Genomic DNA, 59,338 nt, shown 5'->3' with positions numbered 1-59,338 from the left:
ACTTGCAAGATACGCGCTATTATTGTTATTTGGAGCTTAATGCTTCTTTTGTGTGATTCTTTATGCAAATGAAGATGATATTGGAAGACTAAAACCCGCTAGCCGGGTCAGTCACGGATAACGATTAATATTTTTTTTAAAAAAAGATTGGTCGAATTTGATTTGACTTGAGTTTTTTTTTTTAATTTTTTTTGCCAACCTTTTGAGTTCTTTAAATAAAACATTAGTTTTGTAGGCCTAGTCATTTTTAAAATACAATAATTTAATTATTTATTATTTAATTTGATTAAAAATATGTCCTGAGAATCTTGAAAACATCTCTCTTAATTAGAATTTATATCAAATAATTTTAAAGAAATTGCCGCACCAATTCAATACTGCGATCATGACATATCATGTTTCTATTTTTCTAGGTATACAGCGCAAGCCGCAATGGTATGCGTCAGATTAGTGGACGGTTGAAATTTTCCAGCAAAGCAGGAGCATCATCCTGATGACTGATGATGAGCTGAGAATCCGTTTTCCTCTCTGAATGCGAATCAATCGTCTGATCCATAATTGCCGCGAACTAGATTTCACATTACATAAGTTCAGCACATGAAGCATGACAGGCAAATCACCCGTAAAACCAAAACCAGTTCCATTACCCAACCGCAATTCATTAAATACCCCTAAAAAACGCCGACACAAGCTGGCTACCGACATAAACCTCGTTCAGTAGTGAAGCTGTCGAAGATCAGAGGTGTTTCGCAGTCTGTTATAGACGGCATGCCAGCCAGCTTGTGTGGGATGAACCGTGTCCCAGAAGAAAGATGCTCTGGGATCCTGGCAAACCCTATACTTCTTGACCTGCTTGTCGTCCACACTCCCACACGAATACTCACTGCTCACTCCAGCGCAACATGGCCTAAACGTCTTCTCCATCCTACTGCTATTTTGTCTTTTGGTGTCATTCAGTACTGACAAGAAACTCTCGTAAAGGTTAAGCATCACGAAGCTTGAATTCTTCTTGCTTTCTCCGTTCAACTTCTCTACTGCATCCAGTAAGCAGCTGTTATGAATCGAGACGAGTATGTTATAAGTATCGTTGCATGCTCTGTATGAGGATGAGGCTGTGATCTCAGGAACGCATCCAAGAGGTGGTAGGGAAGTCAATGCAATTTTCTTTACTCCCAACTTATGAATCCGTAGTATATTGACAGCCGTCTGATTCACCACTAGCCCAACAAAAGACGATATGCCCTGATATATATATAATGAATGTACATTCAACGAGAAAGCAGAGAACCATCAGTGTAACCTCAGATTAAGCTTAACCGGCTTCGTAACTTCATCTTCATATATTGCGAGGAAAAGAGAAATTAAACCCACATTTGAGGCGAAGTAACTAAGCATATTGATATAACAATGGAAATTGGAGAAAAAAGGGTCTTGCATGTATTGAATAATGGATGATACTAAACCCAGCTAGCTGAAAAGATCAAACTCTAATATTTAAATATATAATTCATACAATTAATACTTACATTGATGGAGCCATAGGTGGCCAAGAAGTTACTGTAATCATTCCCGCGAGGAGACGAGGGCAACGGAGTCGGCAAGGTCGGATTTGTTGAATACATTGTAATTGATGAGGCTTTCAAATTGTTCGATCTGGGTGGTCATGTTTGGCCCTGGAACTAAGGTATTGAAAACACCGGTTCCACCAAAAGCAAAGTTTATCCCATATTTGACATGATGTGGATGTTCTTTTAGCATTCCGTAAGGCAATGGCGATTTCAATTTCAGATACTTGGCTGCACCAATTATCAGCATGAGTTGGTTAATAACTCAGAAAACTACATAAGACCATCTGATTGATGTTGGTTAATCTGAGGCATAGATGATTCTGTTTCTTCGTCTGTGATTGTAATGATTGATAAACCAGTAAGGAGGACAGTCTTTGATAACTTTTACTGGGAAAAAACAGTATGCGTACAGATCCATTAAAAAGTTTATGGGGATAAGGGAAAAAAAAAGACATTTTGAAGTCCCAAAATATTATAACTATAGATTCATACAATTATAAATAGGAATAGTTACAAATTGAGAGTTGTGTTTCTGCCATTGAAATGCTTAAAATTGTCATTCTCCCAAAATAAAAATATACCAAAAGCACGTTAGAATTCCTTGCAAGCGAGACAGTATACAAGGAGAATTGACCCCCTTCCCCCCTGTGTAATAGTGCAATTTCTTGGAACACGAAATGTAGCAACGAGGACCAAAAAACCACAGGGAGTGCTAAAAGCAATGATTAATAGTATTAATAAAGAGAAAAGTGGCCAAAGCATGCTGTCACACGCAAGAAAGTAAAGGCCACACCATGGCACCATGCTGTTGAACAAATAATTCCAAGTGGCCAGAGAAAGATAGTGTAGAATACAGATGGGACACCATTATGAAGCAGCAGGCAAAAGGAAAAAAAGGAAAAAAAAAAAAGGAAAGTTGAATCAGTCGAGTAATGAATAGTTTTTCAGGCAAAAGAGAGAACTAAAGAACGTCGGATAGAAAGTGAAAGAAGAAATATAGAGAAAACGAAAAAAGCAAGCGCACACATACCGATGTAGTCGGTGATGACTCTTCCGTCGGAGAACCGAACCGACCGGCTGGTTTGCCCGGAAAGGTAGTTCCATAAGGCTCTTTCCAGACCTTAGATACTCCTCTTCGGATGTTTCCGGTGTCCGCGTAAGAGTCGCCAAAACGAACAGTTTCTTGGCGAAAATTTAAGGTGGCGAGTATGGAGACGAGCCTCCGGTTGCATAATCCATTGTTCTGTGATAACAGTATTGTCAGAACACTGATCAAGGTTAAAAAATGTGAACTTTGGATTAGTGGAGAAAACTACAAAACTAAAAAGGAGGAGAGAAGAGAGAATAAGAAGAGTGGTATAAACCTGAGAGAAGCAGGATAAGGAAAAACGGAGAGGAGAAACCATGGGTGCTTGTGCTGTGAGTGTGAGGCCATGGGTGAAGCAGGAATTGGGAAGGCTTTTGACCGCGAAGGAGAAAACGGCTTTGAGCAGAAGGGAAAGGCGGAGTCGCTAGAGTGAGGAGGTACGAGAGCCCCGGGAATGATGAATCAGGAATTGCCTGAAATATTAAAGCCGGAAGACGACAAAGACCCAAAATCACCGTCATTTTTTTTAAATAAAGGAAAAATCATTTCAAATGTACATACATTTTTTTAAAAAATATTGCGTAAGGATCTTATTTTTCTTAATGATAATTCCTTCAGAAAAATTAATTAACAAAAATGCCCATGTTTAAATATCTTGCGGGTTTTTTTTCTGTGGAGGCAAGCATCTAGGACGCTGCATGTAATGACAAAACAAAAAACTCAAAATATTTTGAGAGAGAAGAAGAAAAGTGAAAAATAAATAAAGAAATGTTTCTAAATGTTATGAAATGAGCCAATAAAGAAAATAAAGTAGGGAATTTTTTTTGTTTGTCTCTGAATAGAACAAAATGATATTTTTAAAGGACGCAAATCGATTTAAAAGACTCGTATTATATAATTAGTTGATTGTTATTTAATAAAGTTTTTTTAATATGAAGGAGAGAAAATTTAGTAGGTGAAAAAATAATGCCTTATAGAAACAGTGGGAGTTCATAAAGTGAAAAGGAAGAAAAAAAAATGGACCACCGTACTTATAATATTCATAACATAAAACAAGAAAGATTAATTATAGAACAAGAAAAGACTCACAAAATTTTAATAGGAGACAAATGTCTGGAACTTTTCAATTTGGAAGGAGAAGTGGAAGTAATATGAAAAATGAGAAAAAATATTTTTATAAATAATACCTTAAATTCTAATTATAAGACCTTATTTATAATTTATAGATAAGATTTTATAATTAATACAAGAGGTAATACCCAAAAAGATTACCTGTAAGTTAGGGAAAATCACGCAAATTTTAATTTGTTTTGATATGGATCTCACTATACTTTGAATAATAAATAAATTATTAATTAGAATCAAAAAGTAAGTGTCACATATCACACACAATGTAATCGGTTCTCACTTGTTGTAAATTCCATTACATCTTAAATTAGGAAAATATTTAATTAAAAATAAGAGTGATGTGGCATATGATCGATTGGATAGGCTTGGATCCCACTTTCCCTCTTCTTTCATGTCAAGTCACAAGTCTTTTTAAAAATAATTTTGAAAATTCACGTTTAAAGGTAATCTATTTAATGGAGCTGATCCTTATATACAGTATTTAAGAAATTTAACATCCTGATCCCAAACTACTACGTGGTCCTAATACCAAATTTGTCCTATTGTTTTCCCTGTAAGCGGGCGGGGATAGTCCTTGGGCAAGGATGAACAAAAAAGCAGACATTTATTACGGGGAAGACTAGCCATCTGTTTTCTTGACCACTATGATTGGTTTTTATTAGACAAGGGCTGTTAAACAGTAATCAGTGTCTAGTTATTGCAATAAAAAAAAAAAATACTCCTCTCGTCCTATTTACGGGAAATAAAATATTTTTATCCTATTTATAGATTATTGAAAGAATTTTTTTTGTATTGATATATAATTTTACCCTTCATTTATTATTGTATTGATTTTGTTTATATTAATGTAATATATATTAAATAGGGATAAAGTTAAAAAATTGTTGAACTTGAGAGTTAATGAAGTTTAAAGTTTTTATTGATCTGTATGAAATATGTTGAAAGTGACTTATAAATAGAATAGACGAGTATAATGTGTCAACCATTCCTACTTAATACACGTGGTAATTAACATGCTGAGTCCCACGGCTGAGAGGCATACCGATAAGGGGTTGGTTAGACACCTCATGCGTTGGAGTTGCTAAGCTCCTTGAGTGGAATTCTGACTGGATAATTTATAATCAGGTGGGGAAGTTGCCAGTTTAAGTAGTTTTATTGTTTATTTTGTTGGCAAAAAAAACTGGGTTTATTGTTTTGGGTTAGATATTCTTAAAAATGATTAGTGTAGATAAAAGTGTGTTAGTTTAATTTAACCGACGAGTTAATGATGGCAGAGTACTAGGATTATCTATAAGATTGTCTAGATCCCCATTCCACTCATGCTATGTGAGATTATATTCTGCAACTCTCTAGTCTTCACTCAATTTTGAGGATTCATAGTCTCTGCATAAAAAGCTTTTAATGTCTATCGTCATGTTTTTAATAAGCTTATTCTTATACTATCCCAGATATTTAATATAAGAATTAATTAACTAATTTGAGTAGATTAAAAAATTATTTAAATTAGTTATTTACAGTAATAGATGTTGTCTTTACTAAAATACTTTTACTAATAATGTGTATCAGTTAGAATTATCATTTAATAAAACCTTTAATATGTGCATATTAGGACTACCTTAAAAAAATATGAGAAACAAAGTGGATTGTGGTCTTATATTTATGATCAAAATAAATTTTAAATTAACTCTTATATTAAGAAACATAAAGAGTATAATGTAATTTAGGAAATTACATCCGGCTTCTTTGAACTTTCTCAGCGATGAAAATGGCGTTTGGCTATTTTCATTTTCGTTAGAGGCAAAAGATCCATATTCCGGAATTTCACGCTATATTTTGAGTCAACGTTTTCAAGAATTAAATTTCACTGGTATAATAACCTCGCGGAGTATACTCCTATATTTGGAGACTTTTCAAGTTTCGTGTTTCAACTCCCAACTACGTGTTATGTCTACTTTTTTAAGGCCACAACTCCCACCTACTTAAATTATTGTAGCAATAAATTTTTCCCACTCCATTACTATTTCGTCGCTTATTATAATATCTTTTTAACTAAATTATGCTGTTTAAGAAAATAATTAAAATTAGTTAAAAGCAATTAATATGTAGTAAATATAATTTTTTTCAAATATACCCCTAAATATAAATGGGTAGATGTGAGGGAATAACAGTGAGATAAATAAAGAAAGAGAATATATTAAATGTATTAAACTAGAAATAAAATAGATAATAATACATTAAATGTTCAAATAAACTCAAAAAGAATCTTATAAAAAAGACAAACCTATTTAAAAAAATAAACCTTATAATAAAAAACGGAGGGAGTATTACACAGACATGGTTCTTCCCAGTCCCCTCCTGCTTCCCTTCTCTTTTCCCCGCCGACATATGCTTATTAGAGCAACATGATACTAGTGATTTCAAGCTGGTTAACTATCAATCTTTTTTAAATACTCTCACGTGTCCTATTTAATTGTAAAAATATTTTTAATTGGATCATAGGCATTAAAAAAGCAGTTAAAATTAATTAAATGCTTTGATTTCTTTAAAAGTTGCTATTATCATTCATAAGTAATTAAAACTGTTAATTTCTATTTGTGAAATTTAAACTCAAACATGCCACCAACGAGTGAATCAGGTACGTGAATATTTTTAAAAATAATTTACAAATACTGCTTCCCTAAATTTTGTACTGTTGTGTCTTACTATATTAAACACCAAACAAAACTTTTAAGAGATGTTTTATTTGAAAGGCCACAGGAATTGCAATTCAAGTCAATACTGAAAAACCATGGCCGACGACAACTGAATTTTATGCATATTTATGTGAACGATATAACCGTTGCAACAGATTAGTTGCCCACTAAGAAATTATCATTTATCGGTAAACAAATAATGTTTTGCCCGTTTCGAGTTTTCTTTTGTCTCATCCTTTCGTTTGTGGGGAGAATACTAAATTTAAATAAAGAATTTCTAAAAAATGTGTTGTTATTTTCAAATCTAATATTTTAAAAACTTATTAAAATACTGTTATCAAATTGGTTGAAATTTAATAATTTTAAGCTTCTTTTTGTGGATATTCTATTTTTTACTGGTTTGTTTTTTGGCGCGGCCTGCTATTTTATTTTATCTTTTCAATCCCTGCTAAAAGAATAAGCTAGCTCTGCATTGACATATGCACGCTGCAAAGTATAAAACTTGCAAAAGGACCATATTTCACAGAGACGTCCCAAACGTAAAAAACAAGAAACCAAACAAATCTACACAGTCCTAAGTTCTGGAATTACACATGATATTGATATGTTTCGCGAGAAATGGGATGTACTCAATTCTCGCAGCTCAGCTTCACTTCTCATCAACCATCTGCAGTTATTTACATAAAAAGTACTCCAACCTACGTACAAACGCAAGTACAGCCATGTTACCTCGTACAGCTTCATGTAACATTCTCCGGTGGGAAATAACGATCGAGACTACTCTGCTCTGTTATCTCATCGGTTGCTGAAAGGACTGATCTTGATGACTAATCCTGGGAAAACATCATCTGGGTCATGAATGTGAGGATTCTCTTCGACTATATAAGGATCCCCACACTTCTCACTTATGGTTTGAAGTGTCTCTCCCACACGAACCACATATATCTCATCACACCCCTTCTTCATCACATTCTCCGGTATCACCTCAATATTCCCGAACTCGCTTGTTCCTGACTCGCAGCAGCTCAATACCAGCATGACTGCCAGAAACAGAGCACAGTACCAAGATATCTTCTCTGCCATTACGGTTGAAGAACACCCACAAGCCATGTCTACTGGCTAACTTGTCGGAAACTAATGGAATTCTTCTTACGATTCTTAATTTCTTGCCTTCTGTCTGTTTTTATAGGGGTTTCGTAAGCGAGAAATGGAGGGAGAAACCTATCCATGGTTGGTGGAGTGGGTAAAGATATAGGAGGGAGTTGAAATGGATCTCTCAGTGAAGTAGGTAAGTGTCGAGTGCTTGAAGGGGATGACCTATAAATAAAAATGGGAAAGAGTTGGTTTAACTGCTTTATTAAATGAGATTGCTTTTGGCTTTCCACCTGGTTCCTATTTGATTCAAGTTTTTCCTTTCACGGTGAAGGTGCTTCATCTGGTGCTGTGTATGTTCCTGTAGTATTAGTTTCGGTGCTCGTCACTTTTAAGTTCATCAGATCTAAATTATTCATATTTTATTTAGACAGTTCATATTTAATTTTTTTATTTTTATTTATTTAAAATAGTTATTTTAATATGTATAGAATCTAAAATAGAGATAATCTCTTAACTATTATTCTTTCAAAAAATAATTTTTTCTACTTAAAAATAATTAATTAAAAACTTTAAATTTGGATAAGTATAAATGCTAATCAAAATGATGAGTCTTGAAATCGGTTCCGTGTTCCTGTCGAGCAATGACGATCCATGAAGAAGCAATGAGGAGAATCAGGGAATGTCAGATTGTAGGTTACCTAGAAAAAGCGACGAATTAGCACAGAATCTAGCGTTGGCTTGGGAAGGCATAATTAATGCGGGGTTGGTCCTGCCGAAATGGCCGATGAGGGAGTAAATGCGAGCTTGATTTATACCACGATCACCCACTCCTTCCTTCAAACTAACACAAAGATATGAATTGATCAGAAAAGTTTTATTACTAAAAAATTGTTTGTGAATACGTATACGAGTGCCTAAGATCCCATTTTTCAAAATTTTTTAAGGTTCGGTCTTGCATAAAAAAAATTAATTACGACTATGCAAATATAATTGAATGATATAATAATAATGAAGACGCGAGAAAACTGGGGTGTGCGTGTCTGTGTTGTTTTTCCTATTAACGGCTAAGAATGTGATAACTGATACGAATTAAATTATCATTCATGAGCTTTTAAGGGCGAACTAAATGGCGGGGAGATATTTTGAGACCCTTCATTGTAATATAAAATTCAGGTTTTTGGTTTTTTTGAATTAGAAATAATGATAAGGAATGATGCCATTACAAGTACATTTTTTTCATTAACTCTTTTGGATCACGTTTTAATTATAAAAATAGTATTGACTACTCCAATACTTAATGAGATCACCTTCACCCACTTCACTGCAAGCAAAGGTAGCAAGTCATTAAATTTATTTTTTAAAAACAATTTTTTTCAAATTTACTATTGGAATCATAAATTATATTTCCATAAGTGAAAAAAAAGAGAATTGCATGAAATTTTAAATACAGACAATCATAGAAATATATAATTAACATCCTACCAAGAAACTTATAAATATAGTCATTCTTTTTAAAAAGCGATTTATAACTGGGACGTTTTGATTCTGCTTCGTTAGTTGATATTTCATTTAGTTCCTTGGTAATTTTTTTGGCTCGGGTAATCCTTTGGTAAATTGCCACATTAAATTAAATACTCCTACACTTAACAATAACTGGTATAATACTACTTTTTATTTTTGCACTAGAGAAACAAAAAGACTATCAGCCATGCAAGGCCTAACGGGCAAAATGGAGGGGGTGCAGCCGGGAGTCAGCACCGGCAGGAAGACTGTGTCTGGTGTCCACCATCATATGGGCGTGCCTGGCTAAAACATTTGGGTATGAAGAAACTCGATCAACGAATAATATCAGAGGACCTTTGGATAGTGGAGAGTGAGCCTTCCATTGTTTTATGGCTGTCAAGCGAACAACAAAGTATTGTTGGGTGTGTCAATAAATTCAAAATCTAAGAACCCCCCAAGTTGCTGAAGAAGGTCAATCAGAGTATAAAATGTGAGATATTTATTATTATTATAACTATTTAGATATTATGAGGATATTTAATAAATATCCTGAGTGTTGTCCATAGTCATTTTAAGCCCAGTTCAAAGTGGGTAATTGGTTCAGTTAATTAAAGTTAATTTTCTGATGGTGAAAAATAGCATACGGTATCTTGAATCTAGAGCGAAATCCTAATCTCCTCTCTGCTCACTCTCTGAGGTTTCCCACTGGTGACGGCTACATTCCACTTGCCATCATTGTGCCCAATTACCAGCTGAAAAATTCTCTGTATTGTTTTCTCCAACGGTGTTCTTGGATTCACAACTCTTTATCATTCAGATTAAGTTCTACATCAAATTAATTGAGCTAATGATAAAAAGTATTTATAAGTTTTCTGCTGTAACTCTTTCAAGTATCATATACATATATAATCTGGATTGATTAAATAATATATATGTGTGTGTTGTTTTGCTTACGTAAAGGTCATATTCTTTTCCCAAGACCGTGAGAACTAAGGCGACGTTCCTGTGGCGTCATTGGGACTTCAGGGTGGAGTCCTTTGAGTTTCTTGATTTCCTCAGAGGCCTCGGGCATTTCCCACAAAATCTCTTTCTCATCAGAAAGTAGGTCGTCGATTTCCATGCTGGACCCATTGTATACAAGTAGCTAGTGAGTCACAGTATGATGTTTGCTGAGGGTAGCGGCTTGAGGATGTTCATGGTTATGAACACCGGCCGTCATGGCTGGTTCTCTTGAGTTGCCTCTTCTGCACGTTTCTTTCCAGACTCGTGGGTGGCTCTCTATGATACGGGCTGGGCGAGATTCAATCTTTTCCCTTTTCTTCCGATCATCGGAGGCCAGGAAACAGCAGATCACGCGTGCGCGAGTTTCAAGAGAGAGAAAAGCAAACCCACTCAAAGCCACCGTAGACTAGCCGGCGCAACATTCCATGCCACTCTGGGCCTTTGCTAATAACTAGCATAATAAAACTGATGTATGCGGATGACATCTTCTGATTGAAGCAAGAATCTTCGAATCACCTGTGAGTGATATGGCAATATCTCCGTAATTGAAGACAAGCGGGTTTATTAATAACTTCTTAGCTGAAGGGGCATCTATCTTTTGACCACAAAAAAAAGAAAAATAGAAGGGGCATCTATCTATGCTTTAGAGCCAGAAGCTTTCATTAAGATGAAATTGCTCGCACAGCGAATCCATATTCTTCTCTTGTCTATCTGGACAGCAAAAGTTGATGATGAAATGGCATGGCAGAGAAACGGTTAATTATGGAGATGGTCATCAGAGTGAGGCTGCAAATTATTGCAGCTCATGGGCAATGAAACATCACGTCCATTTGGTCGGGGCTATTACTTGCATAACACAACTAACAAATCTGTCAAAGATTATTTAATGCATTGGTTCTGATTGCCACTGCCTGTGTCGTGAATTGTTGAGTTGAAGTGTTGTGACGAATTGTATCCACTTAGTGACTCCTGTATAGGTTGGACTAAAGAACTATTGAGAGGAAAATAAAAATATTATTTTGCCGAGTTTACTTTCATTTCCCCACTTTCAACGTTAACCAAATCAAACCTACAAAGTAAATAAAACACATCTATTGAATCCCTCCGAAGTCTGAACTATTATGTACACTCTGTCAGCATCATTAGCTGCACAGTTGGGGCGTATGCTACCACACGACTTTAATACTCTCTCCGTTTCTTATTATAAGAGATAAATAACCAAATTACATTAATAAAAAAAATAATTAAAATTAGTTGAGGACAATTAATATGTAAAAAGTATAATGTTTTTTCCAACAATGCCCCATTAATAAGGAAAGAGAGTATGAGAAAGAACAATTAAATTATTAAAAGAAAGAGAAGTAGGAGGGAGAGAGAGTATGAGTTGGAAACAAAATAAATAGAGGTAAAATAGGAAATCAATACAAAAAAATAGAGACAACTTTTAAGTGTCTTTTATATATGGGAACATGCTATAAGCATCAAATGTCTCTTATAATAAAGAATGAAGGGAGTACTTTGGTTATCTAAACTCAAACCCACAATGAAATAGTGGCATCAACTTGGTTATTCACGTTCGGTCACTTTACTATCTCTGTTTTCAAAAACAATGGCGCAAAATTAGAATAAAAGCGACTACTGGGAATTAAGTGAACATCAACTACCTTAATGATGGAAGTTTACTTATTCTGAACACCGATTTCTCTAGGCCGATTGGAACGCCAGAACAGAGAAGGAGGAAATTAGGAGTTAGCGAAAAAGTGAGAACTTGAGAGGAATTCGCGTTCGCTAAAAGTCAAGGATTAATGCGAGGTAATAAGCGTTGAGACTGAAATTTAAATATTATAAAAAGGAAAAGAATGACTGCTCACTCTAGTAAAAGTAAAGCCGTATGAAGAGGCAACATTTCGACAATACATGAGATTGAAGCATGATCTGCCAGGATCGGAGAATGATATCGACAAAGAACCCTCGATTGCCTATGTCAAGGTTGAAATTGAGTGCAATAAAGATAATATTCGGTTTGATAACATTTCCAACTTCCAAGTGAGGAGGGTGCTCAACTATGCCCCTATTATTGACATCTGTCGAAGAAAAGATGTCTGAACTTCAGGGTTTCATTAATGTCTCCTTGACGTGCTTAATGACCCCATCGACATCCACCGTCCAAGCAACCGAAACAGGGGAAAACCCCGTCCATGGATTGGTCGAATTCCATCTATATGAAATGAAAACCACAATGCACTGAACATTAATTAAACATGAAGCACCAAAACTAAAGTGAAGGAGCATATCAATCCATTCTTTGGGTAGGCAAAAAGAAAAAAATCCATTGTTTGGACTTACTTCTTTAACCCTTGGTCCATTAGCGTATGCCCGATACAGAGGCCTTGTGTCTCTACCCTCACTACCCCTCGCTTGTAAGTAAAAAGCTCTGGACGAACAAGTGCTACGAAACTGACAGGGTCGTGAAGGAAAATTCCTGAGAGCAGATATCATATCATTCCAAAGGCAAGTTGACAGCGAAGTAAACAATTAAAGAAAAATGCTTTAAAACAGAGTGATTTTAGACTTCAAAATAGCATGTCGTATTACCATAGACACCATCAGATTTAACGTGCCAATCCCGGTAAAAGTTGCACATCTCACTTATGAGTTGTGCATGCTTTCCTCCCGAACTTTTCAATTGAAGGAGGTCAGCATCTGAAATCAAAAGACAATATTCAGTACCTCACAATTACAGCAAACCCAATCGACCAATAGAAGTATCCTAGAAATTAGAGAAAACAAGAAATTGCAATCCCACCAGTTAATATCACTTGGGTTGTAATATTTATTCCAACAACAACAATATTGGCGCCAGAAGTAAACACAATATCTGCTGCTTCTGGGTCTCCGTAGATCTGCAAAATAAAAAGAAATGAAGTCAATAGGACCAACTGAATATTAAATCTGATCATGAAGCATAACGTAACACATGACCTATATACTGCAACGATTACAAACTTCGCAGAAAATATTTTCTTTGTAGTCTAGAGCCTGTTGTGAAGCATGTTCTTGATTTTGAAAACCAAAAAAAGGGAAAATGAAAGTGTGATTTTCTCTTCCAAAGTGGAGGTTGTTTTCGCTTTTGACCATTTTAACTTTAAAACATATAATTCTTCCAGAACTTAAAGGAAAATCCTGAAGCCCCTTAGTCCTTATCTGTCTCCTGTCAAAATCAAAGGCATGAAACCACCACTTACATTTGCTTCTGCAGCTGGATTTACATTCCCCAAGGCAAAGAAAGCACCACCGAGTATAACCACTCTCTTCACCTTTCTAGCAAAAGAAGAATCTCTTCTGATGGCCTAATCACGAAGATTAAACTATCAGAACATATGCGTATGCAAATGCAAATTAAAAAAAAAGAAGGGATGATTGACCATGACCATGAATAACAAGAAAGCATGGTAGCGCTTACCAAGGCTAAATTTGTAAGTGGTCCAAGTGCTAACACAGACACTTCACCAGGGTATTCAGAAACCTTCTCCACCAAAAACTCCGAAGCACTTTTATCTATTTTCTTAGCTGTTGGATGGGGTAGGGATATGTTTCCAAGTCCATCAGAGCCATGAATAAAGTCAGCAACTCGTGGAATTCCACCCTTTCAAAGAATAAAGCATACTTGAGACTCGAAAGATGAAGCAAAAACAAAAGAAAAAGAACATAAAACCATTATTTAAAACATGTAAAGTCATGTACAGTGCCATGTGGACGAAAGATGAGGCTTGGCAAGCAGTGTAAGGTAAATATTTAAAGGGTTGAACAGCATTTTCGCCTTTAAATTATACTGGCAGGAGCATTGGGTATTCTAAATTATCAAGTGGTGCAATGTTACTCTCAAATTTAAAAAAATGTTGCAATGTCGCTCCTACCATTAAAAAGGAGCAAGCATCCATTAACTCTGTATTGTGGGGACCACATACAAATCTATGCTTAACGGACGTCTACTATCTCTTAACAGGAAGGGCAACATAGCATTTTTTTTTTTTTTTAAGAGTTTGGGGGTAACAGTGCACCCCTTCATAGTTTAGGTTAGGATATCCAGTGTTCCAATGAGAATAGTTTAAGGGCACAAGTACCTTTTAGGCCAACATTTAAATATAACCTAACTGAGTTGAGACACTCAAGTCAACTTCAAAGGTGCATATTAAATAACTACCTTCAATGGCTCATGGCTGCCCTCTGCCACTGGAACATTTTGACAGCCTGCAATCTCACACTATCCTTTTGCACAACAAAAAGACAAACTGATCATGAACATGTTCTAAGAACATGAAAGACACAGTCTTTTGTAACATAAAGTCACAGCCAAAGTTGATTAGAATTTGAAAAATAAACACATACCAAAAGCAACGAATTGCGAGTGGCATCTTCGGTAGAAACATTACCAAATGTTGTTGTCAAGCCCAGGACCTCCACCTCAGGTGTTTGAAACGCCATCAAGATTGTCATGCTATCATCTATGGTTTTACCATAACAAAAACATTAACTCATGAAAATGACATTCACAGTAAAACGCAACATTCATAAAGAAGTGTGCAAGAAAACCACAACCACTATTCAACCACTTGAGTTAGTGACTTGAAGTAATTCCATGGATTGAATATCTCCTATGAGTATGACAAATTAGCTGGAACTTAAATATTGCACCACAGATTAACTGGAACTTAAATAATGCACCACAAGAAAGCCATAACATGGTTGTTCAAATCAAGTTAGGCTGTGCCTAAATTTGATAACAAGATACTAAATTTCTCAAGGACGGACAATAACCAACAATTATAATTGACTTAGCATCGCTTCCTTTGATAGAAAATGTAATTTTGCAAACTATAACAATCTCAATGATTCCAGGTACAACAAGTGCAGTTGCCATCAAATACGTCCTCTCAACAGCAAATAGAGTGAATAACTAGATAGATTATTCTCTTAGACGCCCGCTTAGGAATCTCCAAAGTATCCGATTAAATGCATTTTCAATAAACTTTTTCGGTTTTACACTTGAAGAAAAATTAAAATAGAAGTGTTCTACTTTGCATATGATCTGCAGAAGTTAGGGGGATAGATGGTCAAATTTAAAACATAAATAAATGCAAGAAAGTACACTTGTACAAAATTGAAGAGAAAAAATATGATTGGCCTTTTTGCCTAGTCAAACATTTGATGTGAAGGAACATGATTGAGATATGTGAGGGTGCCTGTGCGAGCGTGAGCTTTACGATATTAAACATTTCAAAACTTGCAATGAATTTCTCAGTTCAATGACAGATGAAAAGAAAATTAAGTCGCCGAAAGCCATCAGATTGTCAGGCGAACAACTCGCCGGGCGGAAAAATTATACAATAATCAAATTAACAGGATGGAGAGCAGCCGGAAAATCATACGAAAAGGAGGGGAAAAAAAACAGAGAGAGAGCATGCAGCAACAATCAGATCATCAGGCAAACTACTTATGCTTTTTAACTTTATTCAGAGGACCCAAAAAGGCATGCAAGCAGAGCCCAAAATATCCAAACTTACCGATGCCAGGGTCAGTATCGATAATGAGCTTCTCAGGATTGGCGCGAGAACCTGAAACCCCATTGGAATCAGCGCCCGTGAGCCCACTCGCCATGACCGGTTGGAATTAGAGGTAGGGATTCAGAGAAGGGGGAACAGCAAGGAAGAAAATATGAACTGCAATTCCTCGAAATTAAACGTATGAATGTGTGTGTGTATGAAGCAAGCCTCAATTATATAGAGAGAGAAGTATAAGGACACAGCCCATACACACACACATGAACAGAACGGTACGAAGGAATATGCAGAGAAAGATGTGAGCGACGATGAAGACGACGCAGAAATGAGCGCCCCCCGAAGCACGCCCAGGAAAAATAAAAGATGATGGCTTGGTTTGGTGGAGAAGGCCGGAGCAATCAACGCAGGACATGTGTCTAGCTATCATTGGACCCCCTGGATCGTTAGTTGATGGCCCAGTTGGCAGTTGCACCCGGAGAAGGACGGAAATGCGTGTTGCAGTTATAAATCCACATTCCGCGATTTCTACTTTTTTCCCCTTTTAGGTAAAATTTATATTTATTTTATCGTTCTCACAACAATTAATAAGAGCTTTTAATTAATCGTTCAAAATATTTTTTTTCACTTGTACTTTGTTTTTGGGAAAGAATGATTAATTAGATGATGATAATGGTGGGCAGTTATTTATAACTTCAATGGATTGAAACCGGGTCATTACGGCAATGAACGGAGTGAGTAAAGAAGGGACAAAATGAAAACGTAGGGCGGAGTTAGTTAAAAACAAAGAAGGCAACGTTAAGTTGGGAAAGAAGCAGAGAGCAATGACGCGTAAGCAGTGTGTTTGTTTTAGGGGATTACGGAATCGACAAAGACATTACAGGATAAGAATTCCAGCTAACGTGGAACCACGTTGGGCGATGCATTTTTATTCTTTTCATTTATTAAAAAATCGGTACAAATATAAGAGCAGAGCATATATGCATACACGGAGCAATGTCGAGCCGTGAATGCTTAGTTTTTAACCCCGCCAAGCATCTTTGTATTCATCCGGAAAATAATAACTTGTTTAAGATAATGTATGAACTGATTTAGCCTAATCTCTTTGGTTGGGTTCCTTATTCCCTTCTAAACTTCATTTGCAAGCCGGGGACGTGGATGACGCAGCATCTAATCCCACGTCTCATCCTGCTTGTTTTATTCATATTTGCACATCAATCAATCGCGTCATTTCGACCACACGCACCCACGCTTCTTATCACCCGGCCCGGGGAGCACCTCGGTTTAATTCCTTTTCTTCCTTTTCATTTCTGTTACTTTGCTTTAATCATCAATTATCAAATATTAATTCGCAGTAGTCCGTGAATGTCGGTTTAATTTTCTACGCCACGTGCATTTAAGATTCTTAGGAGATTGCATAATTCATTGAAATCCGTCCGCTTTTGGCCTTTCATCAAATTACAATCATTTTACCCCGTATCCTCAATATAAGAGTTAGTAAACTAATTTGAGTAAATTAAAAAAATTAGTTATATTAGTTTTTTATAATAAACAGATGTTGTTTTCAGCAAAACATCATTATTAATCAAGTGTATTGATTAGAATTGTTATTATTATAAAAATTACCTTAAAATAAATAAATAAATATAAAAAAAAAGATAGATTAATATTTTATATTTAAAATTAGATAAAAATCAAACGTCTCTTTATGTTAAGAATCGAATGAGGCAATATAATTTTATTAAATGAGGAGGCCCACGGCAGAAAAACGCACATGCATTCATCTAATCGTCTCCTGCATGTGCGTGCACGTGACATATTATCGGCCCAGCTCATTTCTCACCTATCATGTGTCATTCTTTCCGTAAGTTAACGCGCGTAACACTCTAAATTCGTATTTTGTTATTCTTTTATCTTATTTATAAAACATTTTTAATATATTTTACACATATTAATGAAAATTTTAAACTATGTTAACTTTCAATTAAAATATAACAACTTTTTAATTTTATCTTTATTTATTATATACTCATTTTAAAAAAATAATTATCTAGACTGTAATAAATGAATCATAAAATAGTACATTTATACTACAAATTTAATAAAATGACATATAAACAGAATAAAAAAATTCTTCTCTTTCTACTTTATAAATAGAAACAGATGAATATCTACTTTTTCGTTCAAGATATGTTTGTGCTCAACTCACTAATTAATTCGATGCCTTTTTAGCTCTCCATCACCACTTGCATTAAATCTTAACAATTAATTATTCTTTAAGGTTAAATTTCTTTTCTTTCCTTTCCAGCACATTGCCCTTCAAATATTTTACCTTAAATTTGTCCCCATCCTTTTTATCTCCACATGCATTATGGGCAATATACTAAAATTATCTTCTTCTTCTTCTTTTTTTCTAAGCAAAGATACTTTACTATTGAAGGGGATTGTACAAGGCACTATCAAATATTAAGTGTGGATATCTCTATTCATGAAAATCAGAACATTAGCTCACCGCATTATGAAGTGAAAATATAATCTTTTTGTTCTTTTTTATAAGCAACAACTGTTTTTTTTTGTCTCTAGATATAAATAATATTTGCAAGTTGTCTTAAATTTTGATTGTAAATTTTCTATTTTACCCTCTATTAATTACTTATTTTAATAACGAATATACTTATCATCTCATTTCTAAAACAATCATCTCTCTCCATTCATATTCTTTTTCTTTTATAAATAAAGATACTTTAAAGAAAGAACTTCTAATTTCTATCTATTTATTATCTTTAACTAATTTTTTTGGATCTATATGATGGAGTTTAATCTTGCTTATTGTAATATCCTAAAAAAAAAAAGTAATTGAATAATATAATATAATATAATATAATATAATATAATATAATAATATTTTATTATAAAAAAAAATAACAAAAGTCCAACTTTCCACCGATTTTCGGTGGAAAGTTGGAGAGGGCGTGGAATTTAGGGGAGGGGGCGTGGAAACGTGGGGTGTGGGTTTGACAAAAACCCCTCCCCCAATAATTGTGTGGGGGTGTTAAATACCCCCCACAACCCATTTCCCCCTCCACGGCAGGCGCAAGAAGGAGCAAGAGAGAGGGAGAGAGAGAGAGAGGAAGTGTGTGTGAGCGAGAGAATCATACCGGTGAAGCAGAGGGCAAGCTTTGAAGATATTTTAGGTACATGAAATTATCTCTTTTCATCAAACTTTCTTTATAAATATTTCATGTATATTTTAAGCTTCCTATTTACGTTATTACTATCATGATTGGAGAAAATTTTGAGACTTATATATGATATAAGTATTGAGTTTTGACAAAAGATGACTATAGAAATTTAGAAGTAAATGAGTTGTTAATTTTAATCGGTTTAGATTTCTCTATTTGCTAGTTTTAGTATTTAAAATTAATTTATTTAGTAGAAAATCTGTTATGTATGAGATATACCATATTTTTACCGATTAAATTTAAGTTAAATAATTTATTTGGATTGTTTGATATATTATTGAGGTTTTAATTGGTTTATTTTTATTTATTGGGTGACTGGAGGTTTTAAAATAATTATTGTAGCTAAAAAGTTTATTATTTATGGAAATATATATATGGTAGTTATACCATTAAAGTTTTGATCATATTATTTAGTTATAAATATTTGAAGTATTATTGAACTTTTGATAGTGTGATTTTGAGGTTTAAACTTAAATGAAGATTTTTAGAATTTAGAACATAGTAATTTTATATTTGGAAATTATGAAAAATCCTTTTTATTAAGGTAAATAATTTGGAGGTGGTAAATAAATAATTTTTGAGTTAGGAGAGTTGCGGGAATTTAGAGTAAAAATTTAAATAATATAGAGAAGCTTAATTAATTAATTTATATTAATATGTGGTTATATTAATTGTGTAGATTAATTATTGGTTGAGCAAAGGATTGACCTTGTGGTAATCCTTAGTATTGCTTTGGCGAGAGGTAACCACTTTCCACTTGTTATATGTGCTAATATGTTGTTTGTGAGTATTTTGCTATTTTTAGAATAATATTTGATATTTGGAACTCGAGTAAATATATTATATCTGTTGAGCTATGAAAATTGTCTTGTGGGATTTTTGGAATTGTGATTGAGAAGTTTGGAAAAGATATATGATTTATATCTTATGGATTATACTGAGAAAAGATTGAGACATTTTTATTATATTGTGAATGATTGGTTGTTATTTGGATTTTGGATTGAGTCCTATCCTACCACGTGGTAAGGCCGCCATTGGTGCACATTGGTTGGCTTCTTCTTTCGTCCCCCATAGTGAGGGATAGGCCTTTGTGGCTTCTTATTCGTCCCCCAAAGTGAGGGATAGGCCCATATGGTTGATTGATCCCCCAAAGTGAGGGATAGACTTATGTGGCTTGTGTGTTGGCCCCCATAGTGAGGGTTTGGATGATTGAAATTATATTTCTATGGATATATCTATAGTTCTCGAGAATTTATAACTGTCCCACTTGACACCTCACGAGCACATGTTAGTATGTATGATGAGTTGGAAAGTTGGTTACTGAGGCATTTGTCTCACCCCGTGGTTTAACATTTTCAGGCGATAGTTCAGGTGGTGGCCCATCAGGGAAGGCTCCGGAAGCATAGTGTGCTGATTAGCTTGTATAGCCTCCCTGCTTTTGTTCTATGTGCTGACTTGTTATATATTGCCACATAGGGCTCATCTACTATCATGATATAAAATAATACTTTTAATTACTACTATCTGGTATGATAGGGCCGTGAGGAGGTCCGAGACATTTTAGACTCTGCATGTAATGCTCTTTTGAGTGTGTTGACTTTTGACTAATGAGCTCTATAGTTTATATTAAACTGATTTATCAATTCGTATGGTTGGAAATATAAGTTTGGTTTGGGCTAATGGTTGAATGATATTTCTGGACTCTGGAAGTCCAAGGCCCAGGGTAACGATCGATGTTACTCTTATTATAAGTTTATTTCTTTTAACCATGATAGCGATTTTAAAATTTTAAGGTTTATTCTTTTCTATCATGGTTAATCATTCAAATAAATTGTTGGATTTAATCTAAAATGGTTTTGAAAGAGCGGTTGTCACACTTATAAAAAAAACAAACAGAATATCTTACACCAGTTGATCTAGGTAGGCCTAAATTTTGATCGGGCTTTATTCGATCTGGAATGAATAAGTTCAAACCCGCAGAAACACATATAATAAAATTTGGCATTCTCCTAGGCTCTAGTGGTTTTTTAAAGGTTTTTTTCCCTCGAGAGAATTACAATAAAAAAAATAATTACTAAAAAATCTCAATAATAATCCGAATAACTTGTAATGACAAGTCTTACAGTAAAAAATAACAACTTTTAGAATTTATTTTGTTATTTTTTTTATAGGATTTGATTGTAATTTTTCTTTAAAAGACTGTCTCAATTTCTGAACCAGGACACAGTATTTTCCCATAAAAATGTTGCTTCCAACATAAAACTCACTGACAAAGGCTTGGAACGTGTTGAAGCTTTATACCTTGTTTTCTATTTTTTGGTGGACCCTGTTTTGTCCTTATTGTTTTTGTTGGTTCTTTTATAAACTGTTTTGTACGTTTTTCTCTGTACTTTGTAACACTTTCTTTTGCGAATCAATAAAATGATCTCTTTTTTATTAAAAAATATAAAACTTGAAAATATACAAATTTTTGTACAATATTTTCAACAATTAAATAAATGGCATAACATCACAAGATCAAGTGACCACAAATAAGTCAAGTGACGTGATTAATTTAAAAATAATGCCTGCGTTAATTTTTTTTTAAAATTTTTTATAAAAAATGTTTAATATGAGCAGATGATGCGAACAGATGAATTAACCAATAGAAAACAAGTGGAAGTTTGAAAGCAAGACATCAAAATACGCAATTCAAGAGTTTTCCGAAATGCAAATTAGCTGTAAATTAAGTCAACAAAGAAAAGGATAGCAAAGATTTATCACCAAACCGTGACGCTAAAGGGACAAGGAACCTACAAATAATAGGTTGTGCTCTGGTACATTTCTTTTTTCTTTTTTTTAAAATAAAAAAGTACTATTTAGACCTATTCAAGATGGAGGACTTTTTTTTTTTTGGTAGAATATTCAAGATGGAGGACTTTTGGTTGAGAAGCAATAAAGCAATTATCATCCATGGAGTAAGTTCATTGAAATCACCTCTTTCCAATCGAACTCCACCCCTTCCTCCAACATTTGATTTCTTTTCAATATATGTAAATGAATCTTGTTAATTTTAATGACTAAATAAAAAGAACTGATAGTAGAAGTTGACAGTTGAGGACAGAGAATAAGTTTTCATAATGCAAATCAATTATAAATTACATCAACCATGCATATATATGACACGCATGATAGAATGAGACCTGAAAACGAATGAAGAACAAACAAAACCTCATTTGATGACTGACTCCAGACAGGTTCTAATTGAGAAACAAATGGGAAATGCCTACGTGGCGCAAGACCTGCTCGTGAAAGTTGCATGCCTAGGCTCCATTTGGATTGGTGATAAAAAAAAACAGCTTATTTCTAATCTGACTTTTAAAAAAAATAAAATTGAGTAAAAGTTAAATTGGATAAGATGAATTGTGTTTGGCTTGGAGTTTAAAAAAATTACTCCTCCGGTCCTTATTATAAGACCCAATTTGACTTTTTATTTGGTCCTAATTATAAGACTCAATTCATTTTCTCTTTTATATTTATGCATTTTTTTCCAAGATAATCCTTCTAATAATGATAGTTTTAGCTAATATACTTAATTAGCAAGGATATTTTAGGAATAACAACACTTATTTATTATAAATAACCAACTTAACTTACTTCCTTAATCTCCTCAAATAAGTCAATTGGGTCTTATAATTAGGACCGGAGGAGTAGTTTGTAAAAGTAAGATTGGTAAAAAAATTGTTTAGATTATGATTGAGTAAAAATAAGTTTGTTTGAATAAAAAAAATGGGACTCACATTTTGTCTTTCTCTCTCTACTTTTCCAATTCTATAAGCTGCAATTTTTAACTTTTGGCTTAGTATGTGATTTTGGCATAAGCTCTTGATTTTTTAACCTCTTCCAAACTCACTTAAACATATTAAAAGCCAAAAGCTACTTAAAAGCCACTTAAACGTGGCTCCAAACATGCACCTAGTCTCATGTTATCGCCACAGAATGAGAGCAGAAAGGAAGGAAGCAAAGATCAAAGGGGCAAGCGACAGCAAATTATTGATTTCAATTGGGGTCTGCAAAATATTCCGAAATCTGTCATCAATTTTAACACATCACATTGGTAATGCACACCGGCAAGACATGACAATGCCGCCCGTGGCTTTACATGAAGCCCCATTGGCTTGATGCATTGCGCCTCCTTTAAAATACAACCACCTATTGATTTTCCCCAACCTAATGAAAAAATATTCCTGCGATAAAAATATTAAAAAAAACGTATTATTCAAAAAAAATAAAAATAATTCAAGTATATATATATATAACGTAACTACTTATTTCTTAATATTAAAAATTTATGTGCACTATAGAAACCTAAAACGTCGCACGAATGAGGTTAGGATTCTCCTAACTCGATATATCTTCATCATTAAGATATCCAATACTATCGCAAGCGTAGAAGTTTCTGAGTTCCGTATAATTCAAGCTAATAAATGATAGAATTTTTTAATTCAAGAAAAAATATAACAAAGATATTCAAAATTGAATATATCACGGGGCCTAAATTGGAGTTAATACCGTAGGAAGGAGGTTCTGTGTACCACAAGAAGTATGACTGACAAAACACATCGACTTTTTAAAATCTGGAAAACCCAGAAAAACCAATAATAAACAAACAGACATGCATTAAGCAAATTTTATCACTTACACTAACAAGACCCAATAATTACCCCGACTCGTTTTTTCCCCACGAGGCTGGGACAACGGGTGCCAGAGGAAATGGCAGCTCCACAGGTCAACATGACCACCGAGGTTGATGTCATATGAGTTGTTGACCCCGGGCACGGACTATATCAACTAGAGCCAGGCAGACAGCAATCATGCAATTTCACAAGGCCATCTCATTGTGTTTGGCCCATTACACTAATTGCAAAGATGCCTTCCAAGTATGGGGAGGTCGTGATTTTCTTTCCACAGGACTCGTTTGAGCGTTTTTCTAAACAACGATGATGATGATCATGATAATAATAAGATCATCTCATTTGTTCTACCACCCCGTGCATCCAAACTCTTCTTATGCCCCCCTTACTCTAAAACTTATCCTGCAAGATCTCCTAAAAACATCTAATAGCACAATATTTTGCAAATCAAAGTTGCAAGTTGGAAACAAACTAACCCAGCGTGAAGGTTACACAAGATTGGGAACAATATATTAAAAGATGCTTAAAAATTACTACCTCCAATCTTTAACATAAGAGTTAGTTTGACATTAAATTTAGTTCTAAATACAAAATCCCAATCTAGTTTGTTTCTCATATCTATCCATTTTTTCTAAAATAATCTTTATAATAATTACACATGTTAAAAATTTTATTAAATAGTAGTTCTGACTAATACACATGATAAACAAAGACACTCTACGAAAGATAAAACCTATTTTTTACAAATAACTAACAAACTAACTAATACACATTTTGCACTCTCATGACCCTCCAAGCAACTTATGTTGGAGAAGTTTTGAGATTAGAGGGAAAGTCCCAGCATTTCCAACTAACTTGACCAGAGCGTCTGATAGTGGAAGAATCATGTAAACATGACAGTAATAATTGACTTTTCACTATAAGTGTATTACACTTGTATAATTTTAATCACCTGGTATCAAAGACATGTAGCAGTCATTGCATTATACAGCATTAAATGTAGCAATCATTGCATTCCACAGCATTTATACTCCACAGCATGGCGCAATTTCAAAGCTAAACTTCACAATAGTGGACTCCTGAATCTGCACGGAACTTCATATAGCCAGAAGGGTATAGATGCCATTTATGCATGGCACACAGAGGTACCTCTCTGATAGAATCTTATGGCACAAAGCACCGATACCTCAGGCACCTCATGAATTCTTAGAAGCAGACGAGCTAAAGACATTTCCAGGTGTCTTTCCTTGAGTCCCCTTAACACCACCAGTTGCCTGGCCAGCAGAGCCCTTATGGTGTGCGGCCTCTGTTGCTACCATCGACTTCTTTATCTGCCAGAAAATAACCAACATAACAACACAATCATATCATTAAGATTTTTAATATTACCAAGAAAATCATTGTACTTTTTAATGGGAAAATTCATTTCTAGGTTCCTATAGTTGACCTCGATTTACAAACAGGTCCAAAGGTTGTAAAAGCCCATCCTTGTATTTTTCAATGGTTACATAGTCCTCAAAACCTCAAACTTTTGCATCCTAACCCCACTGATGTTGGCATATCTATATGGTATAAACAGATTTGATGATCTGGAGGGTTAACTGTATGCAGGGCAGCCTAGTCACGTGAGTTGACCGCACAAGAAAAAGTTGCTAGGTGAGTTGGAGAGGGGGGAAACCACATTTCTTCCATAATACATCATGTATCCTTCGCTGGTTAATTGATTTGGGTTCAAGCCTGTATTTGATTGTGTCATTGTTTTAGGAGCAATGCAAAACTGAAGTCGAATTTTGTTTCAAATCTCGGTTCAAGCCATTACTGATTGTGTATTTGGCTTAGGGGTAACGTAAAACTGAAATGGAATTTCAATACAGATCTGGATCCAAGTGTCCTCCTTCCTTCTATATCTCTTCATATACTCTGGAAGTTGGCCTCATTTGATTCTGAACCCTCAACTTCATAATTGCTAGAACACTTGGTTTTGGTTTAGCATTACACATTGCTCTTCTCTCACCCACTTCTTGCCACATAATCTTGACGATGGCTCGTTAGTTACATGAACTGCTTAAGGAAGATCAAGAACCCTTTTTTTCTTCCTGGTGAAACTGAACCATTCCTCTTAAAAGTATATTCCTAAGCAGAGCCGGCTGAAGAGAAGGCCCTCCCCTAACATCACCTTTGCAACCATCATAACTCAATCTTCCCCACTAGTTTCAATTAAAACGCTTGCGTTTTCTCATTTCATGACACCCATAATCTCTGAAACTTGCCATTCTTGGAGTTCGCATATCTGGAGCTTTTATAAATCCCTCAATGCCATTTTCCTACACATCCCCTGTCAATCAGCTGCACTTCTTACCAAAACCACTCTCTAAATTCAGAAACAGTGGATAAAGCTCCCAAGAAGACCAAGGAGTTCACTTTATTTAGTTCATTATTCAAGAGACTAACACTGCCAAACTGAAAAAGGAAATACAAGGGGATGGGGTTCTGTATTACAGAGTAGCACCTCAACAAATATGGCTATAATGTCGCTATTGATTGGCATCGATACCCAGTCATTTTCTAAGGTTTTCTTCCCAGACTTATTTCTCTGCATTTTCTCTTCATCTTTGCCGTGTGTTTACTCGTTCAAAAAGGCTGTGGACGCAATGTGGCTTTTTCTCTTTTGCCACTAAACCGATCAATTATTATTATGTAGCGAACTTAAATAATGATGCTTCACATGTACACTTAACCCTCCACATCATCAAATACATTTGCAGTTGCAGCATCAAAACACATCGATATCACAGGAATTGGGGTACAAACATTCAAACTCCAAGGGCTAGCTCTGTAGCCATTGAAAAATATAACTAGGGGGTTTACAAACTTTAGGATTATAAGGACCAGCTAGAAAATTGAAAAAAAAAAGAAAAAGGATATGTTAATTTCCATTTTTTAATCTTAGTCAAAGGCTTTATTCAATTTCAACGTAATCCCTTTATTAAGGGTTGGCTTGGTGGACAAAGATTGCCTGGTTTACAAGTAATGATGATGTACCCAGACCATAGCGGTTACTAGCCACACATGAAACCCAACAAGCATCAAGCACCAATGATTACAAGGGCAAGGAAAGGTCCCAGCTATAATCTTCATAATGCAAGGAGTAATTCGAAATATGGACCCAAAAAAAAATGCAGGCAAACTTCAAAATAATAATAAAGAAAGAAATATTAAATCAAAAACACGAAGTGAAGAGCTAATTTAAAAGCTAGTCACTAAACACATAACACACGACATGCAATTCTTTGTGCGTGCATTTTGCAAAACACACAACACGCTACTAGATATTGTTTGCCTTTCCAAATAAGAAGGAAGAGAAACTTAAACTTACAGCTGCAAGACGCTCCTTGTGAATATCACTAGCAAGCTTCAAAGCCACAAAATGAGAGAGTCAAGATTATGAAGTTAATAACATGTAAAAAGACCAAAATAAACCAATGAAAACTTACATTACTAAACTTTACGTAGCCAACAATATCACTTACCTGTCTTCTATAGCTTTTAATCTCATCGCCACCAAATCCAGGAAGTGACATATTCCAATTTTTCTCTATAAAGATGCCCATGTACAATTAGCTACTGGATATGTGATCAAATGGGAATCAGACTGCAGAGAATTTCTCTAACCAACCAACCTAAATTTAGAAGTATGTCTTTTGCTTCCAACATAGTTGATTTCCGATGCTTGGCAAGTGAGCAACCAGATTTAGTGATCTGCTCAAGGTAAAGAAAACGATAATTAATAATGATAACATAATATAGATGTCTATAAGCTTTATGAATATTGGGGCATTTTCAAAAAAAATGAGGGGATGGGTTGTTGAGTTTGGTCGCCACTTCAACATATACATTAAGGCAGCAAAAGAATGAAATATATGCTTTATCCATATCCACCAACATGGGAACTCAAAGGAGCCTCAGTATCAATAGGGAAAATGCGCGCGCGCACACACACACTCACACAAAATAACAATGCTTATTTTAAAGTTGATGCAAACTGCTCTTGATTCAGTTGCATTAAGAAGAAAGGGTACTTCGTCATGTACCCCTATTACTGTACAAGAGTTTTATTGAAGAAAACCTACCAGCTGAAATTATCATCATGTAAAGGGAAAAAGCCACCCCTAAGGCCTAAACAAGAGAGAAAGCACCCAAATAGAAAACTACATAAAGCATATTTCACACAATACGTGGGAGGAACAGAACGATTATTTCAATCTCTTATATTGGCATGGTAGTAGAGAGGGGGATTTAAAAAGTTTCGGCTAAATACAAAAATTTAAACCAACACCAACTAAATCCAAAAGCTTACAGATTCTAAAAAATTTTCTGCTATATCCACAAGAATGTCTGCGACTTCAGGATCCAGCTTCTCTGATGGATCAACCTGCCAATAAAGTAGTTAATTCATCAAACGAATATATCAATCAGAAAGCGTTTTGAGAAGCAAATCCCGTCAGATTATATATTGAACTTCAAAATCCATGAACATAAGTACATTTGATAATCATAAGGGATCCCAAGATCATAAAAAAATAGTGACTATTTCAGAATGTTAAAGTGAATGCAGAGCCACGTTTTGTCCAAGACTGATTCTTTCATGGATCCTTAACCAAGCAAAGCTAGAAAAAGGAATTTTTAACAGCTTAACGATTCTAGTGTAACTAAATACTTGTGCTTCCATAAAATAAGATACGTTTCACAGAGAGGGGGGCGGGGGGACATGCACGTCAGTACGAATATATGTTGGACTGAATTCAAGAGTTATATTTTATAGATGATTTGTACTCAGATAATCAACAATGAATTGTACCTAGAAGAGATCAATGAAATAAGATTCAGTTCTCAAGAGTTTTCTGGATTGTTGGCATATAGAGAAAAAGCTCGATAATTAAATTTAAAGATCTGAAATTTACAGGGTAGAGTAAAACTTTGTCAAAAATAGAGTTCAAAAGGAGTTGGCTTATAACATACTACTACTCCGAATAAATTAAGTAAAATATATTAAATTATATACATATGTGCTGATTAATTAATTAATTAATGTGATTGCAATTAGGGCGAGTAAATGAGGGATAGCTACGACTAGTACACTGTATATTTGTGAATTGTGACTTTTCTCTATTATGTTAAAGAATGGGTGAAAGTTTTACACTTTCCCAGGTATGAAGTTGAACAATTCTAGTGATTCCAGCCCAAATTCCAGCTACCCCTGATACATATAGGCAATCTGAAAAACCATCCTTGACAATCTAATCAACTCATGAACAACACAGTTCCAATAACAACATTGGATGTGGGAATTCAGGTAACCACAGACTGATAAATTTATTAACTCCTCTACATCCTGGTATCCTGTATTAGAAAAATTGTGCATATCTAAGCATTCAACACGCTCTTAACTAGTAAGAATCAATAGGATACACCTTTAAGTAATTCAAGAGATAGTTAACCTGGACAAACCCAGAGATAATAATATGATTCGCACAGAGGTTAGAATATTTACTACCGATCCGTTCAAACTCAATGAGAACAGCCAGAAGTCTGTAACCATGAAATAAAGTGGCTTTATGTACTCCAATTAAATAATGCTGTTTGATGAGGACACTTTAACACATTTCTCACGAAATTTTAAATGTACGGACAACATCTTAGTCTAAAAGAGATTTCGTTTTGAATTTCAGCAATGTAATTTATGAAGCAACTTAAGAGATCAGTGTGACTTACCTGACTGACTAGCTCATGAATAGTTCTTTTGCTCAGAATTCTATTACATGATTCATCAGCATCTACATTAGATGTTCGATTCTGAATCCCTGCTTGAACTGCACTGGGTTGTGATGGCGCAAGAGTAGTAGGCTTTTGATTGCCAGGTCCTTGTACTTTTGTATTCTGCTGCTGGTGAGACATATGAAGCGCCCTTGAAGATGGAACTTGCTGCCCCAAATGATCCTGCAACTGGTTTGATGCCAAAGGTTGGTGTTGCTGTTGCTGTGATGCTGTTGGTGTTGAGTGTTGCTGGGCCGGTATGTGTGCCCTTTGCTGCAGGGATGGTGGGTGTTGCCTATAAGAAGCAGATGGTAGAGGAGGCTTCCCTGGTGTTCCAGAAGACAGCCAAGGCTGATTAAGTGACTGCATGCCTTGTGATGCACTTACAGATGGTGAAGCAGGTGATCCCACCGATGAGGCTCTCATGAGTCCAGGACCTTGGAAACTCTACAGAAAATATAGGAGTAGGTGAATCAACAGCACGTTTTTCCTTCAAATGTCTAAAAAGCCAATGATAACACCTCGACAAATCTATACCTAATTACAAATTAACTAGAAAATGCATAGACCCAAGTTGCAATGCCAACAACAGCATAATTTAATTGCACTCAAAGATAGCAAGTCTTCCACCATTTTGATAGGTTCACAAAAACACTAGGTCACACGTGAACAGTTAAATAAGACTTGGCAATCTGTTTAGTGTCTTTTACCCAAATTTATGCCTGATTAATGTTTACCTTGAGGTATGCGCGTCAAATTATCAATAAACGGAATAATACAGCTCAACATCAGTTCTCTTCACCAAAAATTTCATCTTCACAGCCAGTGCAGACATGGAGAAACAAAGTAAACCCATATACTAACTTGTGAACCAGTGGACTGATTACTTTGGGCAGATGGTGCTCTAAGAGATGATTGGATGGGTCGGTGTTGATGTGTAGGCATTCCACCTGGTCGCATTTGAGAACTTGAACCGAGAGATCCTAGCATGCCCATTCCTTGCGTGGGCGCTCTGACCTAAACAGCGACATCGAATCAAAGCTTAAAAAGCTACAAATGTTCCCAGCTCTTAAGAAATGGCCACCAGCGGGTCAAAAGAAGACAAGTGTATTAGTATATTCAAAGATAGTTTATTTATATTTTTAATTCTTAGATACTTAAACAATAAGTAATAAAAGATATCGCATCTCTTCGTTCGCAGCCAACGAAGAAGATTGTATAATTCCCGGATACACACGACCTACCGGAGCAGCGGTAGAATTAGGGGTCGAGTCAGTGATGTTGACTCCAGTTCGTCCCAACCCTCCAAAATGCTGCCCGAAAGAGGATGAAAACGGAGGAGACGGATTCTGGTGGTGGGCGGGAACACCGATCGCCATGCCGCCCCTTGGTGCAGAAGGCCCGGAAATCGACGGTGAACCAGCAGACGAATAAGAAGACCCAGAACCAACCGGAGCAGAAGATGCAGGAGGAAGTGAAGAGAGAGTCGAAGAGAAGTGCGGATAATGCTGCTGCTGTGGTTGCTGCGGTAAGTTTCTGTTGAATGCGGTGGGAGGGCGAGATTGTGGGGGTGCCGATGTAGACGGAAGAGGGGAAGGAGAAGGCGCTTTGGAGGTTGTGTTAGGGGGTTGGTTCGGGACAGGATTAGGGTTTGGGGAAGAATGCAGCGGAGCAGAGAGTGAAGGGGCTGATGAGGAATTGGGAGGGAGCGAAGTCGCGGGAGGCTGCGATGGGTGAGACTGTGAGGGCTCAGAAGGCTGGGAAGAAGCGGAGGCACCGGTGGCGGGAGCTTGCGGCTCCATGGGGCTTCTGAGATGAAGATTGCGCGCTGCTCCTTTCAAGTCCCACGTACGGTTGAATACTTCAATGGAGGATTTGCGCCGACCACGAACCAGGGCCGTTAACGTTGGGAATGTTTATTTTATGCTGGCCTGTAATTCCCAAAAAAACACCCGGGTTCTGAAAATAATAGGTAAAAAAATAACGTATATATATTAAAAATGAATTAGATTAATTTTTAAATAAATTTTTTAATAATCGATATTAAAATTAGTCTGGTTAATGAAAACTCTTTTTAATACTCTAGGTGCAATCAATAACAATAATTTAGATTAGAAATTATAAATTTAAGAGACAAATATATTAAGATGTACTCTTGGTCTTATTTATAAGATAGTTCTGAAATGGTTCATATAAGACAAAAAAAACCCTTAAATTATATTAATTTTTTATTAAAATAAAACAACTTTTTAATTTGAGAATAAATCCTAAAAAAATGACTATTGAATTTTAAAATTTCATATTAGTATTAATTACTGTATTTGTAAAAAAAATGACTATACCAAAAAGCAAATAACAATACATTTTTGTAGTAATTCCTGATTTGTCGTTTTAAAATTCAATAATCATTTTTTTCAGATTTTTTTTTAATTTATTCCTATTAAATATGTACTCTTCTAGTCCTATTTATAGGACAAAGAGAAAAAAAAATTTTTACTCCTATTTACAGGGGGCTGGGAGAAATTTTGTGTATATATATACAATTTTACCCCTTATTTATTATTGTGTTGACTTTGTATAGATAAAGTATAATATATATTAGGGATAATTAATCCGTAAGTCCTTATAGTTTCAACGAATTTTGAATTAGGTCCTTATAGTTTTTTTTCTTTTTATCAGATCCTTATACTTTCACTTGTTTTTAATTAGGTCCTTGTATTTATTTTTCTTTTTATCAAATCCTTATAAGTTCATTTTATTTTTAATTAAGTCCCTGAATTTTTTATTCTTTATTTTATGAATTCTAATAGTATTATTATATAAACATAAAATAGTATATATTATTTAATATTAGTTTATAAACAATAATATTCTAAAGATATTGAATTATTATAATGATTTTAAATTTTTCAGCAAAAAAATTAATTGTTCTAAAAAGATTTCCTGAATTAATTAATTCTATTATTTTTTATTACATAATTATTAATTTAATTTACTTATTAATATTTTATATTTCATTATTAATCTATTTAATTAAGCTTATATTTAATTAATAAATAAAAATTAAAACTACATGGACCTGATTAAAAATTTAATGAAATTATAAGGACTTAATTAAAAGAAAAATAAATACAAGGACCTAATTAAAAAAAGGTAAAAGTATAAGGATCTAATAAAAAGAAAAAAAACTATAGGGACCTGATTCAAAATTGGTTGAAACTATAAGGACTTACGGATTAATTAACCCTATATATTAAATAAGGATAAAGTTGAAAAGTTATCAAATTTTAAATGAAAGTTAACGAAGTTTAAAGTTTTTCCTGATCTGTATGAAACATGCAGGAAGTGCTTTATAAATAGAACAAGAGGAGTACACCTTTAAAAAAAATAATTGTCTGCGTTATATTAAATAAAAGACGATATAGTACATTCATGATAAAAATTTAATAAAATGACTTACAAATAAGATCCCAAAAAAAGTTCTCTCTGTCCTATAAATAAGATTAGAGGAGTAACATTTGGTATGAGAATAAATTTTTAATTAATTTTGTATTTATAATCAGTCAATGATTCATGGATTAATAAGTTAAAATTTGTTAAAAACAATCAATAGATTAGAAATAAACTTTTACTTTCATACATGCCACTGTAATAAATGAACAAATAGATGTAGGAAAATTAACAAGAGATAGATAATTAAGAGCAAAATGCATTAAATATTATGACAAATTTAAATCAAAGTTTATAAAATAAATCATATTCCTTTTCAAATCTAAAGTTTATAAATAGAATTGGAAGGAGTATTGATCTTCACTGTTTGTGTGGCACCAGCAGGTCATCAAGTCATTCATTTATTTATCTTGGTCTGTTTTGGCCTTTGTATTGAACTATATAGTTAATTAATCAACTGATTAATTAATAACTAATAATTAACAAATAACAAACAGGCAATCATTAATTTCATCCACGAAAATGCATATAGGAAAAATTAGAGAGAAAAATCCGTAGAGAGTGATAGTTACTGAGTAGAACCATCAAAATTATAATCATTTACGAAGACCAGATATAAAATTAAACATACTAAATTGCTCCTCACCAAGCCTCCTACGTTCCCTCCCCCAATCTCTCCCACATCTTGTTTTAAAAATAACATGAGATTTATTTTCCATCAAAATTAAAACCATCAATCTTCCACCAGAGGATTTTTTTTAACTTTTATTTTCCATTAAGATTCACAAAATTATATCATCAATATATCACTTAATTATCAACATACATGTGTTTATCTGTTTATACCATTAGGTTATTTTTTTTATTTATATGATTTAGTATAAAATAAACTCCACTAACCAAAACAAAAAATTAAACACATTTTATATCTTATCAAAACAAGTTATGCATATTCAAATGAAGAAATTAAAATAAAATGTTGCATAGATTATGTCAAAAATTGAAACACCATAATATATTAATAAAAAATTGAATTATGTCTATAAAATGACAAATTATGAACAACTTCATGCAAATCTCATGAGATTATGCGAAATGAGTCATATTATTTATAAGTTTAGAATTATGTCTATGTATTTTAAGACTCACTCCTAAAGGTCATTTAACAAAACCAAACCATCTTTCTTTTCTTATTTTTGGAAACGAAAAGCCACCCAATTCCCACACACACAAAAAGTGGTATGTTTAAATAAAAATAAATTTATCCTAAAATAAGAATAAATTATAAAAATTCCTTCTTTTAGTGAAATTATAAAAATTTCTTTGAATTGTTTAAAATTTTATTTTATTTAATTATATACATAACCCTGCTTTAATATATACGCACACATCTATATATTAAATTATAAGAGATTTAAAGATTTCTTAAAATTATATAATTTTTATTTCAATTAAAGTTTGTATCGATTTTAAAAATAAGATTGTAATTTTGGCAAAATTGAACAATGTTTACGTCATTGTTCCAATAGATATTTATTCCATTTATTTTAGAAAAATTTAAAAATTTGTACTACTTTTAAAATAGAATGTGGGAGAAAATATAAAAAATTTGGTTAAAAGTAATTTGGCATTTTAAAATTTATATTTTAGTATTTAATCCTTATAAATAATTTCAATTTTTACGGCCCTCCCTCATAAATAACATTCACCTTATGTTTTTCATTCTAATTTTTCCTTATATATATTCCATTCGTTCCTATTTACCGGTACCGTTGACCTGAAGTGCTTGGTAGATGGGATGAGAATACACAGGAGGTAAGTTCAGGCCCAATTGGGGCGGACCTATTTTGGCTGACAGCCTGACAGTAAGTAACATTTATTTATTTATTTAGGGTTAATTAATCCGTAAGTCCTTATAGTTTCAACCAATTTTGAATCAGGTCCCTATAGTTTTTTTTCTTTTTATTAGATCCTTATACTTTTACCTTTTTTTAATTAGGTCCTTGTATTTATTTTTCTTTTAATTAAGTCCTTATAATTTCATTAAATTTTTAATCAGGTCCATGTAGTTTTAATTTTATTTATTAATTAAATATAAGCTTAATTAAATAGATTAATAATGAAATATAAATATTAATAAGTAAATTAAATTAATAATTATGTAATAAAAAATAATAGAATTAATTAATTCAGGAAATTTTTTTAGAACAATTAATTTTTTGCTGAAAAATTTAAAATCATTATAATAATTCAATATCTTTAGAATATTATTGTTTATAAACTAATATTAAATAATATATACTATTTTATGTTTATATAATAATACTATTAGAATTCATAAAATAAAGAATAAAAAATTCAGGGACTTAATTAAAAATAAAATGAACTTATAAGGATTTGATAAAAAGAAAAATAAATACAAGGACCTAATTAAAAACAAGTGAAAGTATAAGGATCTGATAAAAAGAAAAAAAACTATAAGGACCTAATTCAAAATTCGTTGAAACTATAAGGACTTGCGGATTAATTATCCCATTTATTTATTAGCAATTTTTTTATGAAAATGTACAGAGGTAAACAATAAGGTTAAGTATTTTATTCAGCATATTAAGTCTTAACTAAAATGGCCTAGAATTGTAAAACTGATTTTAGAAGAAAAATGTATATTTTAGACATAAAAGGAGGAATAATTTAATCTTAATATACTACTTTTAGTCTTTAATATGAAATTTAGTTAACTAATTTGATTAAATTAAAAAAATAAACTCATTATAACAAATACAACATGACTTCCTTAAAACACTCTAATATTGAATCGTATACTAGTATCAACTCATAAACTAGTTAAATTGGTTTGAGAATAAATTATAAATATAAAAAATAAAATAAATGACGGTTTTATATCCAGAACATAGAAGATGAAATATGAAAAGTGATGATGCCCTGAATTTTTTTTTTTTGGTTTGTTTTTTGATGAAAAGCCCTGAATATTGCTGGCAGGCTAGTTTGGGACCTCCATCACCAGATTAAAATTTTCCAGAGCAAGCTTGACGTGAGGACGATGAGGAAAGAAGCTCCCCTTTCAAGCTGCGTCGGCTGCAATAACGCATCAAAACAGATGGAATCGTGCACCAGGCAAGTTGGGAAGTTCTGGGAGTGATTAGGATTCTGAGGAGGATAACTGTGACACATAATTTAAAGATATTTGAATAAAAAATAAATCATAATTTTAAAAATAATTTTATAATATACTCCTCCAGTCCTTAATGTAAGACCCATTTAACTGATTTGATTAGATTAAGAAAGTTAGGTAAATTAGTTAATTATAAGAAAAGTGACACATTTTTCCTAAAACACCATAATCATCTTTCTTAATACCCTCTCTTCTTCTACTTGATTATAGTTGAGGGAGTATTCATAGAGGTAATTTTGAGAAAATTAATAAATATGAGAAATGATTTCACTTTGCAAAAAAATATATTTTAATCACAATTGAAAACTCGCAGCTCAGACTTTAGCCCATTATCTTCCGTTCCCCTCTGATGTCAAACCCCCCCCCCCCAAAAAAATCCCTGACCGTTAATTTGAACGAGCTTCAGTGCGTGCCCAGAGAAGCAGCTTTTTTTTTGCCTTTTCATAACAATATCTTTCATTTTCAATTATTTTACCGCCTCATGCCTCAACCAACTTGCGCCAACATTCTCGACATTTTGGGTCACCTCTGGCTACTCAGAAGAAGAGGAGGAGGATGAAGGACAATGCCGTCCTGTCATGTTTAGCAACAAGTTTGATCTTTTAATCGGCCTAACTTTCTTTTCGGATATTTTGGTTTTCTTTTTCGTTTTTCTCGTTTTCGTTCGCTAATTAATTTCATCGTGCAGCAAATTATTGAAAAATATCTTGCCGGCAAAAAAATTATTGAAAATATCTTCCAATCATTTCTTCTTCTTCTTCCTTTTTTTTTTCCCCCACACTTCTTCTAATCATTTCAGATGCTTACCAAACATATTTGAGTATTCTATTCCATCATTTTTTTTTGGCCTGAGAGTATTGCATTCCATCTTACTAGTACTTATTTTTTCTCGTGGTCATCGAAGGTTGTATCTTTCACCGGGCGTAACTTCCACGTTCATCCCCCATAGGATCATTCTTTATATTATACGAAAATGTGAACGGCGCACGAATTTCCCGTGTCATTTATTTCATGGGATAACACATATTTTTTCTTTAAATAAGAGTTAAATGCGCGCTTCGCAATCACGGCCAGCCTGTCCTCCCTATCGCTTCTACCAATTTTCAAGCGTTTATTGATCCACAATTTTCATCCCCATCAGTTATTATTATTATGCCTTTAACAGTGACCTGAAAATGATCCTTGTTCATTTCCCCAATTTCGCGTTTCTTCCTCTTTCTCTCTCATCTCACTTCTGACCCTTCCATAATCTTCCTTGTTAAGATTCATTATCTTCTCTTTTCTTCGTGTTTCCTGTCTCCTCCTGCTCCTGCTCCTCCTCCTCCTGCATCCCGCCCCTCCACCTTACTCCCTTCTGGGCAATCTTACTACTTCTTCGTAGCGATCAGGTACTGTTTTCTTTTCCTTCTTCTCCAATCTTGTTTCCTCTTTCTTCTTGTCTAATTCAGCAGCTTTTGCCTATTATAGACTCTTGTTTGTTTGATTTCTGCTAAAACGTTGATATACTGGGAAACGGAAACAGTTTTCAGTCTGTTTTCTTTTTCTTTTTTTGCACAGCAATTGGTTCCAACCTTTCTACCGCTTATGGAAAGTTTGCCTTTCCAATTTTTCCTTCATTTTTAACGAATCCGGACAGATTTTTCAGTTTTGACCCTCACGTTTCATTCTCTTCTATAAATTTCGGCAGGTCAAAGCTTCGCGGATTCTGAGTCGCAGAATTTCAGGCAAAATTCATCTTTTGTTTGTTCCTGGCCACAAGAAAATAAATCCACAACCTCATCTCCTGACGCGCGCGGGAAACAACATGGCGGAAGAGCAGCGATGCCAAACATCCGAAGGCCACCGGCTCTGCGCCAACAACTGCGGCTTCTTCGGAAGTCCGGCCACCATGAACCTCTGCTCCAAATGCTACAGAGATTTCTGTCTCAAGGAGCAACAGCAGGCCTCTACGAAATCAACCATCGAAACCGCTCTCTCCTCCTCATCTGTCCCTGCGCCTTCGCCGGCCGCGGAGGCCCTCCCTCCTCCGCAGGCGTTGAAAGCGCCGGATGTTGTGGCGGACGCGTCGATCCGGCGCCGGCGGCCGCCGTACCAGATGGGCCGGTGACGCAACCAAACCGATGCGCCACGTGTCGTAAAAGGGTCGGGTTTACCGGGTTCAAGTGCAAGTGCGGGATTACGTTTTGTGGTGTCCACAGGTATCCGGAGAAACACGGGTGTGGCTTCGATTTCAAGGCGGTGGGCCGAGAAGAAATAAGTCGAGCGAATCCGGTGGTCATAGCGGAGAAGCTCCAGAAGATTTGATCTGGGCCGTTTGTTGCCCTGTTGGACCACGGTGACCAAAAAGAGATTCGATGAAGTTGATCGAGGCCGTCCATCGTTTCAATCTGAGATGCATCGTGCGACGTTGATCACATGTACCAAAAATTTAAGATGAGATTGACTTTTCTGTTATGGTATTGACTATTGAATGGAAGATTGAATAAGTCGTGTAATTCGGCTTTCGCTCTGTGTAAAAAAATTAAAACAGAATCATCTTTTTTTTTTGAAGGTGTCCAGGAAGGTGGACGGCGTCCACCCACTTTAATGGAATCTTATTTGTGGTTGAATTGGGAGGCATGTGGGGCTTAATCATTTGGCGGAAGCGTATCTGTGGATTTTACATTATAAATAAACGTGAAGTGAAAGCCATCGTCTTGTCGGCTTGATACCGGGCTCTTTTATATTCCGCCATGATTGATTTTTTTTTTGGGCTAATCATTTGTTTTTCAAATGTTCTAAAATGAGAAGAGGGCGTCAGTCGAAGGACTAGTAACATTTTATAAATTTAAGAAGTTGAATTAAAAATTCGTTTGGAACTAGAGGTTCAAAATTACAGATAGACAGATCATTTATGTGCTTGAGCGAAAAATGATCGGTGGAGGATCAGGAAAAAAAAAACTGTCATATAAGTGAATACAAGTCCATTTAGGGAGAAATATAGTAAGCTGCAATGGAAGAGCCGCCGATAGCAAGCTGAAAGCTGATGCAGCCCAGCCTGACAATGGGAAGAAAGGATGTGAATTTAAATTAATTAAATTAAATACGGAAAATTACTGCTATTATTGAGAATGAGATGGATGTGATCTCTTTTTAAATGCACGTTGGCATTGCACCTGACCATGCGTCAAAACTCAAATGGAAGATGTGACGATTTTGGGTTCCAATCAAGAGGTGATTTGGATTTATCTCCAATCAAAGCAGCATCGAATGGGGAACAGCTCCAAGCCCAACTCCAGCCCCATTTCCATGCGAAACAAAAGCAGGCCTTTGTATTTTAGGCCCATAAAACTGGGCTACGGAGTTCGGATAATTCTGGAGGCTACCCCAAGCAACCACGCAACTCGAAAGTCTCTCATAAGATGCAACTACGACTTATTTTTAGTTTCTCCAATTTCCCCTCAGCTTATTAAGATCCTCTAGCCAGCTCGGATCTCCCTCATCATGAAATCCAGTCAGCAACTAATAATAATATAATACTGAGTATCATTCAAATGCTAACAATTTTTTGTGGTGTTAGAACCGTCACTCAAAATGTCAATGTTCACTGATAACTCACATCCGAGAGAAAATTTATATGACATCATTTATTACGAACAAAATTCAAAGCAAACATGTAGTATACTTTAGTACCCAGCCACATATCCAACGTATCAAAGCTCATCACGGGCAGCGGATGACGTGTCGTGCCAGCATGATTTGGTGCTGCTCAAGCTAGTTATCCAGACCTGGTCAGCCTCCACCGCATCAGCGTCATTGTTTCGGTGCCATGCCCAGTGAGCATGCGTTTCATTCACCATTCTCAACCTTCCATGACCAAAACTCGACTCTCGGAACACTGACAAGGGGCTCCCACGATTTTTAAACCTAAAACACATACCCAAAATTATGCTCAAAATACCAACCAACGATAATCTAAACCAAAAGTCAGCGCATGGTGGAGACAGCTCACTTTAAAGCAAGTCCCTCGCGGTTCCCTCCGTCCCCAATTGTCACGTACATCGGACCGCACGAATCAGCCTTGTTGTCATAAATTCGAGTCTGCAATTGACCCGAATAAAAAACAGAAATATTAATCAAGCCTGTGATTCAACGAATCTGGCCAAATGAAACGTATAAGCACCGAAAGAAAATAAGAAGTGGCATACAAAGCGTTCGTAGGCATGAACGTGACCAGCAAAAACCAAGTCGACACGTGCGTTATAAAGCAGCTCTTCCATGGCCTTTCTCATGCTTTCACCTTCACCCTGATGAGCCTCGTTGGTATTATACCAGGGAGCATGCAGGAGCACGACAACCCAAGGGGTGCGGAGCCTATCAATGCGTGCCAGATCAGTTCGGAGCCACTTGTACTGATCAGAGCCAGCATCGAAGTCCGTGTAAGAACCCAACATGATGACGTGGGTGCCGGCAACCTCAAAAGAATAATACAGATTGGAGGAAGAGTCGCTTTCGCGGTGGGGCATGAGCCAGCGGGCGTTGTAGGCCTCAAAGCGGTGAGGGAGGATGATGGGAATGGACTCGATCTCGTGGTTGCCGTTGGTGACCATCCAGGGCCTTCCGCTGGCGCTCGTCTCAACCAAACGACCGAACGAGTCCCACAGGAATTGCAGGGTATCAGCGTACGACAGGTCTCCCGGTAACAAAAACACGTCGTACTCTTTGCTTTCAACATGTCGTAAGGTGGACCTTGTCCATTTTGTTTGTCCCAAGTCCCCTGCGCATTATTTCCTCTCATCATTTACCCACTTACACTGTTTCACACTTACTATGCGCTTCAAACAAGTCGACAAAAACAAATTTATGTTTATTGGTATGTGTAAGATATAATCACAAGTTTATGCGTCAGAATTTAACACAGACTTGGTTTTCCTGGGGAAAACCTACATGCATGACAACCAAGAGAAACCAACAGCATAGGAGCAGTTCTAATTTATGGGCCGTGTTTGTTTGTTAGTTTGCTGAAAGGAAGAACGCACAGCATCGTGTTAGGTACAGGCCCTCAATTTCGAACCAAAGCGCAAACGCAGCTTTCTGGACTTACATAAATCTTAGCCCGCTTCCTTAAAAACTCATGCGTAACATCTAAACAGTGCTTAAAACTTCTAGATTAGCCTGCCCCAGGCACCGCGTCCTCACTCCCTCACCCGCTTATGATTTATTTTGTCGATTCAGTAAACCAATAATTAACCACTTCACCTCAAGACACGATACCAGACATTTTATTATCTCCCCATCATCACATGCCAACCCAATATTATAGTGGTTTAAATTATTAATATATTTATTGCAACTCATTATTTTAAGTTTAGTCTTGTCGGACAAGGATTTTCAATTACCTCCCACATATTATAATCTGTCATATATTTATGTATTAAACACGAACGTGTTATAATTTCTATAGAGAGTTATTCATTGTAACAAGTGCAGTAGCAGTATTATTGTAAAATTTGAGTTGAAGGGATGATACGATAACGAATAACAAGTAAAAAATGGAGAACGAGACATTTTAAAATAAAATTATACTGCCTTATATCCTTTATATAAGAACTAAATAACTAATTTACGAATATTAATAATATTAGTTAAATTAGTTATCAGTAGTAAATAAATATTATTTTATTTAAAATATCTTTGTTAATCACATATATTAGAATGAAAACTTTTTAACATGTGCAATCACCATGTGGACTACTTTTAAGAAAATTCAAATAAATAAATATAAAAAATAAAGTAAAATGAAAGTTGTACATTTAAAATTAAATTGAATTTTCAACTATTTTTATTTAGGTGCAAAGCTAGTATTTTTACAAGGACACAACAATGGGAATCGAATTAGAAGCTAGCTCGCATGCATGGCAGGGAAGCTGTTTTTTTATTTTTTTTGTGGGGTTGGAGAACTGAGTCTGTGTAAATTCCATTGGTCATCCAGTTGCCAATCCTCAAATGATTGGCCAACAAAAAGTGTTGACTTTTTGGAAGTTATGAATCAAAACCGCGATACTAAGGCCAAGAACATGGATTCTTTTATTCCCAAGTCTCAGAAAAAGATTCCTGACGCGCGTGGCGTTTCGCGTAAAACCATAACAAATACTGGACGCCATTAATATTATATTCATGTGTCATTTCATTGTTTAGCCGGAGCCCTAATCTATATCTCCCAACGATAAATTTGTAAACGATGAAACTAAAACAAACATAAAGGCCAAAAGAGGAGGCCGAAGGAACAGCAACTTACCGACCACGACGAATTCAATCGGCAACTCTGCTGGTGGCGTCTTGAAGGAAAATTCGGGTCCGGATCCTCCGCATCTGTAGAAGTAAGTGGTGCTCGGACGGAGAGGCCCAATTTTGACGTGGTGTATGGCGCCGGACCTGTACAACAAGAACTGGTAATGGGTCTGCTCTCCGGCGGCCTTTGCACTGTATTTTCCGGCCTCTGTTCCATATTCCACCACAGATTGCACGTGCTCGTCTTCTGTAATCCACGATACCCTCATATGGCCCTTGCCAGCCAGCGATATATGCACCTGCATAGATATAAGTTTAAATAAGGATGTTGAACCATATATAATGTATGACTGAACAAGCAATAATGATTTGCTAATTCAAATACTTGAAGATCAAAAGATTCACCTGCTGAGGGTCGGAGTCGGAACGCTCATTAGGAGTTAAGATTGGAGGGGCTGAAGGCTGACGAGAAAAATTATTGCCTTGTGATTGCAGGGGCTGAGGGAACAACAGGAAGCATAGGATTAGAAGGATTACAAGGAGGATTAGTGATCCAAGTAATCTCATTTTGTTTTCTTTTGGCTTCAGCTTATAGAACTGCCTTATATAATAAGGTTTCTGATGGTGTGCTAATGAGCTTGATAATACGTGTATATGTATAAAGGAAGCAAGGGAAGGCTGGGAGGGAATCTATTTAAAAGATAATCTGTTATATTAATTAATTGAAATTTAGGACTGGGTCAAGTAATGGAGTGTGTTGTGGCGTCAAGTAATATACCTAAGTTCGTCTCAAAGATGTTGGATATCATAATATTTGTTGACTTTGGACATCAATATTCAAGCGGGAACTTTCTCCCGCCAATGGCGTTTTGGTTTGGGTGGATAATGTTGGTGCTAAAATGGGTGCGAGTTGTGCCAGAGTCGCCGAGGATCTTAATGTGATCTGGCTTCTGTCAAATGAGAGTGGTCCTGAGATTTCTTATCGCAGTGTCGCTAAGAATCAAGTTGGGATGTAAATGTAAATTAAAGAACTGGAAATGCAAAAGCGAAATGAAGTTGAATTTGAGTTCTACAGTACCCTGATCACAACAAAAACGAAAAGACCAAAGTATGTGGGCTAATAATGAAAAGTAAACCGGCAAACTGAGAACTGAACTGAGGCAGAAACAATATAAATACTATGACAAAGAGAAATGTTGCGATTCGCAAGTTTGTTGATTGCCTCTTTGTGATTTGAGACACCCCATTCATAGATGATGGCTGGTGCTAGACACATTCCTTGTCCTTCGTTTTTTGGCATTAGCATATCATGTTTGCACGTTGGCCTCCCCCACCCCTCACACCGCTTTCTTCAACACCCCATTTATAGGTTGCTTTTGAAGGCCCAATTCAACTTGGTCCAATGAGTTAGTGAAATTCTTGACTTTTGTTTTATATCGATAATTAATATAAAAACTAGTTTGACTTTTAATTTAGTCTTAAATATAAGATTTTCATTAACTTTGTCTCTCATATTTGTTTATTTTTTCTCAATATAGTCCTTATAATAGTTACACATGTTAAAAGTTTTATCAAATGTTAAAGCCAATGCACTTAATTAGCAAGAGTATTTTAGGAAAGACAACATCTATTTATTACAGATAACTAATTTAGCAAATTTTCTTAATCTATTCAAATTAGTCAACTAGCTCTTATATTAAGGATTGAGAGTAGTATAATATTTTGTGGTGCATATTAAGAGACGCGTTGCAGATTTACTTAATGAGATATTGAATGAGTTAATTTTCCTTCTGGCACATGTATATTTTCATGCAACAAATTAGAGGGACTTCAACGACTATGAATGAGAGAACAAGCCTGAATTCGTTCAAATTTCTCGACCATTAAATAGGCACGATGATAATATAATCTTGCTCTGTTTCTGCGCAACGATAATTAAAAACTATAGCTTTTCATATTATATAGTATTAATTTAATTTAATGGAAAACTCCAGGTCAAACAAAATAAAGTGCAGAAAAGAGAAACCTCGCAGATATGATGTTTCCTTTAGCATGCGCAGCGACATGTTTGGACGGTGCTATGTATGGCATTTGCTAGAAAGACGTAGACCTCTCTCAATATCTTATTTTCATAGGAAAATGACCTTTAACAACCCTTGACTCGTAATATAAGTCACTAAGAATCTTAAAAATTGGAATTTTTCCCTTCATAATCACATTTTGTATCGTAGTTTTCTTAAACTACGTACGAAGATGTTTTCCATTCAAGAAATATAGAACACACACACACATACTCTTAAATAATTGTTGTTGATTTTATTTCAAATGATAATCTATTATACTTCTAGTTCTTAATAAAAGATCTCCTTTGATTTTTATTTTAGTCTCAAATATAAGAACCCAATCCACTTTGTGTATCATATTTATGTATTTTTTTTCAAGATAGTCCTTCTAATAATAGTAGTTCCAGCCAATACATTTGATTAGTAAGAATATTTTAGGAAAGACAATATCTATTTATTACAAATAACTAACTTAACTTATTTCTTCAATATACTTAAATTAGTCAACAAGCTCTTATATTTAGGACCGGAGATAGTATTAAACACGGGTCCTTATGTGAAATTTTTTTGGGGTATATTGACCAATAATTTTCTTGGCTGAACACAGAGGAGTGGATGATAGTGAAATATCGAGTCAGGTGTTGCCGGGTCGTTGGCAGATGCTCAAGGCACGTTAGAAACTTTAGAAAAAATAGAAGACTTGGAATTTCAATGTAGGCTAAATTATTCATTTGAACAAGCATTATTGGAATATTTGAGCGAATATGCTTAAATACGGAAAACTTCAAATAATAAATTCAGTATTTAATACTCCTCCGGTCCTAATTATAAGACCCAATTGACTTATTTGAGGAGATTAAGGAAGTAAGTTAAGTTGGTTATTTATAATAAATAAGTGTTGTCATTCCTAAAATATCCTTGCTAATTAAGTATATTGGCTAAAACTATCATTATTAGAAGGATTATCTTGGAAAAAAAATGCATAAATATAAGAGACAAAATGGATTGGGTCTTATAATTAGGACCAAATAAAAAGTCAAATTGGGTCTTATAATAAGGACCAGAAGAGTATCAAATACAAAAGATCTAATTAAGCCGGGGAGACGCAGGGACTAATTATTTGTCCTATAAAATGGTTTTAATAATACGAAAAGTTTAAGATTCATGTGGGTCGGTGCGCCGTGTATATTGGCGCGAAAAAAGAAGTATAAAATAATACTACCTCCGGTCTTATTTATAAGAGCTAGTTGACTAGTTTGAGGAGATTAAGGAAAAAAATTAAGTTAGTTATTTATAATAAATAGGTGTTGTTCTTCTTAAAATATTCTTACTAATCAAGTGTACTGGTTAGAACTATTATTGTTAGAAGGGTTATCTTGAAAAAAAATGCATAAATATGAGAGGCAAAATGGATTGAGGTCTTATATTTAGGACTAAAATAAAAACCAAACAAAGTTTTATATTAAGGATTGGAGGTAGCTATAAAATAATACAAGTCGTTACTTATACGATATTGTGATCGTTATTATCATCATCTCATATTCTCACCGCCTCTATCTTTTAGCATCAATATTCAAAACCTTTATAATTTCCTGGCATGATTAGTTCTATAGCCATCATTTTCTTGATTATTATTAAAGCGTCACGATGCTTTAATTATTTGATTTATAAACTATAATCTGCAAAGACGATGTTTGACGGGAGATTCTGGGTACCTTCCTCAAGTATAGCTTTTAGATCCTGGCAGTTCCAGTTTATTATGACGGTCATATATTTGACCAAGTTTATTCATTGAATCCAACGGAATCCTGAATGCTGGGAAAACTTATACATATCGATCTCTCTGCATGGGAGCTAATGGTTGTTCAGTATATACCATGCTTCCATTGAAATAAGAGCAAATAAAATGGCGACAAATACACAAAGCGGAGAAACTACTTAACCGGCTCCAAATAATTAATGGGAGAATTGCAATTAGGTCCCACTCAAGGGAATTAAATGCAAAAAGGTCCCTTGAAATCATGAAATTATTCTGAAGTCTCAAAAGACCTTTTTACAATAAATTTTATTTGTTTAATTACCAAATTACCCTTCTTTTTTTTAAACTTTGTATTGACAACTGAAAGAGCAGTGGTTAACAACTCAAGGTGCAAAGATTGACAACTATCGCGACTGGTTTGACAACTTATGGTGTGATATACTGAGAAAATGTGTTGTTAAACCAGCCGCGATAGTTGTCAATCCTTGCACCCTGAGTTGTCAATCACTGCTCTTTCAATTGTCAATGCAAACTTAAAAAAAAAAAGAAGGGTAATTTGGTAAGTAAACAAATAAAATTTAATGCAAAAATTTTTTTGGGACTTTAAAATAATTTTATGATTTCAAGAGATTTTTTTATATTTAATTCTCTTGAGTGGGACCTAATTGCCATTTTCCCATAATTAATTGAAAACTATATCCAGTGATGAGAAGGACGGACGACACAGATAACGATTGACTGTTCCTCTTGGTCAGATGATTTTATCTTCCTTTCTAAAATATTAATGTCCCATAACCTTCATATAAAATCAACGGATATAGAATAATATAATAGTCACAATTTCTTTAATAAACAGATAATATATTTTCTGCCTATAAGCATATGTACAGTACTGCAGCGTGTTATAATTACGTACAAAGTGAAATGAAGAACAAAGCTATTTGTATACGGAGCATACATGCGCAGCTTCTTCGTTCATCTTTGTTATGTATAACGAGCTAATTAGTGGTGTAAGCTTGAAGCAAAGGGATATGGAAGTTTCTCCACACGCACGCCACGCGTCCAATTAATACTGCAAGACATGGGTTTGGCGCACGTCTGGATGAGCTGTTTGAATATATATCCACAAAATTAAACTTGTTGATCTCCTTAATCTCAAGCAATCCTTTTCATTGGAGAACTCTAAGTGCATATACATACGATCCTCATCCACCTGGTCTCCTCGTCGTCACTAAATAACAGCAAACGTAAGATGCTTCTGATCTTTAGCATTATTCTTCTTTTGACTCAGGAGACCCTTTCAACATTCTCACTTGTGATGCCTTTTCCCCCCTTCCTTAACTACGCAAGCAACAATGATGTTGCAGCTGCAAATGAAGTCACACGCGTCCATGCATATGTTTGAAAAGATTCACACACGTGTGTGGGGTATGTGGAATCAAAGTTATCCACAAAACCTACTTACAGATAGCTGGGCACACGTGCGCGTACACGCACGCATATGTATGTATGTATTAGAACCGCGGTAGTATTTGGACCTTTTCAAATGTTGAATCTTATATTGCATTAATAAATTAAACTTCCTTCTTGGATATAGCTGAAACATAATAGCTTAGACATTGCATGTTCTTTCTTTGCTTCCTCTTTACTTCTCCATAATTATTAGCTTTTTGGAATGAAATTTGATTAGTCGTTTTTACCTAGCTACAACACTGTTCCGAAACTACCTTTTTTTTTTGGTTCATGATCACATTAATTACCAAAATTAATCTATAACTGAATGTACACTAACATGTGCGCCATTGCAACCAAAATTAATCTGTAACTGAATGATCACATTAATTACCAAAATAACTAACGTCTTGCAATATAAATTCGTGGGAATTGAAATGTATACTACATGGATCTGATTGGGAAAAAAAAGATCATATTCCAGGATGGGATTGAGAATTGCTTGGTCCTAACTCTTATTGCGATCATAGTTATATATAATTCTTAGATAGTCATTAAAATCTTTTTTTTTTTTTGCTGGCCAACAATAAAATCACCAAAATTTAACAACAATGAAATGTAAAAGACATCCTTGTAAGCTGCATAGGTCGCAAAATCTAACACAACCCATAATTATATCAGACAATTAATCAAATGTCATAATAACCACACAAATTGCAAGATAATTTTTTGAACAACAATTGATGGGTCCCACTAAACTTGTATGATCACATAATCAAGCCTCATTCAGCAATAATGGACTGCGTGAAGGCAAAACAAAAAATAATGGATCGCGGACTGATGCGTAATGGCATTGTCAACAAAAAATACGTCTTCGATCCATGGGATCCAGTGATATTTAATACTCCTCCGATCCTTAATATAGGACCCAATTCTTGAGTTGATTTTGGTCCTAAATATAAGACCTATTTTTAATATTTATCAATTTTCTCTAAATTACCCCTATAAATACTATCTCAACTATAATCAAGTGGAAGAGGGAGATGGGGTATTAAGAAAGATGATTACGGTGTTTTAGGAAAAATGTGTCACTTTTCTCATAATTAACTAACTTACCTAACTTCCTTAATCTAATCAAATTAGTTAAATGGGTCTTATATTAAGGACCGGAGGAATATCAATTTTTTTCAACCTCTGCATTATCGGTTTCCATCCTACATAAGAATGATATCAATTTTGGAATTTTACAGAGGGATCTCGATGATGATGTTCTGTTAGCGATGATCTTCCATGTTGCCAATATTACTTGGAAAAGAAGTTACAAGTACTCTAAGTATATATCGTAATACGCGTGTGTGTGAGGAGAAGAGTACCATAATGAATGCCGATTACACACGAATAGAAAATTGAAATTGAAGATATTGAGCAATAACACTACAAACTACAGAGCAGCAGGATGGATATGGTACAGCCGTGTCCATACAGATTTTGCTTTTTTCTTTGGAGTTGTGATTCTGAAGCTAAAGAAAGGCAATGTACATGTTTGTACATAGCAAGTCCTTTAACTGATTGATATATATGAGGTCAATTAGTTGGAAACGGTGACGTTTGGCACCGAAAAAGCCGGCAAGTCCGGATAAATTAAACAAAGCAAGAGCTTAGGTGCGTGGGGCACATGCGGGAAGGTCAGTCCCATCGCCTTCATCGCCACCAAAGTCACTTGCCAGCCTCATCAATACAAACCAATGAGTAATAACTAGACTATTCTTCTCTCTCTGCGTCTGCGCACCCACATCCTTCACCTCAAAGTTGATTCCTTGTACGCTTTCTTTTTCTTTTCCAGTCAGTCAGTCATAAACGTCTGGGTTTTTGGTTTTCTAAAGCAGCGACTTATAGTTTATTCCTTCTTTGCGGGCAACATTAAACGCCTCTAAAACATCCACGTGTCCGATTCGAAGATGCAGGAATCACGGAACACGGCCCCCTCGGTGTCATTAAACTATTTATGGTTGGCGCATATACGTATGTAAGCAGTGTTACATCTCCGAGGTAGGTGCTATTCATCAATTTGATTCATTCTCTGGTTTATATATATACGCAATACATTATTTTCCACTCTGGACCTGAAGAAGGGCTGGGTGTTGCAGAAACCAAAGAGTCGAAGAAGGGATATGGAAGGAATGAATGTATTAGTGATATTGATAATGGGACTGTGGGCAGGAGGAGCGTATGCATACAACCGGCCACCGCCTCGTGAAACACTGTTCATCCCTCATTCCCATTCTGATTCTTGGCCCCAACAGGTACGTGCGAACACCATCCCTCAGTACACCTCTTCGATCATCGTTTCTTCTCCTTTATGAACAGAATTAGGTTCCTATTAGTTATCGATCTGAGAAGCTGTATGTTGAGGTATGTAAGTTCTGGAGATGGACGAGATAGAATTGTTTCGGGTACTGATGATGAGTATAATTGGAAAGGTGGGAGGGGAGAGGTTTTTGGGGCGCATCAGGAAGCTAGTGGGTGTCTCTTTGCCCATTTAGTTAGTGTGCACGTCACAGACGCTTCCAGTTCCAGGCATTGGCACGCAGGCAAGTGGATGGCGCCACGTTTCCATTACCTCCCATCTTTTTCTCCATATTATTCATAAGTTCGTTTTTCGTTTCCTGCTGCTGCTTGATTGAGGTGTTGCCGCTGATTTAATGGTGTGTGTGTATTGCGAATACTTTCTAAATGCACTTTCGAATTAGGTTCTGCTTACCCGATTTAATTTTGGTAATGTCTATCGTATTGAGCAATCAGTGGGCGGCATTATCATTTCACCATTTAACGCAGAATTCCTTCCCCTTTTAGGAATCGTTGAACCGTCGTCCCCGTATCCTTGGTTGTCTATATACAGTCAGACCCGGCCTGCATTATCTGATTCTATTTTACTTTTTACCTACAATATCCCTTTTAAAAAAAAAATTAATGACGTTTTAAATAACAAATTCTCATCCGACCAATTATGATTGAAAACAAAAAAAATACTAAAATATATTTTAATATGAAACATTTAAATTGTTTAGATTAATCTGAAAATTACTTCAGCTTGTTTCCTGTAATACGAGGTGCTGAGGTTTGGATATGAGATTGCAGGTGCACATATCTGTGGTGGGGCAAGACCAGATGAGGATATCATGGATTACAGAAACCCCTACCCCTGCTAAAGTACAATACGCCGCTTCCCCTGACGCCGACGGACCCTTGGCCACCGGCACGACCTCTTCCTACCGTTACTTCCTCTACAAGTCCGGTCAAATTCACGACGTCGTCATGGGTCCCTTGAAACCCAACACCCTCTACTACTACCGTCTGGGAGATTCTCCCCAACAATACAACTTCACCACTCCTCCTTCTCGATTTCCCATCAAATTTGCAGTTGTAGGTAATTACCTCCCTAAAACCTCATATATAAACCACCATACTCGGGGTTCAATAGTCATTGTTATAAATTTACAAACGTAATAATAATGCAGGTGATCTTGGACAGACCGAATGGACAAAGACGACGCTGCAACACATAGCCAATTCAAACTATGATATGTTGCTGCTACCAGGAGACCTGTCCTATGCAGATTACATACAGAGCCGATGGGACTCGTTTGGTCGCTTGGTCGAGCCATTAGCCAGCCAGCGTCCTTGGATGGTCACTCAAGGAAATCACGAGGTCGAGAAGATCCCGGTGGTTCACCGCAAACCATTCACAGCGTATAATGCCAGGTGGAGAATGCCGTTCGAACAGAGTGGGTCCGACTCTAACTTGTACTATTCCTTCGACGCTGCCGGCGTGCACGTCATCATGCTTGGCTCTTATACCGACTTCGATTCTGGTTCTCCACAGTACAAATGGCTTGTGGGCGACCTGAAAAAGGTGGACAGAGCGAAGACACCTTGGCTGGTGGTGCTTCTTCACGCTCCTTGGTTTAACTCCAACGCTGCTCATCGGGGTGAGCCTGAATCCTATCAAATGAAGGCGGCCATGGAAGATTTGCTTTATGAAGCTCGCGTTGATGTTGTTTTCGCAGGCCATGTCCATGCCTATGAGCGTTTTGTGAGTTGTTCTCTCGTCTCATCTTATCCAATCCTATTCCCTGTCTGCTACAATTATTTAACGATCTAGCTATCTGATGATTTTGTCAGACTCGAGTGTACAGAGACAAAGCCAATAGTTGCGGTCCAGTTCATATAACCATTGGAGATGGAGGAAACCGTGAAGGCCTCGCTACCAAGTAATTAATGAATAAGCTTCTAAGCACTTTTCAGACCTTGCAAAATGTTATTTTGTCAGTATACTGTTAATAATCTATAAGGCAACCAGGATATACTACAAACCTAGGAATATATAATAATTAATAATAATGTATTGTTGGGTGGTGACAGGTTTTTGGATCCCAAACCAGAGATATCAATATTTAGGGAGGCGAGCTTTGGGCATGGAATATTGGAGGTGGTGAACGCAACGCATGCGTTGTGGACTTGGCATCGGAATGACGACGACGAGGCTGTCCCCTCTGACTCATTCTGGCTCACAAGCCTCTCCATTGAACCTGCTTGCGAAGTCCATTGATAATAAGCGTAATTATAATATGTAGTACTTTCTCCGATATATAATACTTATTTTACAGTGTAATTTATAAAATGGGTCCCATATTTATGATCGAAGAAATACTTAGCCTGTGACCCATGGGTTTAATGTTCAGCTGTTTGTAGACGATTTTGAAGGATATTAATTAGTGTCAATTAAATGATAAGAAAATAACTGCCTTAGATGTCTCATGAGCATCAGATGATAAATATTTCGAAGTTCTGGTGTGCTGTGATGTATGTAAATTGAAGCTTTAAGTGAGCTACTGACCTTTACCTGCTGAACTCCATGCCATCCTTTCCATCTGAACTAGCTTTAGGTCCCACATTAACTCTTCCAGCACAGGTTTATATGCCTTCAATTTCGAAGTCCGACCATTAACACTTAATTCTAGTAATCCTTGCTGCGCTCCAACTTGATATAAAGAATGTAGTGGCTGCTCACCAATGAAAACACATAGACCCCACACAGCTCATAATGTATTAATTCGTTGATATCTATCAGCAGTTTTATCTGTACTCGTCTACAAATCAGTTAGTTGTCAAAACACAGTAAAATATAATATTTACTTTTATTTAGACTATTCAATAATTAAAATAACGGAAAATATATAATAATGTATAATCTTATACTTTTTGGAGTAAATGTTTATAATTATGACACGATTACTATGACTTCTTAAAATTAAGTACAATTAATATTGTTTTGCCTATTTTTGTAATATTTATTACTAAGATTATAATTATCAATCAGATACATCAAATTAATTTTTCAAATTATTCATTATAAATTTTAAATAATTATATAATGAAATAATATTGAAATACTACTATAAATTCTAGTTTGTGGTGCTGATAAATTAATCATAATATTTTGAAAAGACGTATTTATCAGCGCTTTTGCTTTTATCCACTGGGAATATGTTGGAGTGATTCTTTGGTTTATTCGTGTAGTTTGACTTCTGAGAAATTCCCTAATTTGGAAGTACATATCCTGTTTTAGCTTCCATTGTTTGTTTATGATGTAATTACAAATTACAAATTAAATTCTAAATCCACCTTTAATTTGTTTCCGTTTCCTGTTTGCTCCATCTTCCTTTCATCTGAATCTGATAGCTGAATAGGGAAGTATTCCGATGAGTCATTATACGATCAAATCAGCGAATAAGTGACATTTATTTTTTTTATTTTCCTTCTTAATTACGGGGAAGGATAAGAAAAGCGCTTTTACTTCTATTAGAGGATCCAGTATGCTGAATTAGTATTTTTTTTATGTGTATCCAGCACCTTAAAGTACCTTGTAGTACATTCAACACTTTGAAATATCTTTTAGGTATGTCCAGTATTCTGAAGTATTTTTTTTATATTGATGCCGAATGTATAAAAAAATATTTTTGGGTGCTGGACGAACCTAAAAAAACACTTGGAGGAGCTGAATGCACTAAAAAATACTTCGTGGTGCTGGATACACTTAAAAAATACTTTAAAATGGTGAATGTATCACAAAATATTTTAAGATGCTAAATATACATAATAAAATACTTCGGGGTATTGAATGTAGCTTAACCCAATATTTTATTCCGTTAGATCACATCATACAAATCGTCACGAAAGTGCCTATATATCAGCCTATCTTGTATATATAAGATTCCATGTTCTCTTGCTAATTAATGTCAGGATTTTATATTAATTTATAATTCTATGTACATATTAATACAACAAATTAGACGAAATCGGTTTATACTAAATACCAAGAGGATTCATGATTCCAAAACGTTAAATCGGTTTCTAATAAAAACACGTCGAAATTTAGAAGCTCTCCAATACAATGATTCTTTTTCTTGTACCCCTGCCAGCCAAGAGCCCTCCAAATGGTTCACGAGAACGGTTATCTGTATGTGAGAATAAGAAGACAAATAAGAGGACCAATAAATTACCGAGAGGAGCCATTTTGAAAAAAAAGGAATTTATTAATTAACAATAAAAAAGAAGATTGACAGCTATGCGGGCCATATATATAGAGCCTGGGAGGCGGGTTGTCGATCATGGAAGGTAGAATTTGCCTTGACGCTCAGACGCTGCGTTGGCCGCCGAAGAACACAAGAACCGACGAACACGATGGAGGCCCGATGGGCGAGTGCGGTGGTGATAATGGTGGGATTATTCGGCGCCGTTTTGGCCTACCGTCGCCCTCTTCCTCGCCGGACAATCTCCGTCCAACCTTCCATGAATGACGATTCTGACACGTCGCCTCAACAGGTACGCACTCATCATGCTCTCCAAACTTCGCCGTTTTCTGATCGCTGCATTTACTCGCAATAACTCACGGCTATTCCCTAGAAATGAAAGTTTGAAAACGGAGGTTTTTTTTCCCTTCATTTTAAAATTTTGGCTTTTTTCCGATGAACCGAACCTGTACTGTTTCATGAGGTATCCGCGCTTGTTGTTTTGCCAGAGAATTAGATTTGGGTGGGTGGGTTTGGTTGGGCGGAGGACCCAGTAAGTTGGGTTACCCATTGTCATCTAATTTAGGACATTAGTGAGAAAATGATAAGGGTGGCTTTACGCGACTGAATCCACTGGTTCTAAGAAACCTACTCAATTTAGTTTCATCTGACGACGGTCTGACCTCCGACTGTATCAAATCCGGAAACTCAAGTTTGTTGTTCCAAACAGCGTCTATTGATTCCTGCTTCTGCACGCCGAATGTTCTTGCACTCTTCGAACCATGGGACTTATCAATAATATGATTTCACATAAATTTATGTAATACTGATTTTACAAATACTACAGTTGCAAAATTCGTCAATTCACACAATTATAAGACATTTATACCAGACATACATTTTTAAGTGGAGTCTCAGTTTAATATTCTGTATCTGTGGATAATTTGTTACACCTATACCAATATTAACATAAATCACATTATTTGTAAATCATAAATATTATAGCTCATTTTTATTTTTATGTTCTGCGCAATACATACGACTCACATCTAGTTGCATGGATTTTCATCCAGTTCTTTGAATACATTATTTTTTTAAATAATAAATCGCAGGTTGTGAATATTACAATTTATTTTTGTAATGCACAAGATTAATTTGTGTTATATTTCACACTTAATTTAAATTTATTACTAATTTTTATCAGATTATATAAATATATGCGTGTTTGATGATCCTTGAGAATTACAGATGAGGCCGATAGGCTGCTTGATACATAATTCTGACTTCATAAATAAGGCAAAAGATAAATTTATTTACTCGTTAAGCCCAAAATAAGTTGGGCTCCAGTGATGAGGACCCTGGGACGTGGAGTGACGTTTTTTGTGTGTTATTGGGTGTGTTTTAAGATAAAATGGCTAACATAATGTCTGGGGTGATCATTGTGCAGGTGCATATATCTCACGTGGCCCAAACAACATGAGGATCTCATGGATCACACAGAGCCCAACCCCTCCAATTGTTCGTTACGGTCCTTCTGCTCAGGCCGACGGTTCCTCCGCCACTGGCTCTGCCTCTTCCTACACCTACTTCACTTACCAGTCCGGCCAAATTCACGACGTCGTTATCGGCCCTCTTAAACCCAACACCCTTTACTACTACCGTCTGGGTGACTCCCCTTCCTCCCCACAATACTGCCTCAAAACCCCTCCTTCTCAATTCCCTATCAAATTCGCCATTGCAGGTCAGCCCTCTGCTCAGTCCCCTCTTCCTCTCCTCATTCTCCATTATTTAGTATTTATTGTGTGTGTTTGCAGGTGATCTCGGCCAGACGGACTGGACTCAATCCACCCTGCAACATATAGCTAATTCAAGCTACGATATGTTTCTGTTGCCTGGGGACCTATCTTACGCAGATACTATGCAGCCTTTGTGGGACTCGTACGGTCGCCTGGTTGAGCCATTGGCTAGCCAGCGTCCTTGGATGGTCACTCAAGGCACCATGAGGTCGAGAAGATTCCCGTGGTTCACAGCGAGCCGTTCACAGCCTACAATGCCAGGTGGAGAATGCCCTTCGAGCAGAGTGGCTCCGACTCCAACTTGTACTATTCTTTTGACGTTGCTGGTGTGCACGTCATCATGCTCGGCTCCTACACCGACTTTGATTCTGATTCTGCACAGTATAAATGGCTTGTCGGCGACTTGCAGAAGGTGGCCAGGAACAAGACGCCTTGGATTGTGGTGCTTCTTCACGCCCCTTGGTATAACACCAACACTGCTCACCAGAATGAGCCTGAGTCCTACGCCATGAAGGCCTCCATGGAAGACTTGCTGTATCAGGCTCGTGTTGATATCGTTTTTGCAGGTCATGTTCATGCGTATGAGCGCTTTGTAAGTCCCATGTTTCCCAATCTTGCCGCTCGCTTCATTCCTTGGCTTCAAGTGCCGTTTGTTTTTCACCTGATTTAACTTGCTCCTTAATAAACTCTCTGTACAGACTCGAGTCTACAAGGACAAAGCTGATAATTGCGGTTCAGTGCATATCACGATAGGGGATGGCGGCAATCGAGAAGGCCTCGCCTCTAAGTGAGTCGATCTTTTGAACATTTTAATTAAAACTGTATTTAATTGGGTAAATGGCTTTTTTGTTATACAACATTAAGATGCTGAGTTGAGTTGTGGGTTTACAGATACATGGACCCAAAACCAGAGACATCGCTGTTCAGGGAAGCTAGCTTTGGACATGGGATCTTGAATGTGGTAAACGCAACGCATGCACAATGGACTTGGCATCGGAATGACGACGATGAGGCTGTTGTCGCTGACTCTATCTGGTTGAATAGCCTCTCCACTGTGCCTAATTGTAAAGTTTAGCACCACATCTACACATTCTCATTTGAAGAGATCTGCATAATGAGGCTCGTCATCATCACCTGCGAGTGTGATTATTCAATATTTAAAATGGTAGATGAAGTTCTATTTTCGTTTTGCTGTAATACCTCAGAAGGAATATATAGTATATACATAGATGTGATTAGAGCATGATCAATATAAGTTATTGATTACGGGTCCTATGCAAAAAAATATGGTGAACTCAAAATAAAAATAGTAGCGCGCGCGCACACACATACGCGTATGTGTACGTGTATAATATCAATCACATTTGTGTGAAGTGCCCATCTATCTATTGTGATTCTGTCAAATCACGTACTGATCAAAATGTATTATTCTATATTTATACATATCCATAGAGATTGTCTTGATACCAATGAGGTACGTACGAACTACTCGGCAAGTTTTAATTTTTATTAGGCTGAAATGACGATTATGGGACGGTGCTCATAATCATTTACCAATGCCGTACGTAGGGCTCAGTTTTTCAGTTAAAATATAGTTTTGTTTTACAGCAACTACCTGTTATTGTATAACAGAATGTAAACCGCAGACCAAACGGTTCCTGTGAAGTTGTTGTGGACCAAAGGGTAAAATAACTGTGAATCAGTTTAATTTGGAGCCTCAATGCAACTTCGTCCAACAAATCATCACATTCTTTGCTTTGCTCTTCCTCTGAAAGTAGAGCTTTCTGGCTTTCCAAATTCCAAATTCCCATCACAAAGCTTCGTGTCTTCCAATGACAGCTTTGCTTTCTGGCTTTTCTTTTCCTCTTCTGAAAAGAAAAGTTCTGAAGTAGGAAAATGCCATTGATGTCAACTGACTTTCCTTCTCTGCTGCTTCACTTATTTTATTTTTTTTAAATTAAAATGGTAGATAATAATTAGATAAGGTTACTAGTAAATTGAACCCGCACCCTGCATGTTACTAGGCTAAAATACTTTGTTGCTTTATTTACCGGAAACTGTCACTCTCTCCAATGATAGCAGTATGGTACCGTGGTCCGTCGAGTTGTGCAGATGCTAAGACGGATAGGAAGGGCTGAGTGGCGCTACGTCAGCAACACTTCATCAACGAACATATAACAGAATTTGCCACAGAGGGACCACGTTACAGTGTCACATAGCTCAGTGATTCAATTTAAAAAGAAACGAAGACTTGATTTTAATTAATAATCAGACATGGGGAACAACTTTTTTGTTTTTTTGGGTGCTACACATATAGCTATCTTTTTATTAGAGACAATCTTATTTATAATATTGTCATATACTGAATGTGAGTATCTCTTCTGATAAATATTTGAACATTGGTTATTATTACTAACTTTTTCTACTAGTCCTTTTTTTTTTTAGAACAACCTGTTAGTACTTTTTTTTTGGGTCAAAAACAGAGACCAACCTGTTAGTTCAGCCATAATATTAATGGCATCTTGAAATGCAAGCGAACCGGTATTTATTTGGGCCTTGATACCAGATTTAGATACCTGTATTTTTATCGGTCAAAGCCGATACCTGTATTAATTTTTTGGGCCAAGAATTACTGCTCGTCCTGCTAGACCATACCGATGGGTCTACTACAGACACATTTTTCCAATTCAAGGTCTTTCAATTCATCATTTTCGTGTTTCTTGCAAGAAGGTACGGCATCTAATAATAATTTTATATAAATTAATGAAATTAATTAAAACAAGTTATTTCTTGCAAAGTCTTAAAATTATTTTCAAAAATCATTAATTAAAAGAGTTTGTTGAATTAGTCCAGAAGCTTTACGGTTAGACAGAGATACTGAGCAAAAATAATTAATACTACAGATAAAATATTTTTTTGCCATCGTACAAATAAAATATGTTATATTATTAAACATGATGAAATTTTTTATGATAAGCACTGGAGGGAGTTTTTCATAAAGTCTTGTATTGGTCACATTTGTTGCAAAAATAATTTTGAACATTTTTTTGGCTGCTGTTTATAGCAATCACGGAATATCTTTTCCCCCCTCGAGTATAAATTATTTTTAATTAATTCACACTTACTAATAAAAGTAATTAAACATTAGATTTGTCATAAAATTTAAATTATTTCTAATATTATATTTATTAATTACGCTAAACTCTAATATCATATTAATTTTTATTCTTTCTCATTATCTTTATTAATATGAGCATGTATAAAAAATATTTAATATTTTTCAAAACTATCAAATGCCTCGTAAAATGTGTACAACATTTTCTTAGTAAATGTTCTGCGGATGATACCAGACAGAGTATCTTTGTGCATACAGACAGCTACCAGCTGAGGTGGATGGAGATTAGCTGCACGGCATGAGAG

General features: G+C 35.5%; 5 protein-coding genes and 3 pseudogenes across 6 annotated transcripts; 3 read left to right on the top strand and 5 right to left on the bottom strand.

Annotated features, from left to right (window-relative positions):
* Positions 1–686: 686 nt before the first annotated feature.
* On the bottom strand, positions 687–2,974 carry LOC114750949 (GDSL esterase/lipase At5g03610-like; annotated as a pseudogene).
* Positions 2,975–6,925: 3,951 nt separating this feature from the next.
* Positions 6,926–7,640, bottom strand: LOC114750952 (uncharacterized). Its single transcript, XM_028939597.1, has one exon. The coding sequence runs from the start codon at positions 7,584–7,586 to the stop codon at positions 7,272–7,274; it is 315 nt and encodes a 104-aa protein (XP_028795430.1). The 5' UTR covers positions 7,587–7,640; the 3' UTR covers positions 6,926–7,271.
* Positions 7,641–11,863: 4,223 nt separating this feature from the next.
* LOC114750951 (uridine nucleosidase 1) lies at positions 11,864–15,974 on the bottom strand. Of its 2 annotated transcripts, XM_028939595.1 has the most exons (9): positions 15,641–15,972; positions 14,466–14,581; positions 14,281–14,340; positions 13,540–13,722; positions 13,322–13,426; positions 12,883–12,979; positions 12,672–12,779; positions 12,423–12,558; positions 11,864–12,294 (listed from the first exon to the last, which is right to left on the bottom strand). In XM_028939595.1, the coding sequence occupies exons 1-9, from the start codon at positions 15,732–15,734 to the stop codon at positions 12,186–12,188; spliced, it is 1,008 nt and encodes a 335-aa protein (XP_028795428.1). In that variant the 5' UTR covers positions 15,735–15,972; the 3' UTR covers positions 11,864–12,185. The 2 variants fall into 2 exon arrangements, with proteins under 2 accessions (XP_028795428.1, XP_028795429.1); XM_028939596.1 differs by lacking the exon at positions 11,864–12,294 and having other exon boundaries at positions 12,455–12,533; positions 15,641–15,974.
* Positions 15,975–24,236: 8,262 nt separating this feature from the next.
* LOC114750950 (transcription initiation factor TFIID subunit 12) lies at positions 24,237–31,276 on the bottom strand. Its single transcript, XM_028939594.1, has 8 exons — positions 30,608–31,276; positions 30,228–30,380; positions 29,322–29,810; positions 27,907–27,981; positions 27,230–27,308; positions 27,080–27,144; positions 26,926–26,961; positions 24,237–24,880 (listed from the first exon to the last, which is right to left on the bottom strand). Exons 1-8 carry the CDS (start codon positions 31,163–31,165, stop codon positions 24,746–24,748), a joined length of 1,590 nt encoding a protein of 529 aa, XP_028795427.1. The 5' UTR covers positions 31,166–31,276; the 3' UTR covers positions 24,237–24,745.
* A 6,269-nt stretch (positions 31,277–37,545) lies between these two features.
* LOC114750953 (zinc finger A20 and AN1 domain-containing stress-associated protein 4-like) lies at positions 37,546–38,697 on the top strand (annotated as a pseudogene).
* Positions 38,698–39,689: 992 nt separating this feature from the next.
* Positions 39,690–42,816, bottom strand: LOC114750957 (purple acid phosphatase 22-like). Its single transcript, XM_028939599.1, has 5 exons — positions 42,682–42,816; positions 42,284–42,575; positions 40,194–40,762; positions 39,998–40,086; positions 39,690–39,912 (listed from the first exon to the last, which is right to left on the bottom strand). The coding sequence occupies exons 2-5, from the start codon at positions 42,543–42,545 to the stop codon at positions 39,699–39,701; spliced, it is 1,134 nt and encodes a 377-aa protein (XP_028795432.1). The 5' UTR covers positions 42,546–42,575; positions 42,682–42,816; the 3' UTR covers positions 39,690–39,698.
* Positions 42,817–49,476: 6,660 nt separating this feature from the next.
* On the top strand, positions 49,477–52,404 carry LOC114750954 (probable purple acid phosphatase 20). The gene is made up of 6 exons (XM_028939598.1): positions 49,477–49,599; positions 49,698–49,853; positions 50,689–50,977; positions 51,069–51,643; positions 51,733–51,821; positions 51,973–52,404. The coding sequence occupies exons 2-6, from the start codon at positions 49,722–49,724 to the stop codon at positions 52,157–52,159; spliced, it is 1,272 nt and encodes a 423-aa protein (XP_028795431.1). The 5' UTR covers positions 49,477–49,599; positions 49,698–49,721; the 3' UTR covers positions 52,160–52,404.
* Positions 52,405–54,327: 1,923 nt separating this feature from the next.
* Positions 54,328–57,002, top strand: LOC114750955 (probable purple acid phosphatase 20; annotated as a pseudogene).
* The last annotated feature ends 2,336 nt before the right edge of the window (positions 57,003–59,338 follow it).

This window comes from Neltuma alba, unplaced genomic scaffold, assembly GCF_004799145.2.
Source record: "Neltuma alba isolate B1F8T4 unplaced genomic scaffold, ASM479914v2 tig00006708_pilon, whole genome shotgun sequence".
Classification (NCBI taxonomy): Eukaryota; Viridiplantae; Streptophyta; class Magnoliopsida; order Fabales; family Fabaceae; genus Neltuma; species Neltuma alba.
This window is presented reverse-complemented; position numbering and strand designations above follow the sequence as displayed.

Excerpts from the sequence above, each read along its gene's own strand:
- LOC114750957 (XM_028939599.1), bottom strand. The coding sequence starts at position 42,545 with ATGAGGGTATCGTGGATTACAGAAGACGAGCACGTGCAATCTGTGGTG. Across the intron at positions 40,763-42,283 it reads GATTGAATTCGTCGTGGTCG|GGGACTTGGGACAAACAAAA; the intron begins GTAAGTTGCTGT and ends AATAATGCGCAG. Across the intron at positions 40,087-40,193 it reads TTCATGCCTACGAACGCTTT|ACTCGAATTTATGACAACAA; the intron begins GTATGCCACTTC and ends GGTCAATTGCAG.
- LOC114750950 (XM_028939594.1), bottom strand. The coding sequence starts at position 31,165 with ATGGAGCCGCAAGCTCCCGCCACCGGTGCCTCCGCTTCTTCCCAGCCT. Across the intron at positions 29,811-30,227 it reads ATCAGTCCACTGGTTCACAA|AGTTTCCAAGGTCCTGGACT; the intron begins GTTAGTATATGG and ends TATTTTCTGTAG. Across the intron at positions 27,145-27,229 it reads AGACATACTTCTAAATTTAG|AGAAAAATTGGAATATGTCA; the intron begins GTTGGTTGGTTA and ends GCATCTTTATAG.
- LOC114750951 (XM_028939595.1), bottom strand. The coding sequence starts at position 15,734 with ATGGCGAGTGGGCTCACGGGCGCTGATTCCAATGGGGTTTCAGGTTCT. Across the intron at positions 14,341-14,465 it reads CTCGCAATTCGTTGCTTTTG|TGTGAGATTGCAGGCTGTCA; the intron begins GTATGTGTTTAT and ends GCAAAAGGATAG. Across the intron at positions 12,980-13,321 it reads ATCCAGCTGCAGAAGCAAAT|ATCTACGGAGACCCAGAAGC; the intron begins GTAAGTGGTGGT and ends TTTATTTTGCAG.
- LOC114750952 (XM_028939597.1), bottom strand. The coding sequence starts at position 7,586 with ATGGCTTGTGGGTGTTCTTCAACCGTAATGGCAGAGAAGATATCTTGG.
- LOC114750954 (XM_028939598.1), top strand. The coding sequence starts at position 49,722 with ATGGAAGGAATGAATGTATTAGTGATATTGATAATGGGACTGTGGGCA. Across the intron at positions 49,854-50,688 it reads CTGATTCTTGGCCCCAACAG|GTGCACATATCTGTGGTGGG; the intron begins GTACGTGCGAAC and ends ATGAGATTGCAG. Across the intron at positions 51,822-51,972 it reads CGTGAAGGCCTCGCTACCAA|GTTTTTGGATCCCAAACCAG; the intron begins GTAATTAATGAA and ends GGGTGGTGACAG.